This window comes from Papio anubis, chromosome X (assembly GCF_008728515.1).
Source record: "Papio anubis isolate 15944 chromosome X, Panubis1.0, whole genome shotgun sequence".
Taxonomy (NCBI): Eukaryota; Metazoa; Chordata; class Mammalia; order Primates; family Cercopithecidae; genus Papio; species Papio anubis.
The window spans coordinates 13,315,769-13,387,857 of record NC_044996.1 but is presented as its reverse complement, the minus strand read 5'-3'; the positions used below and the strand labels follow the sequence as shown (position 1 = coordinate 13,387,857).

Here is a 72,089-nt window from a genome sequence, read left to right as displayed (position 1 = left end):
TAAGGTCACATTCTGAGGTACTGGGGGAACTGGACTTCAAAATAGCAATTTCAAGAGGGGTAACTGAAATGTTGGTATGAAGACATACAGTGCTTTTGGCAGTTTGGAAAATCGAATAGAATATATTTCCCATGTGTTATTTTTGAAGATGCTACTAAAGTTCACATTTACCTATATCTCTCCTAGGGCCTATTCAGGTAAATGGAAGCTACTCTCTTGGTGCAAAAGCGTTCTGTGTCTTTATACTTGAATGACAGTTTTGTTATGTTTAGAATTCTTGTATCAGTTTCTCTTCTGTTGAGGTCTTTGAAGTTAATATTCCAGTCTTTTAAAAAAAATTTAGGTATATTTATAAATTAGAAGCATAAACAGTATGTGTTCAGTTTGACTAGTTTTAGCAATTGTATAGACCCATATAACCACCACCATAGTTAAATATAGAGCATTTTCATCACCCCCCAAATTTCTCTGTGTCTCTTTGCAGTCAGTCTCCCTTGTACATCCAGCCCCAGCCAATCTCTCTTCTGATTTCTATAACCAGGAAGCAGTTTCCCCTGTTCTTGGATTATATATAAATTGAACCATACAGGTATGCTACTCTTATGTGTCTGTATTTCATTCAAAATAATGCTTTTGAGATTAATCTTTGTCTTGTGTGTATTAGTAGTTTTCTGAGTGGTACTGATTATAGGAATGTGCTACAATGTGTTTTAAACATTCTTCTGTCGATGGACATTTGAGTTGTTTCCAGTGGTTTATGTGCATTCTAGTAGAAAATTTTTGTGAACATGTTTTTATTCTAGAGACAGATAGTGGGCCATGGTGTAGGTGTATCTTTAACTGTTTAAGAAACTACCTGTAATCCCAGCACTTTGGGAGGCCGAGGCGGGTGAATCATTTGAAGTCAGGAGTTTGAGACCAGCCTGACCAACATGGTGAAACCCAATCTCTACTAAAAACACAAAAAAATTAGCCGAGTGTAGTCCCAGCTACTCGGGACTACAGGAGGCAGGAGAATTGCTTGAACTTGGGAGACAGAGGTTGCTGTGAGCCGAGATCGCGCCACTGCACTCCAGCCTGGGAGACAGAGTGAGACTCCATTGAGAGAGAGAGAGAGAGAGAGACAGAGAGAGAGAGAGAGAGACAGACAGAAAGAAAAGGAAGGAAGGAAGGAAGGAAGGAAGGAAGGAAGGAAGGAAGGAAGGACAGACAGAAAGACAGACAGACAGACAGAAAGACAGAAAGACAGACAGACAAACAGAAAGAAAGACAGAAAGACAGAAAGACAGACAGACAGAAAGACAGACAAACAGAAAGAAAGACAGACAGAAAGACAAACAGAAAGACAGAAAGACAGACACACAGACAGAAAGACAGACAGACAGAAAGACAGAAAGACAGACAGACAGACAAACAGAAAGACAGACACACAGACAGAAAGACAGACAGAAAGAAAGACAGAAAGACAGACAGAAAGACAGACAGAAAGAAAGACAGAAAGACAGAAAGAAAGACAGACAGACAGAAAGAAAGAAAGAAAGAAAGAAAGAAAGAAAGAAAGAAAGAAAGACAGAAAGACAGAAAGAAAGACAGAAAGACAGAAAGAAGGAAGGAAGGAAGGAAGGAAGGAAGGAAAGAAGGAAGGAAAGAAGGAAAGAAGAAGGAAAGAAAGAAAGAAAAGAAAGAAAGAAAGAAAGAAAGAAAGAAAGAAAGAAAGAAAGAAAGAAAGAAAGAAAGAAAGAAAAGAAAGGAAAGAAAGGAGAGAAAGAAAGAAAGAAAGAAAGACTACCAAACAGTTCTACAAAGTGGATGCACCATTTTATATCCCTACCAGCGGTGTGTGACAATTCTGGTGATTTTGCATTTTCAATATCATTGAGAATTATGCATTTAAAAATTTTTAGTCATTCAAATTTTAGTATAAAATGGTGTCTTATTGTATTTCCTTTACAATAATGATGTTAAGAACCTTTTCATATATCTAGTTGCCATTCTTATATCTTCTTTTGTGAATTAGTTTATTCAAGACTTTTGCCCATTAGAAAAACCTAGGTTGTTTGCCTTTTGTTTATAATTAACAAACTATTTTTAGAGAAGTTTTAAGTTTACAGAAAAATTGGGCAGAAAGTAGATTTTTTCCCATTTACCCCAACACCCTCCCACACACAGTTTCTCCTATTAATAACATCTTGTATTAGTGTAATACATTTGTTACAATCGATGAGCCAATGTCCATACATTATTATTAACTGAAGTCTGTAGTTTACTTTAGGGTTCTCTTTTACTGTTGTATATTCTGTGGCTACTGAAAAATATATAATAACTTATATCCACCATTATAGTATCGTAAAAAATAGTTTCAGCCAGGCGCCGTGGCTTACACCTGTAATCCTAACATTTTGGGAGGCAGAGGTGGGCGGACCACCTGAGGTCAGGAGTTCGAGACCAGCCTGACCAATATGATTAACCCCCATCTCTACTAAAAATACAAAAATTAGCTGGGCGTGGTGGCATGTGCCTGTAATCCCAGCTACTTGGGAGTCTGAGACAGGAGAATCGCTTGAACCTGGGACGTGGAGGTTGCAGTGAGCCAAGATCTTACCATTGCACTCCAGCCTGGACAACAAGAGCGAAACTTTGTCTAAAAAAAAAAAAAAAAAAAGGAAGAAAAGAAAAAGACAAAGACAAAGAAAAGAAAAGAAAGAAAAAACAGTTTAATTGACCTAACAATCATCTGTCCACCACCTATTCATCTCACTCTCTCCCAAAACATGGAAACCACTGATCTTTTTACTGTTTCCATTGTCTTTACCAGAATGTCATATAGTTGGAATCATACAGTATGTAGTCTTCTCATATTAGCTTCTTTCAGTTAGCATTATGTATGTCTTTTCACTCAGCTATATGCACACATGTCTGTTAATATGGTTTGGATGTTTGCACCCTCAAAATTTCATCTTGAAATGTGATTCCCGGTGTTGGAGGTGGGGCCTGGTGAGAAGTATTGGATAATAGAGGTGGATCCCTCATGAATCCTTTAGCATCATCCACTTCGTGATAAGTGAGTTCTCACTCAGTTAGTTCACATGAGATCTGGTTGTTAAAAAAATATGAGACTTCCCACTTCTCTCTCTCTTACTGTTGCTCTCACCATGTGGCACGCTGGCTCCCCTTTGCCTTCTTCTATGATTGTAAGCGTCCTGAAACCCTCACCAGAAGCAGATGCTGTCATGCTTTCTTTACAACCTACAGAACCATGAGCCAATTAAACCTTTTTTATTTATAGATTGCCCAGTCTCAGGCATTTCTATATAGCAATGCAAAAATGGACTAATACCAAAAATTGGTACCAAAGAATGAGCTATTGTTATAACAATATCTAAAAATGTGGAAACAGCTTTGGAGCTGGTTAATGGGCAGAGGTTGGAAGAGTTTGGAGGACTTAGAAGAAGACAGGAAGATGAGGTTAAGTTTGGAACTTCTCAGAGACTAAATGATTGTATCCAAAAATGCTGATAAGAATATGAGCAGTGAAGTCCAGACCAATGAGGTCTCAGATGGAAATAAGAAGGTTATTGGAAACTGGAATAAAGGTCACCCATATTATACTCTAGCGAAGTGCTTTGCTGCATCGTGTTTATGTACTAGGGATCTCTGGAAATTTGAACTTAAGAGTAATGACTTAAGGTATCTGGCAGAAGAAATTTCTAAGCAGCAAAACATCTAAGATTTGGCCTGGATGCTTTTAACGCTCTGTGATCAGATATGAGAGAAAATAAATAAATTTTGAACTTATATTTAAAAGGGAAGCAGGGTACAAAAATTGGGAAAATTGGCAGCCTGGTCAATTTTGGTAAAGGAAAGAGCATTTTCAAAGGAGGAATTCAAGAGGGCTGTGGAGCAACCAGGTGCTAGGGAGACCAGCATGACTAAAAGCCAGCCAGCTACTTATAGCCAAGGCAATGGGAAAAAAGCCTCAAAGGCGTTTCAAAAATTTTGAAGACAGTTTCTCCCCTCATAGGCCCAGAGTCCCAGGAGGAAAGAATGGTTTCACGGGCCAGGCTCAGGGCCCTGCTGCCCCAAGAAGCCTCAAGACACTGCTTCCTGCATACGGGCAACTCTAGTTCCAGCCTCAGATCAAGGGGTCCCAGGTACAGCTTGGGATGCTTTGGAGGGCACAAACCATAAGCCATGGTGGCCTCCACATGACATTAAGCCTGCAGGTGCACAGAATGCAACAGTGAAGGGGGCTTGGCAGCTTTGACCAATATTTCAGAGGATGTATGGGAAAGTCTGGGTACCCAGGCAGAAACCTGCCACAGGAGCATAGCCCCCACAGAGAAATTCTACTAGGTCAGTACTGAGGGGAAATGTGGGGTTGAAGCCCCTACACAGAGTCTCCAATGAGGCATTGTCCAGTGGAGCTGTGGGAAGGGGGCCACCACCCTCTAGATCCAGAATGATAGAGCCATGGGCAGCTGGCATCCTAAATCTGGAAAAGCCACAGATGTTCAACTCCGACTTGTGAGAGCAGTCACAGAGGCTTCACCCTGGATGACACGGGCAGAGCTGCTCAAGGTCTTGGGAGCCCACTCCTTGCACTAGTGTGCCCTGGATGTGGGACACGGAATCAAGGATTATTTTGAAGCCTTAAGATTTAATGACCGCCCTGCTGGTTTCAGACTTGTGTGGGGCCTGTAGCCTATGTATTTTGGCTAAATTCTCCTGTTTGAAATGAAAATGTATACCCAATACCTGTACCACCATTATATCTTGGAAATAAGTAACATGCTTTTTATCTGATAGGCTCACAGGTGGAAGGAACTCTACTCCACATGAAACTGTGGACTTGGGACTTGGAACTTATGAGTTAATAATACTGGAACAAGTTAAGACTTTGGGAGACTACTGCAAAGGCATGATTGTATTTTGCAATGTGAGACAAACATGAAATTTGGGGCGCCAGGGGCAGAATGATATGATTTGGATATTTTTAGTATTAGCCCATTCTCACACTGCTATGAATAAATACCAGAGGCTGGGCGCAGTGGCTCACACCTGTAATCCATGCACTTTGGGAGGCCAAGGTGGGTGGATCATGAGGTCAGGAGTTCAAGACCAGCCTGGCCAACATCGTGAAACCCTGTCTCTACTAAAAATACAAAAATTAGCTGGGCGTAGTGGCACGCACCTGTAGTCCCAGTTACTTGGGAGGCTGAGGCAAGAGAATTGCTTGAACCCGGGAGGCAGAGGCTGCAGTGAGCCAAGATCGCACACTGCCTTTCAGCCTGGGAGAGAAAGCGGGACTCTGTCTCAAAAAACAAACAAACAAAAAAACAAAGAGAAAGAAAAAAAGAAATACCAGAGACTGGGTAATTTATAAAGAAAAGAGGTTTAATTGGCTCATGCTTCCACAGGCTGTATAGGTAGAAAGATGAGGGAGACATTAGGAAACTTTCAATCATGGTGGAAGGTGACGGGGAAGCAGCTCACCTTACACGGCCAGAGCTGGAGGAACGGAGCAAAGGGAGAGATGGTGTATATTTTAAACAACAAGATCACATGAGAACTCACTATCATGAGAACAGCAAGGGAGAAATCCACCCCCATGATTTAATAACCTCCCACCAGATCCCTCCTCCAATACTGGGGATTACAATTCAACCTGGAATTTGGGCGGTGACATAAACTCAAACTATATCATTCTGCCCCTGGCCCCTCCCAAATGTCATGTCCTTCTGACACTGCAAAATACAATCATCCATCTCAACAATCCCCCACATCTTAACTCATTTCAGCATTAACTCAAAAAGTCCACAGTTCAGCCTCATCTAAGACAATGCAAATCTCTTCTGCCTATAAGCCCATAAAACCAAAACCAAGTTAGTTACTTCCAAGATACAACAGGGGTACAGGCATTTGGTAAATACTCCTTTTACAAAAGGGAGAAATAGGCCAAAAGACAGGGGCTACAACCCCCACATAAGTCTGAGACCCAGCAGGGCAGTCATTAAACACTAAAGTTCCAAAATAATCTCCTTTGACTCCATGTCCCAAATCCAGGTCACACTGATATGAGGGGTGGGCTCCCAAGCCTTCAGTAGCTCCACCCCTGTGGCTCTGCAGGGCTCATCCCCCATAGCTGCTTTCCTGCACTGGCACTGAGTGTCTGTGGCTTTTCCAGGTGCACGGTGCAAACTATTGTTGGAGATACCATTCTAGGGTCTGGAGGACCGTGGCCCTCTTCTCACAGTTCCACTAGATAGTGCCCTGGTGGGAACTTTTGTGGGTGCTCCAACCCCACATTTCCCCTCCACATGCCCTAGTAGAGGTTCCCCATGAGGGATCCACCCCTGCAGCAGACTTCTGCCTAGACATCCAGGCATTTCCATACATCCTCTGAAATCTAAGCAGAGGCTCCCAAACTCAACTCTTGCTCTCTGCATACCTGCAGCCTTAACACCACATGGAAGTCACCAAGGCTTATGACTTGCACCCTCTAGAGCAGTGGCCTGAGATGTATCTGGGGCCCTTTTAGCCACAGCTGGAGCTGGAGTGGCTGGGACACAGGGAGAAGGGTCCCAACATTGTGCAGGGCAGCAGGGCCCTAGGCCTGATCCACAAAACCATTTTTCTCCCCTAGGCCTCAGGCATGTGATGGGAGGGGCTGCCTCAAAGGTCTCTGAAGTGCCTTTGAGGCGTTTTCCCATTGTCTTGGCTATTAACATTTAGCTCTTCTTTACTTATGCAAGCCTCCTCAGGAAATGGGTTTTTCTTGACTACCACATGGTTAGGCTGCAAATTTTCCAAACTTTCATGCTCTGCTTCTCTTTTAAATATAAGTTCCAACTTCATATCATCTGTGTGCTCATGCATATGAGAACATGCTTTTAGAAGCAGCCAGGCTACATCTTGAATGCTTTGCAACTTAGACATTTCTTCTTCCAGATACCCTAAATCATCTCTCTGCAATTTAAAGTTCCACAGATCCCATAGCAGTGGTACAATGCTACCAGTCTCTTTGCTAAAGCACAGCAAGAGTGAGCTTTACTCCAGTTCCCAATAAGTTCCTCATCTCAACCTGAGGCCTCTTCAGACTGGACTTCATATCACTATTAGCATTTTGGTCACAACCATTCAACAAGTCTCCAGGAAGTTCCAAACTTTCCTTCATCTTCTTGTCTTCTTCTGAACCCTCCAATCTATTCCAACCTCTGCTCATTACCCAGTTCCAAACCTGCTTCCACATTTTCAGTATCTTTATAGCAATGCCCCAATTCCTGGTACCAAATTTCTGTTTTAGTCCATTCTTGCAATGCTATGAAGAAATACCCAAGACAGGGTAATTTATAAATAAAAGAGATATAATTGGCTCACAGTTCTGCATAGCTGTGGAGGCCACAGGAAACTTTTTTTTTTTTTTTTTTGAGATGGAGTCTTGCTCTGTCTCCCAAGCTGGAGTGCAGTGGTGTGATCTCGGCTCACTGCAAGCTCTGCCCTCCAGGTTCATGCCATTCTCCTGCCTCAGCCTCCCGAGTAGCTGGGACTACAGGCGCCTGCCACCACGCTCAGCTAATTTTTTGTATTTTTAGTAGAGACGGGGTTTCACTGTGTTAGCCAGGGTGGTCTTGATCTCCTGATCTCATGATCCACCTGCCTTGGCCTCCCAAAGTGCTGGGATTACAGGCATGAGCCACAGCGCCGGGAGAGTCACAGGAAACTTTCAATCATGGCACAAGGGGAAGGGGAAACAGGCACATCTTAACGTGGCCTGAGCAAGAGAGAGAGAAGGGGGAGATGCTATACACTTTTAAGCAACCAGATCTTGTGAGAATTCACTCACTATCATGAGAACAACAAGGGGAAAATCCACTCCCATGATTCAGTCACCTCCAACCAGGCCAATCCTCCAACACTAGGGATTACAATTTGACATGAGATTTGGGTGGGGATACAAATCCAAACCACATCACTTTGTGTCCTTCAAATCTCATGTTGTTAGGTGATTCCCAGTGTTGGAGCTGGGACCTGATGAGAGGTGACTCAATCATGAGGCAGATCCTTCATAAAGGGTTTAACATCACCCACTTGATTATAAAGGAATTATCTCCCTTAATTCACCTGAGCCCTGATTGTTAAAAGTTTCTAGGACCACCCCTCTCTTGCTCTTGCTCTTGCCATGGAACATGCTTGCTCCCCTTCACCTTCCATCATGATTGTAAGCTTCCTGAGGCTGCACCAGAAGCAGATGCTAGCACCACACTTCCCGCACAACCAGCAGAACCATGAGTTAATTAATCCTCTTTTCTTTATAAATTACCCAGTCTCAAGTATTGCTTTATAGCAATGCAAGAATGGATTAATACATATTCCTTGTTTTTTCAAGGTTTGACAGCTAACTTCTTTTATTTCTGAATAATATTCCATTTGATGTACTACAGTTTATTCATTGTTGAAGGATGTCTTGGTTGCTTTCAAGTTTTGGCAACTATAAATAAAGCTGCTAAAACCATTCATGTGCAGGTTTTTATGTGGATATGTTTTCAAGTCACTTCATTAAATACTAAGGAATGCAACTGCTGAATAGTAAGAGTATGTTAAGCCTTTGTATGAAACTGTCCAATTATTTTCTAAAGATGTTTTTCTTTAATTGCTACTTTTAGGAGTAATTTATATGTTTATATATTCTTAATAAATATTTATATTTATATATTCTAAAATATTTTATATGTTCTAGGTAGTATTCCTTTGAGGGTATATATGTTTATATATTCAGTGGTTTGTATATTCATTTTCTTACTGGTGTCTTTTTTTTTTTTTTTTGAGACAGAGTTTCACTCTTGTGTTATAGACCGATAAAATGGGGGTCGTGACCAACTCAGTATACCACTGGAGGCTATATGAGCAAACAGCAAACTGTTCTAATGAAAGCAGGATGTTGGAAAACTAACAACTGTGTCTGCTGCCAGAAGGGGTGCTGAGGGCAGTCATGCCTCAAGCACAGTGTTCCTTGTGATTATCTATAGGAACATCTGAAGCCTGTTGTACAAAGAAAGCAATTATGTGTACCTGTGATACATCAAGCAGCTGACCAACTGTTACCTCTTCCTCCCTGCTCTTTCTACCTAATAAATACAAAGGGCTATAGAAGCTCAGGACTGCCTTTGCTCACTAGAAGCAAGGAGCCCCCTGACCCCTTCTTTTAAAACAGATCCTCTTGTCTTTGTCTGTACTTCTGCATTCCTCCCCCTTCGTTCACGCCCATAGAAACTGTCAGCAACAAGTGGCGCCTTGAACAGGGACAGTGAGCAAAGAAGGTCAGCTGGAGGACAGAAAGTGAAACTGACAAGACAAACGAGAAACCCCAGGACGAGTTGGCCAGCAGCAGACATGAGGTCAGTGTCCTAAGAGGTATTGGGAACAGGACGTTTTCTTAATCAGGGTCACATGGGGCAGAATTTGTCTATTGAGGAGCAACGTTATGTGCAGTTGCTTGAAGTTATACTTAATCTGGTGCTCAGGTTAGTTCTCAAACACTAAGATGCTGCAGGAGGTTATCAATGCATAACCCGTGGTTTCCACAGACAGGCACTCTTGATGTGGAAAATTGGGACAGAGCAGGAGAAGGATTAAAACGAGCTCATCAAAAAGGTCTTGAAGTTGATCCTTGTGTTTTTTCTGCTTAGAGTTTAGTTCATACTGTCCTGCCGTTATCTCCTTCTTATTCTGCTAGACAGCAGGAGTCATGTTCTGAGTCTAAAAATTTAAAATAATCTTTTGTCCCACCCACAGTACTTTATTGTTTTATTGTTAAAAACAATAAACAGGGGAGGGAGGATGAAAATTGGTCTGTGTCGCCCCCTCCAGTAGCAGAAACATCTGTACCGCCTCCTTCAGTAGCAGAAATAGAGACCCCAATACAAAGAATTTTACGCTCTGCTGTTATAGCTGGAGAGCCCTTAGGACCTTGCACTTTTCCCATTTCTGTAAGGCCCAATCCAAATAATCCACAGCAGTTTATTCATGAACACAGCACACTAGAGTTTAAGTTGCTGAAAGAATTGAAAGCTAGTATAGTGAATAATGGAGTCCAAAGCCCATTCACTTTAGGATTGTTATTAGAATCTATATTTGGTGCCATGCGTCTTCCACCATTTGATGTAAAGCATTTGGTTCGCACTTGTTTGTCTGCTAGTGCGTACCTGACATGGAATTTAAATTGGCAAGAACTGTGTGCAGACCAGGCTAGACAGAATCGTGCTGCTGGACACAAAGACATTACAAAGGATACGCTGTTAGGTAATTGCCCTTATTCAGACCTGGAACATCAAATGGCACTCCCAGATGCTGCTTATAAGCAGTGTGCCTTGGCTGCTAAACACACCTGGGCCACAATTCCAGAGGAAGGTGTCCCAGTAAAATCTGTTTTCACATATCATGCAAGAATTGCAGGAGCCTTATGCACATCTTCTCGCAAGACTACAACAGGCAGTGAAGGATCAGATTCCTCTTACCACTGCTACAGAAATGCTAACCTTAACTCCTGCTTTTGAGAATGCAAATGCAGATTGTAAACGTGCACTGGCACCTGTGAGATATACAAAAAACTTGGGAAATTTTCTCAACGCTTGTCAAGATGTGGGAACTGAGCTTCATCGCTCTACAATGATGGCTCAAGCAATGGCTAATTTAGTAGTGGACAAATCTAAAAAGGGCCAAGGGGTGAATCCTAAAATGGGAAAATGTTATAATTGTTGAAAAATCGGACATTTCAAAAAAGAATTCCGTCAGACCTCTGGGCAGAAGGGATCTTATAATGCAGTTCCCCACCCTCAACGGAAAAAACACCAGGACTTTGCCTTCATTGCAATAAAGGAAATCACTGGGCTAGTCAATGCCATTCAAAATTTCATCAGAATGGCACCCCCATGTCGGGAAACGAGAAGGGGGCCTGAACCCAGGCCCCACAAACAATGAGGGCATTCCCAATCCAGGCCACAACCCTGTCTCAGGGTTGGGTTCCCAGAGGCACATTGATTCCCTCTCCCCAGGAACACCTAGAAGTGCAGGATTAGATCTCCCAGTCAGAGAACGGGTTACGTTAGTTGGAGGAGACAAACCCACCAAGATTCCCACTGGTATTTGGGGACTTTTGCCAACATGATATATGGGATTAACTTTGGCAAATAGCTGTCTTAACTTACAGGGCATTACTATAGTCCCAAGAGTTATTGATTCTGATTATGAAGGAGAAATTGAAGTAGTGGTAATGTCACAAGATCTTTGGGTTTTTGAACTGGGAGAATATACTGCTCAGCTATTGCTTATTCCCTGCAAGTTACACCCTTCTCCACGTAAGGAGAAACGAGGGAATCAAGGATTTGGGAGTAGAACTAGGAGGGAAATTTACCTATCCCAACTCATAGCTTCTATTCGACCTACCTGTACAGTGCAAATTACAGGAAAGACATTTGATGGGCTTATGGATACAGAAGCTGATGTGTCAATAATATCTAAAAAAAATTGGCCCCCATCCTGGCCCTTGCAATTAACTTCTACATCCTCAGTCGGAGTGGGAACAGCTCAAAGTGTTCAACAGAGTGCTGAGATTTTACCGTCTCAGACTAGATCGACAGTCATGTACTTTTCAAACTTATGTTGCAAATGTAGCTTGTTAACCTATGGGGTTGAGACTTACTTACAGTCTGGGATATGAGACTTACAAATGAAACTATTGACAATCCACGATTTAAAATGTTACAGAAAATGGGATATCAGAGCAAAAAAGGCTTAGGAAAGTCCCTCCAGGGAAAGCCTGATCCTATGTTAATAACTGGGCAAACACATACAGAATCATGTAATATTATTCTGCTGGTCACTAGAGTCAGGCTGGATTGCAGTGGCACGATCTTGGCTCACTGCAACCTATGCCTCCTGGGCTCAAGCAATTCTCCTGTCTCAGCCTCCTGAGTAGCTGGGATTACAGGCGCATGCCACCACACTCAGTTAATTTTTGCATTTTTAGTAGAGACAGGGTTTCATCATATTGGTCAGGCTGGTCTCAAACTCCTGACCTCAGGTGATCTGCTCACCTCAGCCTCCCAAAGTGCTGGGATTACAGGCATGGGCCACTGCACCTGGCCTTTACCAGTGTCTTTTAATGAGCAAAATAACTTCCTTTTTATGAAATCCAATTTATAATTATTTTCTTTTATATAAAAATGAAACTTTGTAGCTGTGATGTCTATGTTAAGTCTGTGATTAATGTTTGTACATGGAATAAGGTAAGGTTTGAGGTTGACTTTCTTTTCCAAATGGCTGAATGGTTGTTCCAGAAGTGAGAAATCAATATCAATAGCAATTTGCACTCCTAACCTTGAGATGTTTATTTCTGAAAAACAATCGCTACTGAAGTTAATGAGAATTCCTTGGAGAAATGGCTGATTCCAGGGCTGGGGCGAGAAAAGTACAAGATGAGCCACGAATATCATATTGTACAGGAAAGAAAGAAGTGCTCAAAGAATGAGATAAGCATGACAATAAGACACGTAAGCTAGCTTAAAGGGGTTTCAACTGGGCAAATCTGGAAAATGTAAGCTTTGATATGAAAACCGATAGTAATGGATTATAATCCAGTGCATTAAATAGGAATCCAGAGGTTCACACTAATATATATATTTTGTATGTATATGTGTATATATATGTATATATATTTTACATATATATAGAGATATGTAAAAAGGAATGGAAAACATTCCTATAGAGTAGAATGTAATTACTATTAAATACTTCCTAAAACTTGCAAAATAATTATTTTCCCTTTGGGGAGAAATCTGGCAGAAACCACCTTAAACAAGTGATAAAAGTTACTACCACCAGTGATGGAAAAAATTGAAATCATGTGCTTTCTGATCTGATGCACTCAGAAACACACTACATTTCTTCTTCTTCTTCTTTTTTTTTTTTTTTTTTGAGGCAGAGTCTCGCTCTGTCACCCAGGTTGGAGTGCAGTGGCACAATCTCGGCTCACTGCAAGCTCCACCTCCCTGGTTCACGCCATTCTCCTGCCTCAGCCTCCTGCGTAGCTAGGACTAAAGGTGCCCGCCACCACACCCGTCTTATTTTTTGTATTTTTAGTAGAGACAGGGTTTCACTGGAAAAACACTATACTTCTAAAGAAAATGCATAATATTTATCTAATAATGAATAAATACCAGGAATTGAGGGACATTTTTAGTTACTAGCCTGCACTTTTCAAAACTGTCAAGGATATGGCAAGGAAAAGACTGAAGAATGGATCCAGACTGTAGAGACTGAAGAGATATGATAACTGTATTAGTCCATTTTCATACTGCTATGAAAAAATACCTGAGATTGGGTAATTTATAGAGAAAAAGAGGTTTAATGAACTCACAGTTCCATATGGCTAGGGAGGTCTCACAATCATGGCAGAAGGTGAAGGAGGAGCAAAGGCATGTTTTACATGGTGGCAGGCAAGACTGCATGTTCAGGGGAACTGCTCTTTGTAAAATAATCAGATCTCATGAGACTTATTCACTATCACAAGAAAAGCACAGGAAAAAACGTGCTTCCATGATGCAATTACCTCCCACTGAGTCCCTCCCATACATGGGGATTATGGGAACTACAATTCAAGATGAGATTTGGGTGGGGACACAGCCAAACAATTTCATTCCATCCCTGACCCCTCCCAAATCTCATGTCCTCATATTTTAAAACCAATCATGCCTTCCCAACAGTCCACCAAAGTCTTAACTCATTTCAGCATTAACTCAAAAGCCCAAGTCTAAAGTCTCATCTGAGACAAGGCAAGTCCCTTCCACCCATGAGCCTGTAAAGTCAAAAGCAAGTTAGTTACCTCCTAGATACAATGGGGATACAGGCATTGAGTAAATACACCCATTATGAATGAGAAAAATTGGCCAAAGGGGCTACAGATTCCATGCAAGCCCAAAATCCAGTGGAGCCATCAATCAAAATGATCTCCATTGACTCAATCTCCATCTCCTTTGATCATGTCTCACATCCAGGTCATACCAATGCAAGAGGTGGGCTCCCTTGGGCAGCTCTGCTTCTGTTGTTTTGCAGGGTATAACCTCCCATCATGGCTGCTGTCATGGATGGCATTGAGTTTCTGCGGCTTTTCCAGGAACATGGTGCAAGCTGTCAGTGGGTCTACCATTCTGGGATCTGGAGGATGGTGGCTGTCTTCTCACATCTTCACTAGGGAGTGCCCCAGTGGGGACTCTGAGTGGGAGCTCTGACCCCAGATTTCCCTTCTGTACTGTCCTAGCAGATTCCTCCATGAGGGCCCTGCCCCTGGAGCAAACTTTTGCCTGAACATCCAGGCATTTCCATACATCATCTGAAATCTTGGCAGAGGTTCCCAAACCTTAGTTCTTGGCTTCTGTGCACCTGCAGGCTCGACACCACATGGAAGCTGCCAAGGCTTGGGGCTTTCACTCTCTGAAGCCACAGCCCGAGGTGTACCTTGGCCTCTTTACCCTCAGCTGGAGTTGCTGGAGCACAGGGCACCAAGTCCTTAGGCTGCACACAGCAGGAGGGCCCAGGAAATCATTTTTCACTCCTAGGACTCTGGACCTGTGGTGGGAGGGGCTGTGTCTCTGACATGTCCTGGAGACATTGTCCCCATTGTCTTGATTATTAGCATTTGGCTCCTCCTTACTTATGCAAATTTCTGCAGCTGGCTTTAATTTCTCCCCAGAAAAAGGGTTTTTCTTTTCTATTGCATCGTCAGGCTGCAAAGTTTCCAAACTTTTATGCTCTGTTTCCTCTTGAGTGCTTTGCTGCTTAGAAATTTCTTCTGCCAGACACTCGAAATCATCTCTCTCAAGTTCAAAGTTCTACTGATCTCTGGAGCAGAGGCAAAATGCCACCAGTCTCTTCATATTGCAAGAGTGACCTTTGCTCCAGTTACCAAAAAGTTCCTCATGTCCATCTGAGACCACCTCAGCCTGGACTTTATTGTCCGTAGTACTAGCAGCATTTTAGTGAAAGCCATTCAACAAGTCTCTAGGAAGTTCCAAACTCCCACATCTTCCTGTCTTCTGAACCCTTCAAGTGTCTAGGAAGTTTCAAACTTTCCTACATTTTCCTATCTTCTTCTGAGCCCTCTAAACTGTTTCAGCTTCTGCCTGTTACCCACTTCCAAAGTTGCTTCCACATTATTGGGTATCTTAATAGCAGTATCCCAGTCTATCCGTACCAAATTACTGTGTTAGTCCATTTTCATACTGCTATGAAGAAATATCTGAGACTAGGAAATCTGTAAAGGAAAATAGGTTTAATGGACTCACAGTTCCACATGGCTGGGGAGGCCTCACAATCATGCCGGAAGGTGGAGGAGGAGCAAAGGCACATCTTACATGGCAGCAGGCCAGAGAGCATCTGCAGGGGAACTGCCCTTTATAAAACCATCAGAGCTCATAAGACTTACTCACTATCATGAGAACAGGATTGGAAAAACCCACGCCGATGTTTAATCACCTCCCACCAGGTCCCTCCCCTAACATGTGGGGATTATGGGAGCTATAACTCAAGATGAAATTTGGGTGGGGACACAGCCAAACCATATCAATAACTAAATACAATACATGCTCCAGGCTTGGACCTTGGATCTAAAAATCGCATTTTGGGCACAATTGAAGGAAATCTTAATGGGGTAAGTGGAAGCATTATATTAATTTTAAGCTCCTTGATTTTGATAGACTGTGGTTTTGTAGGATAGTGTACTTGCTTTTCGAAAATGCTCAGCAAAATAACAAGTGGTAATGAGCCTTTCTGTTTGCAACTCTCAAATGGTTCAGAAAAAGGATAATGTGAGCGCATATACATATATACACACAAATACTGACATAGAGAACAAGAGTAAGCCAAACTTGGTAAAAAGATAGCAATTGACAGCTGGGCACGGTGGCTCATGCCTGTAATCTCAGCACGTTGGGAGGCCGAGGTGGGCAGATCACGAGGTCAGGAGATCGAGATCATCCTGGCTAACATGATGAAACTCCATCTCTACTAAAAGTACAAAAAAGTAGCTGGGCATGGTGGCAGGTGCCTGTAGTCCCAGCTACTAGGGAGGCTGAGGCAGGAGAGTGACATGAACCTGGGAGGCAGAGCTAGGAGTGAGCCAAGATTGCGCCACTGCCCTCCAGCCTGGACAACAGAGTGAGACTTCATCTCAAAAAAAAAAAAAAACAAAAACAAAAAAACAAAACCAATTGGCTCACCTGGGGGTTAGAATATCCAGGAATTCATAAAATTTTTACTAGTTATTTCATAAATTTGAAATGATTTCAAGATAACTTTAGAAAAAATGGATAAGAATTAATGTGTGAAAAACAATTTACACTTTAAAACTTACTGTCATACTAATTTTTTTAAAATTTGAAACACATCAATTCTGTGAGAAAGCATTTTTTACTCACTTTTTATAAATGAAGAAAAATAAGGAAATTGAGATTTAGAGAATCTGGAATTTTGTCCATGATATAAAATGTCATATGTAGAATCTGCACCAGGTTTTATCACCTCCAAGTCCAGTGTCCTTTTTACAGTTTCATGCTGTCTTTAAAGACGATGTCTCATGTTTGCCTTGTACAAGTTGTTCATCTCTGGACCTTTGCTTTTTCATTTGTAATCTATTTTCATTGGTGAGCCATTCTGCAGGTCCTTTTCTCATTTAGAAACACTGAAACTCTTATAGTAAATGAGTGAAACTGTCCCCTCCAACAATAAACTTCTGTGATTCCATTCCCATTTTTCCCAAACAGTGATGTACTGGCAGGAACCAGCATGAAATTTGAGAAAGAGGCTGGGAAATATCCTTATACAGCTCACACCTCCTCTTAGCGAGAATTTTTCTTCAAATAACCCATTTCCTGAATTGAGATAAATTATCACTGAGTATTGTCTGTTTGTTTGTTTTTGCAATTAGAGTTAAGGTTATCATCAGTCTAAAACATCAGATTAAAAGATGCTAATTGCAAGCCACATGGTAGTCTCAAATAAAAAAACTGACATCAGATACACAAAAAATAATTAAAAGTAAGAAATTAAAACATACCACCAGAAAAAAATATTACTTTCACAAAACGGAAGAGAGGGAAAAAAAAGAAGGAAAGAAGAGAAGACCACAAAAAAACTAGATAAACAAATTTTTAAATGGTAGGAGTAAGTCCTTACTTATCAATAATAATATTGTATGTAAATGAAATAAACTCTACAAACCAAAGAAACAGAGTGACAGAATAGATTTTAAAAAAGACAAAATTGGCCGGGCACAGTGGCTCATGTCTGTAATCCCAGCACTTTGGGAGGCTGAGGTGGGTGGATCACCTGAGGTCAGGAGTTCGAGACCAGCCTGACCAACAGGGAGAAACCCCGTCTCTACTAAAAATATACAGTGGGAATACTAAAGCAGACAAGCTTCTGGGAGACTTAAAACTCGGCCGGGAGCGGTGGCTTACACCTGTAATCCCAGCACTTTGGGAGGCCGAGGAGGGCGGATCACAAGATCAGGAGTTCAAGACCAGCCTGGTCAATATGGTGAAACCCCGTCTCTACTAAAAAAAAAAAAAAATTAGCTCTAATGCCTACAAAAAACACATTTCACATAGACATACATAGATGCAAAACAAAGAGATTGAAAAAGATATTCCATGCCAACAAAAATCAAAAAAGAGCAGGAATAGCTATACTTGTATCAGAAAAAATAGATTTTAACACAAAAACTATAGACACAAAGAAACTTCTTATCTAATTAAAAAGCAGTCAATTCAGAAAGAGGATATAATAATTTTAAATGTATATGCATGTAACACTGGAGCACCTCAATTTATAAAGCAAATATTCTTAGAGCTAAAGAGAGAGAGAGATTCCAATACAATAACAGCCGGGGACTTCAATGCCTCATTTTCAGGATTGAACAGATTATCTAGACAGAAAATCAACAAAGAAACATCAGACCTAATCTGCACTATAGATCAAATGGATCTAATGGATATTTACAGAACATTTCATCCAATGGCTGCAGAAAACACACTCTTTTCCTCAGCTCATGGATCATCCTCAAAGATAGCCCATAGGTTGGGTCACAAATTAGTCTTAAAACATTAAAAAACTGAAATAATATCAAGTATCTTATTTGATCACAATGGAATAAAACTAGAAATCAGTAACAAGAGAAAAATTGGAATCTACACAAATACATGGAAATTAAACAATATATTCCTAAGTGACAAGTGAAACAGTAAGGCAATTTAAAAGAATATCAAAATATTTCACGATACAAATGAAAATGAAAACACAACACATCAAAACCTATGGGGTATAGCAAAAGCAGTAATAAGAAGGAAGTTTGAACTATAAATGCCTACATCAAAAAAGAAAAAAAAAACTTCAAAATATACAATTTAAGAATGCATCTTAAAGAACTAGAAAAGCAAGAGGAAATCAAACCCAAGGCTGGTAGAAGAAAATAAATAATGAAAATCACAGCAGAAATAAACAAAATTTAAAACCAAAAATAGAAAAGATCAACAAAATGAAAAGTCAATTTTTCGAAAAGATAAAGAAAATTGACAAACTTTTAGTCATACCAAGAAAAAATGAGAGAAGACCCAAATAAATAAATCAGAGATTAAAAAGGAGACATTGCAACTGATACCACAGAGATTCACAGGATCATTAGAGAATACATTGAGCAACTATATGCCAATAAATTGGAAAACCTAGGAGAAAGGGATAAATTCCTAGATACATGCAACCTACTTAGGTTGAACCATGAAGAAATTCAAAACCTGAATAGACCAATAACAAGTAATGAGGTTGCAACCATAAGTAAAAGTCTCCCAGCAAAGAAAATCCTGTGACCCGATGGCTTCACTGCTGAATTTTACCAAATGTTTAAAGAAAAACTCATATCAGTCTCACTCAAACTATTCCAAATGACAGAGGAGAAGGGAATACTTGTAAAATCATTCTGCGAGGCAACTATAACCCTGATACCAAAACCAGACAAAGATAGCTCAAAAAGACTACTACAGGCCCACAACCCTGATGAACATTGATGCAAAAATTCTCAACAAAATACTAGTAATTCAAATTCAACAACACAATAAACAAATCATTCATCATTACCCCATGGGATTTATCCCTCAGATGCAAGGATGGTTCAACATACAGAAATCAATTATTGTGATACATCATATCAACTGTATGAAAGACAAAAATTATAACCATATTTCATTGATGTGGAAATAGCATGTGATTAAAATTCAGCATCCCTGTAAGATAAAAACCCTAAAAAAACTTGGTATAGAAGGAACAAAAGTCACATGCAACATACAGCTAGTGTCATACTCAACAGGGAAATATTGAAAGCCTTTTGTCTAAGATCTGGAACACAACAAGGATGCCCACTTTCATCACTGTTATTCAATATAGCACTGGAAATCCTGGCTAGAGAAATTAGACAAGAGAAAGAAATAAAGGGCATCCAAATTGGAAAGGAAGAATTCAAATTATACTTGCTTGCAAATGATGATTGTATATTTGGAAAAAACTAAAGACTCCATAAAACACTATTAGAATTGATGAACAAACTCCATAAAGTTGCAGGGTACAAAATCAATGTACAAAAATCAGTAACATTTCTATATGCCAACAGCAAATAATCTGAAAAAGAAACCAAGAAAGTAATCCCATTTACAATAGCTAAATATAAAACAAAATACCTGGGACTTAACCAAAGTGAATGATCTCTGCAATGAAAACTATAAAACATTAATACAAGAAAATAAAGACACAAAAAAAGGAAAGATATTTTATGATTGGAGATTGGAAAAATCAATATTGTTGAAATGTCCATACTACCCAAGGCAATCTATAGATTCAATGCAATCTCTATCAAAATACCAATGACATTCTTTACAGAAATAGGAAAAATAATCCTAAAATTTATATGGAATCATAAAAGACCCAGAATATCCAAAGCCACTGTGAGCAAAAGAAGAAAACTGTAGGAATCACATGACATGACTTCAAATTATACTACAGAGTTATAGCAACCAAAACAGCATAGTATTAGTATAAAAGCAGATACAAAGACCAATGAAACAGAATAAAGAACACAGAAACAAATGTACTTATTTACATCCAACTGATTTTCAACACAAGTGCCAAGTACATATCCTGGAAAAAGGACACTCTGTTCAATATATAGGGCCAGGTAAAGGATATATCCATCCATATGCAGAAGAACGAAACTGGACCCCTATCTCTCACCGTATACAAAAATCAAATCAAAATGGATTAGAGACTTAAATCTAAGATCTCAAACCATAAAGTTACTAAAAGAAAACATTCAGGAAGGCCGAGCACGGTGGCTCACGCCTGTAATCCCAGAACTTTGGAAGGCCGAGGTGGGTGGATCACCTGAGGTCAGGAGTTCAAGACCAGCCTGGCCAACATGGTGAAACTCCCGTCTCTACTAAAAATACAAAAATTAGCCAGACATGGTAACACACGCCTGCTACTCTGGAGGCTGAGGCAGGAGAATCACTTGAATCTGGGAGGTGGAGGTTGCAGTGAGCCAAGATCACGCCATTGCACTCCAGCCTGGGTAACAGAGTGAGACTCCACCTCAAAAAAAAAAAAAAAAGAAGAAACATTGGGGAAAATCTCTAGGACCCTGGTCTGGGCAAAAATTTCTTGAGCAGTACCCCACAAACACAAGCAACCAAGGTAATCATGGACAAATGGAAACACATCAAGTTAAAAAGCTTCTGTACAACAAAGAAATGAATCAACAAAACGGAGAGACAACCAACAGAAGGGGAAAGAATATTTGCAAACAATCCATCCGACAAGGGATTAATAACCAGAATATGTAAGGAGCTCAAACAACTCTATAGGAAAAAATCTAATAGTCCTACGAAAAAATTGGGCATAAGATCTGAAGATCTTCTCAGAAGAATACATACAAATGGCAAACAAGCATATGAAAAGGTGCTCAACATCACTGATCAGAGAAATGCAATTATGAACTACAATGAGATATCATCTCACACCAGTTAAAATGGCTTATATCCGAAAGTCAGGAAGTAACAAATGCTGGCAAGGATGTGGAGAAAAGGGAATCCTTTTACACTGTTGGTGGGAATGTAAATTAGTCAACCACTAAGGAGTACAGTTTGGTGGGTCCTCAAGAAAATAAAAGTTGAGACACCATATGATCCAGTAATCCCACTGGCTGGGAATATACCCAAAAGAAAGGAAATCAGCATATTGATTTCCTCATACCGATGGGTATCTGCAATCTCGTATTTGTTGCATCACTGTTCACAATAGCCAAGATTTGGAAGCAATGTAAGTGTGCATCAAAGATTAATGGATACAGAACATGTGGTACATAGACACAATGCAGTACTATTCAGCCACAGAAAATAATGAGATCCTGTCATTTGCAAACACATACACGGAACTGGAGGACATTATGTTCGGTGAAATAAGCCAGTCCTAGAAAGACAAACTTTGGATGTTTTGATTCATTTGTGGGAAATAAAAATTAATACAATTGAACACGTGGAGAGATAGAGAGTGGAATGATAGTTAACAGAGGCTGGGAAGGGTAGTGGGGGGCTGGGGGTGAAGTGGGAGTGGTTAATGAGTTCAAAAATGTAGTTAGAAAATGGAAAGATTAAACAAGGCCGGGCGTGGTGGCTCATGCCTGTAATCTCAGCACTTTGGGAGGTTGAGGCAGTTGGATCACTTGAGGTCAGGAGTTCAAGACCAGCCTGGCCAACATGGTGAAACTCCATCTCTACTAAAAATACAAAACTTTGCTGGGCATGGTGGTGGGTGCCTGTAATCCCAGCTACTCGGGAGGCTGAAGCAGAAGAATTGCTTGAACCCGGGAGGCACTGGTTGCAGTGAGCCAAGATCCTGCCACTGCATTCCAGCCTGAGCAACAGACTGAGACTCCATTTCAAAAAAAAAAAAAAGAAAAGAAAAGAAAAAGGAATAAATAAGGCATAGTATTTGGTAGCACACAGGGTGACTATAGTCAATAATAATTTATTATACATTTAAAAACAACAAAAAGAGTAAGATTAGAATGTTTATAACACAAAGAAATGATAAATTCTTGAGGCGACAGATATCCCATTTGCCCTGATGTGTTTATTATGTATTGTATGCCCGCATCAAAATATCTCACGTACCCCACAAAAAATACATCTACTGTGTACCCACAAAAATTAAAAATCAAAACCAAAAATTATCACTGAGTGTTTAGGAGATACCAAGGGACATGAAGGAGGCTAGCAGGAAAGTCTAGAGAACCTGAGAGGAGAGGATGCTGGCTCAGGTGAAGGCAGGTCAGGGAAACTTCTAAGGCCGAGAAAATCCTGTTTTCTCTCTTTCATATGTCCCTGGAACTGCTGGCCTCTCCAAGGAAGACCACCATGGTCTATAGTGATGAAAAGTTTCTGGAGATATAATTGCCTCTTTACTCTGAGAGGAGACTGTGTATCCATATCCCAGATGTGGTATGGATTTTTTCCAGATTGATAGGACAAAATAGAAAATGTAACATGTAGGTCTTTGGACTATAATAATAGATGTCTTTTTTTTCCCTAAAAAACTTATAAGAGCAGAACGCTTTGAATTGACAAAAAGTAAGATCCTGTTATAACCTTATTTTATTCCTCCAGCTAGTTATTCAAAGGTATACTTTATACTTTTAAACTTCATGGATAAACTCATGGATACTAGGTTAACATAAGAGAAGTGAACTACCTACCTATTAAATTTAACATGCAGTTAATATGAGTCACTGCAAGGCTACTAAATCTCAATTGTCCAGTGAACAATAATATGTAATCTGTGTACGAAAGTTTTTTGTAGTTTGCCAGATGCTCTTATATTTTATGATTTGATATTCACTGCAGCCTTATGATATAGATATTAGTAGGATGCACATTACTGATACGGAAACAGAAGCTCAGAAAAAAGAATAAATGACTTACTCAAGCAACACAGGTTGCAAGCAAGAGTATGAAGACAGAACTCCTCTTTTCAAAAATTATTTTTTTCCCATAATGTTTCCCTGAAATGTGCTTCACTGCTTTTACATAGGCATATAGATTCCCTGGAGTAAACATGGCTGCTTTTGATTCTTTGTCATACCATGACACTGCCAGTTTTCCCTACACACAGCATCCTTGATGTTACAGGGCAGCAATACGCTTATGTCTGCTTGACTACAGACACTCACACAAGGACAGAGAGGCACTCATGCACAAGCACACGCTTCAGAGTTCCTCACAGGACAGGATTACTTTTCACGTGTCCCCATTGTACCTGCAGGATTTTAATTTATGGAGATGACTGAGTGATGACATAGAAAGGCCAATGTAACTGTAAGATTTTTGTTACTTACATTTCCTGAGAGGAGGAGGCTCACCACATCACGCAGGGGCACGTGGGTAAACACCGGAAGGCAGAAAGGAGTGAGTGGAAGCCATAGTCTTCACTGGCGTATCTGTGGGAAAGGCAAGGCAGGGCAGGCCAAACAGTTTAGAATCGGCTAGTTCGAATAATTCCAGCTGGTTTAGGGGGATGAGGCCGATCCCTAGTTGTCTGATACTTGGCTTCAGGCTAATTTAGAGCAGGGAAAATATTGGCTTGATGCATGAGAATTAGATAAAGGAAGTAGTTTCAAAGTATGGGCTTTGGATGGCAAGGAGGATGCAAAGAACTTTGGCCATTAGTTTGGCTTTGTGATTAATGGATGCCAAATAGACAAATATAAATCTAAGAAAATGGAATAGGGCAGTAGATTCAGAAATTGTATATTTTTTTAATATGGGGCTCCTGCTTTTATCTGCAGCATACCCTAAGTTTCTCCATGTTTAAGTCCTCTACTGCCAGGTAACAAACGATCCCAAAACTTGGTGGCTTACAGCAACTGGCGTTCTATTTATTCATGGTTCTGTGGATCATAAATTCAGTTAGGGCTCAGCTGGATTTTTTTTTTTTTTTTTTTTTTTGCTTTATATATGGTCAGTTGGAGTTATTCATTCAGCTGCATTTAGGTAGTGGCTCTGCTAGGCTGGAAAGTCCAAGAAAGGAGCTTCAGTCTCATGTTTGTTTACTGTCTTGCTGCTCCTCCACATGATCTCTCTTTCTCTACGTGGCTAGATTCAGTTTCTTCACAGTATAATGATCCCATGGTAGTTAGACTTCTTATATATGGTGGGTGACTCTTAATAGGAAGTGTACCCAGTGGCAAAGGCAGAATCTTCAGTTATTTAAGGCCTTGTCTCATAAATTTTAAGGCACTGCATCGCATTGTGCTTGTCAAATCAAGTCACAGGGTCACCCCAGATTAATGAGGCAGGGAAAATTGTTTCTACTTCTCTGCTGCATGGCAAAGAATCTGTGGTTACCTTCCATTCACCACAGCCATTCTGCCTCATGAAAAACTAAGTCTAGATCAAAGTAACTAGCCAATCTAAAAGACAGGCTATCAAACAGTTCAAACAAAACAGGCAAACACAGATGATAACAGATCACTTTCTGGAGATCCATAAGAACAAATTCAACATGATGCCAGATATTTTCTAAAATGTACAAAAATGGCAGAAACAAAACACGTGTATAAGCTCTTGTACAATCAATGTGACCAATTATATTAAAATAACTAGGCAAGAGAAAAACTAACAACCATCTAGCGCAGCACACTGCAGGCAATAAATTCTATATTACGGCAATACAAAAGCCTACACGTGAAGAATACAAAATACTTAATGTAAAACATTAATTCATAATAATCTTTCAGTTATAGAAATCTGATTTTCCAGTTCCATATCTGGAACTATGACTTTATTTGCACCAGGCTTTTTCTATATCATCTATGAAACTGAAAAGTTGAATCTCCTTAGAGAGAGAGAACAAGAGAGGGCAAAATATGAATTTTCAACAATCTTAGTAAGTGATATTTTGTGAGGAGGAGGGGTCTTAAGAGTGTTCCTTTTTTATTTTTAAGACATCAATTATTTAATGTATTTCAACCATAAGAATACATTCATTTAGTATATTAATAAACATGTAAAAATGTTTCCAGCACTTTAGTAAGCTGGAGAGGGCAAAGACAGGAGGGAGGAAGTTGTCCCTTTTCATTCCTCTCTCTGGGCCAGAGGTCCCTATTGCCCTCCAAATGCGGTTTCTGTAAAAAGCAGTCCCAGGTGCACCTGGCTAAGAAGAGAGATGGGGGAAGTCCATATGGGAAGAGATCCGGCTCCCGGCAGCATTCATCCAGTCCTCTTACAAATATTCTTTCTGAAGCTGTTTCTGTTCCTGGCTGCATGTTTGAGTGCTGAGTTAGTTTACCCAGTTGATATGTGCACACTCATCTGGTGGCTCAAGAATCATGGGAAATTTTCATGTTCATTTCAAGAGAATTTTACAGTCTGGATGCTTGATGTGTACCAGGGCAGGGTTACCTGAGAGATGGTGGCAGTGAGTGCCTTGGGCGTGTGCTCTTGCCAAATGGTGAAGTCTAAGCCACCCCTAGGGTGTTCCAAGCCAGAGCTGTCCTGATAAATTTTATGAGCCCGAGACAAGTACTCTCTATGAGTACTTGACACTGGGAGTACTTCTGTCTGCCCCCAACATATTCACGTCAGTGTAAAGGAACATTTAAAGGCCACTAGAGAGGGGGAAAGAAAATGAAGAAGGCGACATGCAGCCGTGAGCAGGGTGAATGGAGAAAGAAGTGCTGATAGGCATGGGCACTGGTGGGAGAGCCTCACAGGCACCTGGAAGCTGGTTAACATAAGCATTAAGATTCTACATGTTCTATCAACTGATACTATATACCTCTTCCTGACTGCTTCCCTTGTGAGTCAGTGCTAAGCTGCTTGTCTCCATCCCCTTTCTGCAACCACGGAAGCACCTCCCAAAGTCACTGCTCAGTTCTGGGCACAGTTTTGGGCAGGACATTTCCTGTCTTCCAGGGTCTCAGAGCGCACTCAGAGGGAATACTAGTGGTTGCCTCATCTGCTTTCCTCTCTGAATCCCTCTGCTATGGGGTTGTAGGAAGAAAATTAGGGCAGCATCTGCCTAATCATGTCTGGTTCCCCACTAGACCTGCCTGGGCCCACTGAAATACAAGGGTCCAGCACATATTAATTGTTCAGAGCAAGGGCATAGGCTTCAGAGTTAGAGAGGCTGGCATGATGGTATAGCACCATCAACCTATTGCTTTATTAGGTTTAGGTATTTACCTCTTGGGTCTCTGGCTCTAAAATGCCCATTCCCATGTCTGGTCCTTGTGTATGAGTCATTGTGACAGCCCTGCCAATCACCTGGCCCAGTGTCTGTTACAGAAAGTGTGCTCTAGGCCGGGCGTGGTGGCTCACACCTGTAATCCCAGCACTTTGGGAGGACGAGGCGGGCGGATCACCTTAGGTTGGGAGTTTGAGACCAGCCTGACCAAGATGGAAAAACCCCATCTCTACTAAAAATATAAAATTAGCCAGGCATGGTAGTGCATGCCTGTAATCCCAGCTACTCGGGAGGCTGAAGCAGGAGCATCACTTGAACCCAGGAGGCGGAGGTTACAGTGAGTCGAGATCGTGCCACTGCACTGCAGCCTGGGCAACAAGAGCTAAACTCCATCTGAAAAAAAAAAAAATAAAAAAAAGAAGAAAGAAAGAAAAAAAGTGTGCTCCTAGGAGTGGAACCCTGAGTACTCTTCCTGTATTAGGGCCTGGATATGAAAGGTGGAGCTGGCCACTACCTCTGTCCCAGTCAGGCCCATCCTGTACTCTGAACTATAAATTTGGCATGAGGGTCAGAGACCTACTTTCCACATTTCCCATCCCTCCCCTCAATCCTTACACTGAACATTTATGGAACAACTAGTAAACACTGCCAGGTGCTGAAGATAAAATTAAGAGTGAGAGTGGATCCCTGCCTGCCAACTTCTCGGGTGGCGGAGCTGATAGCACAGGAGAGGCCAAAAGCTCACATTCTTCCTATCTCTTTTTTTCACTGCCCATCCTTTCACCAGTGTCATCTTCCCCATGTCCCTGCTTGGGTCTTGGCCCTATTTCTCTGCTCTTTCCCAGTCTCCTACTCCCATGGATGATCATTCAATTCTATCCTAAAGGATTGAATTGAACTTCTTTAAAAATCTATTCAGCCAGTTTTATTACATCAGTCATTGTTTCACAATGAGACTGATTCATGGTCAGAGATAAAATACACTGAACAATTTTTTTTTTTTCCTGTTTCTTTTTTCTGAGACGTTGTTTTGCTCTTGCTGCCCAGGCTGGAGTGCAATAGTGTGATCTCGGCTCACTGCAACCTCTGCCTCCTGGGTTCAAGTGATTCTCCTGCCTCAGTCTCCCAAGTAGCTGGGATTACAGGCACCTGCCACCACACCTGGCTGATTTTGTATTTTTTGGAAAGACGGGGTTTCTCCATGTTGGTCAGCCTGGTCTCGAACTCCTGACCTCAGGTGATCCACCCCCCTCGGCCTCCCAAAGTGCTGGGATTACAGGCATGAGCCACCATGCCCAACCTTACACTTAACAATTTAAAGAGTATTATTTAACACTTTGTGCAGCCACAACCTCTAATTTTTATCTCAGCATCTGCACTCTGAGATTATATTACACGCCAAACATTAATGAAGCCTCTACTCTGGGCCAGAACTTATCTAGACATTAGGGATAGACCAGATAGCAAAAGCAGTGTTTCTTTGACTTATATATTCTAAAATGGAAGCAGATGATGAGCAAAGTCCTATATATACATACAACATGGTGGCTAGTAGCACAATAAATGTTATGTAGATAAATGAAGCAGAGTAAAGGGTTACAGATTGGTGGCAGAGAACAGGGTGCTCTGATAGGTCCAGTGGTCAGAAAAGTTCTCTCTGAAAGCAGCAGGAGGAGTCAGGCAGCCAACTGGGATGACATCCTTGCAAAGGAGAAGGAATAGAAGGTGCAAAGGCTATGAAGCCAGAACTGCTTGATGGGTGTGAGAATCAGCAAGGAAGACAGTGATGAGAGCACAGCAGAAAATGGGAAGAGGCACAGGATAGAAGGAGGGGCCTTGTAGGCCTTGGCTGCAACTTTGCTCTTTATTCTGAGGTGAAACTACTGGCGGATTTTGAGCAGGGGCGTGAAGGGATCTAACTGTTTTTTTTTTTTTTTAAGAGATGGAGTCTCGCTCGGCAACCAAGGCTGGAGGAGTGCGCTGGCGCTATCTCGGCTCACTGCCACCTCCGCCTCCCAGGTTCAAGCGATTCTCCTGCCTTAGCCTCCTGAGTAGCTGGAACTACAGGCACCTGCCATCACGCCCCGCTAATATTTTGTATTTTTAGTAGAGACAGGGTTTCACCCTGTTAGCCAGGATGATCTCGATCTCCTGACTCGTGAGCCGCCCTCCTCGGCCACCCAAAGTGCTAGGATTACAGGCGTGAGCCACCGCGCCCGGCCCTAATTTTTGTTTTAAAGGATTCCTGTGGCTACTCTATGGAGAATATACTATAGGAAGAAAAGAGTGAAAGCTAAGTGATTAGTTGCAGCAGTCTGGGTGAGAAAGGCTGGAGATCAGGGTGGCAGTGGTAGAAATGACAAGTCATGACTGAATTGGCAATATATTTGAAAGCAGAGCCAACAATTCCTGTCGGCTCTAGGATCAGGGATCCGTTTAAAGTAGAAAAACAAAATTATTTAAAAACACAAACATCTTAACAGTTCATTTTTAAGTACAGAATAAAACCCAGTGGCCAAAGGCACTAATAGCAGGACAAGAAATAGAGAATCAAAGATATGTGGGATGCCTGCAATTGATTATTGGATGCTGATTTTGCAAAACTTCTTTATATCCTGCTACTTAGGTTTGTTTTTTTTGTTTGTTTGTTTTAAGGGAGTATACCATATTATTCCCCTACTAAAGAAGTCACTGTTTAAATACTGCCTTTTTCATGAAAGGCAGGAACCCCTGAAGGTCTTCATAATCCTAAAAGGAAGTGTGAGTCCCACAGTGCAGCCAGCAGTGTCAATACTTCTCTGAGTGAGATTTAAACAACAAAGAAAATGTGTTAATAAAACATCACGCCAAGAGAATCTAGTGGCCACAGACCCACGAAGGAACAACTGAGTTGTGCGAGTTGCCTAGGTAGAAGGGTGGCTAATCCTTTCAGTTTGAACAAATTTGCCTTCTCTGAGACCAAATTCAGCGCTCGCCAGGTCCTCTGCTAACGCAGGCCCCACAACCAGGAGCTAGGGGAGCCTACCCCAGCCTTTAACTGCCCGCCTAGAGACCTACCACAAGCCGGTGGTTCAGCGACCCAGTGCATCCTTTTCCTGGCCCCGCCCTCTTTGTCTAAACCCTTCCCATCCCGGCCACGCCCCCACGCAGCCGCGGCCCCCAGTCTGGCCACGCCCCTTCCGCGCCGCGCCGGCGCACCATCCGTCCGAATGGCCTCGTGGGCGGAGCTTGCGTAGCCTCCCGGACCCCGGCGCGCACCGCCCCCCGCCCCCAGCCCCTGGCCATCGAGCGTCTCCGTGGACACGCACTTCCTGCGAGGCCTCCGTGCGCACCTTGGCCGAGCCGAACCGAGCCGAGCCCTGTCCTTCCAGGCTGTTCGCAATGGTGGATGAGCTGGTGCTGCTGCTGCACGCGCTCCTGATGCGGCACCGCGCCCTGACCATCGAGAACAGCCAGCTCATGGAACAGCTGCGGCTGCTGGTGTGCGAGAGGGCCAGCCTGCTGCGCCAGGTACGTCCGCCGAGCTGCCCGGTGCCCTTCCCCGAAACGTTTAATGGCGAGAGCTCCCGGCTCCCCGAGTTTATCGTGCAGACAGCGTCTTACATGCTCGTGAACGAGAACCGATTCTGCAACGACGCCATGAAGGTGGCATTCCTAATCAGTCTCCTCACCGGGGAAGCCGAGGAGTGGGTGGTGCCCTACATCGAGATGGATAGCCCCATCCTAGGTGATTACCGAGCCTTCCTCGATGAGATGAAACAGTGCTTTGGCTGGGATGACGACGAAGACGACGACGACGAGGACGAAGAGGATAATTACTAGGCCCTCGGGCCTCGGGGGGAGGGCCCTGCACGCCGTCACCCCCTCCCCGCAGCCCTCACCCCGCCAGGAGCCACTGCTCTCCCCCTTGCCCTCCGGTCCCCTTCCCTACCCGCGCCCGTCTGCTCTTTCTTCATTTCTCCGTAGTGCTTGTCTTTGTTCCAGGAATAGCGCTCCAGTTACCTGCTGCTGGGGTTGGGGCTGGAGCCTCACTCACTCGGAAGTGCTTGGAAGTGTCATCTACCCTGGCCATCCCGGGGATCCCTCCCCTGCTAATCTGAACTGTGTCCTGAACCCCAGCTATTGGCCAGGCCCCTGTTACAAACTGCGCAGACCACCCATAGCCCTGCTGCTGCCACCTGCCCTGCTGCCAGGCTTACATCTGCCCAGAGAACTATGCTGCCACTTCACATCCACTCACCACATCCCACCTACAGACTACCGCCTTTCGAGATCAGGACCAACCTGGAAAATGCCAGAGTTGGCTCTGCCTCTTCGGACATTGATTTGGACAGCTCACCAACCCCTGAAGAGGCCAGTCATTCAGCCTGGTTAGTTTTCTACCTACTCCGAGTGTCCTCCCCTGCCATACCAGATTGCTGCAGGGGCGCGGTGTGCCTGACAGCCAAATTGTTGATATTTCTTTTTTCCTATGCACTGGTTTTACACAGCTGTCATTTTTCTTTCAAAATCGCAGCAGTCCCACAGATGTATGCATTTGGACAAATAGTACTAAAAACAAAACAAACAAGCACTCAGCCCAGCTCCTCAATACTACCTGGAAAAAGCATTGGCATTATTTTCAATAAATATCAAGCACTAAAAAACGAAATGATTGTCTTTTAATAGTTAAGTGCTATCACTGACCTCTAGAACTGTCACTGTGACTACCGTTATTCCCATGGAAATCAGGGAATACAACCAATCCTAGGAATCCCTGCTGTCAACTCCAGGCTGCTGGGGACAGCTACCTCAGGGCTTTGTCAGGGTTCTGATGCTTCCTTCACCAACGCATTTCTTAAAGCCCTGGCGAAGGGTGTGTTCTCTGGGTCCTCCAGGGTGGCATGGGTAAGAGTTGGCTGAGCAGATGGCAAAGAGGGCAGTATTAATAATTAGACCATAACAACAGGCATAAACCAGGACATATATATGTATTCTCCTAATTCTCTGAGCTTTTGGATTCCTTAATATTGTGCCAGGGAAGTTCTGCCCCTTAATCCTTATTGCCTATATGCAGCTGTTGAGTTCAGGCTCCAGAGAGCCAACATAGTACATTGTCACTTTCAAACTCCAAATAGCCAACATGTCACTTACAGGTGCTCTGGCTAACATTAAGTCCCAGATCCTGGGCAAGTGCATCCATAAAGATATACCCTGATCTTAACAAACATTTCATCCTCCTTGGGCAGACATCCTTAGAATTTCCACTCATAGATGTGTCCCAGACTCCTCCCTATGGAAATTAGCAAGATGCTTGGTTATCTCTTAAATCAGACTTTGTACTGCTATCTGGGGGCTATGCTGAGATCTCTGGGCCTGGAGGGTTCAGAGCAGTGAAGGGGGTAGCTGCTGAGAAGAAACTTTACCTGTGTGAGGCCATTGCCCCAGGTTAAGTCATTGAAATGTTTAATGCAGAGCAGCTTGGTTGGGGATTTGAGAGGACTACCTCTTAGAAAGGTTTAGGAGGATGTGAAGGGTTCAAAGTTCTCATTTATATCTGTCCAGATGTCCTCCCTCATTGTACCATGTCTGGAGGCAACTTGACTTTATAACCTTTAATTAATTTAGATAACACATTTCCTTACTGTTTAAGGCCTTTTGAGGCAAGATATTTCATTTGTACTGGTAAACCTCAGTGTTGATTAAATGAGATATGGGGCTTCATATTAATCACCTGATAGGTGTGGATTATATGAGATCATACCCATGCAGCATTTAGAACTTTCCCTGCTACATGGTGAGCACTCAGTAAACCATGGGCTGTTACTCCTGGGCCTGGGGACAGAATTCTCAGGAAGCAAGTCTCTGGCTCTGAGCGTGGCTTTAGTAGGAAAATGTCAGCGTAAAGAGGAGCAGAGCAGGTTCAGGGATAATGGAAATGAGAGCATGATAAGACCCCATTTACTTCATGAAGTCTTATATGAAGCAAGAAACAAAGCTGTTTACGTGGTGAACAGGCAAAGTTCAGGGTAGGAATTATATCTCACACCTAGGATAGCTGTTTCTGGAGGGTGGGGACAGGGGTGAGTATGACTTAATAAAAGAGGCCAAGGCTTGGGTGGAAATGAGATCTGGGGCTCTTCAGGGAGCTGCTGCCTCCAAATCTGAATCAAGGAGACACCTGGTTATTTAGAATTCATTGATCACTTCTCCCAGTCTCCTTGGAAAATATACAAAAACCCTTGGAATAGAGAGAGTTTATATTTGAGACATAATATGTGTGAGGCCAGATAATTACACTTTCTTCCTGACTAGAAAGGCCTTGAATTGGGGATAAATGGGGAAAAGTGAGCAAGATCGAAAAGGTAAAGGATCCAGTGAGACTAAAAATCATTTATTCCAAACTGATTATGGCCCAGTTATGCTGAGTGGAGTTATAGAAACATCATTGAATAAAATGTCATCTCTGCCTTCATAGTTAGTCCAGTCTGCTACTTTTACTGTGCCTTGGGCCAGAACTTCAATGATTAGTTACAGGAAAGGGCCAGGAAGAGAATCTGGGCTGTGATTAGATCTAGGAATGACCTTTCTAGGGTGGAAGTTGAGGACATATGAGTATGTGTTCTGTGGAGGAAGGGAGGGTCAGTAAGGATGCCATGCCGAGGCAGCATCTGAATGGCATCTGGGAGAACTAGGCCAAGGAGCTTCTGTGATCTGAAATGTACATTTCCTGAGTATGTGTGCATGTGCACATGAGCTTGCTGTGACCCTGTATGTGTGTGCTGTGTGTGTGTGTGTGTGTGTGTGTGTGTATGTGTTAGGTGATGTCCTTCATGCATCATGGACGAACAGGTTATGCTGTGAGATGCAGAAAAGGAAAGTGTGAGATTCTGGTTACTCTGGGGACAGATTCTGCAATAAAAGCGCAGATATTGGCAAGGGCTCCATCACCCAGGGAGGAATTCCTGATAATGGCATAAAGCATTGCAAAAAAGAAGGAAGAAGTAGAAGTATGTCTAAGGATGAAAGCGCCACTTCTATCAAAACTATTAAAAATAGGTAGGAATGCTGAACAAATATGAACTTCAGACTCCTGAATTCTCATTTTGGGTATAATAGACTTGAAATGGCCACTGAAATTATACTATCAATGAAATGAAATTAGTCATATTAGAGGTCATAATCATTTAATCATATTAAATATACCAATATATCTTTGGACTTTTCTATTCATTTGAATAGATAAGCACTGCCATCTATTAAGTCCGTGTTGCTGTATCCTGCAGAATGGTATATAAAGCTAGAGGTACTTTATGCACATGTATATTTGATTATTTTCTGCTATTAAAACATAGCTGAAACCTCAGTAATTTGGAAGTAGGCAGATTAGAGGGAGAAGTCTTGTTGAAATTAGTGGGATATTTGCATTTTTAAAAATATGCTTAAATTTTTTTCTTTTTTCTTTTTTTTTTTTTTAACGGAGTCTCGCTCTGTCGCCCCCAGGCTGGAGTGCAGTGGCACTATCTCGGCTCACTGCAACCTCTGTCTCCTGGGTTCAAACGATTCTCCTGCCTCAGCCTCCCGAGTAGCTGGGATTACAAGCACCCGCCACAACGCCTGGCTAATTTTTGTGTTTTTAGTAGAGACTGGGTTTCGCCAGTAGAGGCTGACCTCGAACTCCTGACTTCATGATTCACCCGCCTCGGCCTCCCAAAGTGCCAGGATTACAGGTGTGAGCCACCGCACCCGGCCTCTAGGTTCTTAAATTGAGTAAAGCAAAGCTAATAAAACTGTATTAATTCAAGATCGTGAGAATGTTTTCCTTGATGGTAAGGGTGGGATAATTGTATGAAGAATATTTATTATTTGCTTTGATTTATGGATTTTGCTAAGTCATGGTTTAGTGTCTGGCAGCAGTTTGCATTACTGAATAGCTCAAGTATATTCCCTACAGTCTTAGACCACTTAGTTCTAAAGGTAAGTACAATGGTATCCTTTGACAGTGCTGGTAACCCCTTATCTCCCTTAATGAAAATCTGATCATCTACCTTGCATTTTTTTCTCTTGCCTAAAATGCCTGTTAGAATGTGTTCCTTTGTCTTCAAATGTTCCATTGTCCACAAAATGTTCTATTTTTAAAAATTTTGTTTTGTTTTATTTTTGAGAGGGAGTCTCACTCTGTTGCCCGGGCTGGAGTGCAGTGGCACAATTTTGGCTCACTGCAACCTCCACCTCCCGGGTTCAAGCGTTTATCCTGCCTCAGCCTCCTGAGTACCTGGGATTACAGGTGCCGCCACTATGCCCAGCTAATTTTTTGTATTTTTAGTGGAGACGGGGTTTCACCATGTTGGCCAGACTGGTCTCAGACTCCTGACCTCGTGATTCACCCACCTCGGCCTCCCAAAGTGCTGGGATTACAGGTGTGAGCCACCACGTCGGCCTAGTGTCTTTTATTTATTTATTTTTATTATTATTTTTTTAACCCTGGGATAGATTGAAGCAATTGCTTGCTTGAAGGAATTATGAACACCATAGCAGGTTTGTTCATGGAGCAAAAACCCTTCCATGGATGAGTTGCGAGGAGGAGTGGTGTATTAATCCCATCTCCCAAGAAACACTTGAGACTGGGTAATTTACAGAGAAAAGAGGTTTAATTGCCTCATGGTTCCTCAGGCCGTACAGGAAGCATGATGACTTCTGGGGAGGCCTCAGGAAACTTCCAATCATGGGGGAAGGCTAAGGGGAAGCAGCATGTCTTACATGGTGGAACAGGAGGAAGACAGAATGAGGGAGTAGGTGCTACACACTTATTAAATAACCAAATCTTGTGAGAATTCACTCATTATGCAGTACCAAGGGGGATGATATGAAGCCATTCATGAGAAACTGACCCCATGATCCAATCGTCTCCCACCAGACCTCACCTCCAGCATTGGGGTTACAATTCAACATGTGATTTGGGTCGGGACATGGAACCAAACCATATAAAATGGAGAGGTGCTGAAAAGGGTGTTTCAGAATAAGTAGATATAGCAACATTGCTGTACCTCCCTTTTTCCCCTCAGAGGCTGGTATCTGACATATGGTCAGTGATACATTGTATTTCTTATTATTCTATCCACAAAATTTACACACCTCCACTCCCCTCTCTAAATGACCAAGGATTTCATCAGCAAAATTGCAATAATGTAATTCTTACATTTTAGCCAAAGTTCCTATACAGTCAGTGTAATTGAACTGACCAGTCAGTTCAGAATCAGTCAGTTAAAGATATAAAACTGTTGCCGGGGCTATTTTTATATGCCCCACTTTAAAGCTTCAGATTTAAAACAAGTAACATCAGTAAAAAGAAAGTAAAGGGATTTATATTTCAATGGTAACTAAAGTCATTGTGATGTTTCAGATTTATGTGTTCTCTAGACACAGATAGTTGCACTGCCATATAGGATTTTTATAAACTGCTTATTTGAATGTACACAATAAAAATTTTAACATATACAAAAGTAGAGAGAATACTATCATGAACCCCCACAGACTCATTTCCTGGATTAAAAAATTATCAGCATTTTTGCTTTGTTTATCCCTTACATTTCTTGCAATTTTTATGGCATACTTTGAAACCAATCCCAGATATCACTTCAGTTCACCCTTCAATACTTCAGTATGTTTCTCTAACAGATAAGGCCTTAAAAAACATAATCCACCATATCATTAACAGACCTACTAAAATTAACAGTCTCCTTAATATTTAATATTCAATTGAGTCAAATATCCCCAGTGTCCTAAAAATGTCTTTAATTGTCTGCTTGAATTACTTTCCTTAAAATGTCAGCACATTGCATTTGGTCTATATATCTCTTAACTTTCTTTTAATTAATAACAGTTCCTCCCACTCTTTTTTTTCTCGGCAATTTATTCTTTGAGGAAACCTGGTTATTTGTCTATAAAATTTCCTATAATCTGGATTTGCTTTATTTTCATATCCTTCCCCAATTTCCTCTTGGGTTGTTAGTGTTACTCTCTCAATTTTTTAGAAGCTCTTTATTTATTAGTGATCTGTGATATATGTCGCAAATATTTATGCTCAGTTTGTCGTTTGCCTATTTACTTTATGATAGTTCAGGCTGTTGAGAAAATATTTAGTATATTTTCCTTTTTTTCCACTCTCCTCCCATCTCTGCGCTCCCCAATTTAATTGCTTATATCATTTCTGTTAGTGTTTATGCCTTTAAATAGTCCAGACACTGCTATTATTTTTCAGATATGAATCATACATTTTTATTTAGCCATGAAAGATGAGAAATTCAATACACTAATACTCTTTATCAAGTTTATAAGTGACATCATTATGTTATCATAACATTTATATCATAACATTTATATGACATAAAATGTTATATCATAACATTTTTCCTGTGACCATAATCTTCCCATTTGTTTTAATATAGCAGATAAATGGGTTAAATAATTACTATTCTGTCCATATTTTCAACTTACCTCTTTATGTTAGTAATTTTTTTGCTGTTCTTTTTAGTTGTTTCTTAGGAATAAAAAAACAACTGGGGATTATTTACCCTGAGTTTTTTAGGGTGAATGACAGTTTCACTATGTGTAGAGTTTGTGGATCCCCCTTTCTTATTTCTCCACTATTTGTTAGCATTGAATGGTATTTTGTAGAAGTCTGAGACCACTCTGATATTTTCCTCTCATATTGTTGAGAGTTCTACTTAGTTCTCAGAGAATTTTTCTTGATATTTGCATAGAATATATCTCAGTGTTATTCACTCTTTGTCATTTTTTCTGAAACCCAGTGTCACTGTCTGTTATGTAGAATCAAAGCTTATTTCATTTATGCAAAGCTTTCCTTATTTTTTGAGTATATATAATATATGCTAACATGTACTTATGTTTACTCTCCTTTACCTGCCCTCCATACTTTAAAATTTCCCAGACTTTTAAATGTTTTCTTTATTTCCATTTCATTCTGCTTACTTTTCTCCATCTTGTTCTCTATGTCCTTTACAATGTTTTCAGCATTAATCGTCAATCTTTGCATTGCTTTCAGTTTGGCTTTCATTTCTGTGATAATTTTATTTGCTCTTCTTCTGCTTCTTTGACAAGTGCTTCCGGGTCATGTTTAGCTTCTATTGACTTCTACATATTCCTGAATCTCATAACTCTGATTTGTTATCTTCTTGTTTAGCTGTGATTCCTTCATATTAAAAAATTGGTTCAAGACCAGCCTGGCCAACCTGATGAAACCCCGTCTCTACTAAAAATACAAAAAAATTAGACGGGCATGGTGGCACGTGCCTGTAATCCCAGCTACTTGGGAGGCTGAGGCAGGAGAATTGCTTGAACCCAGGAGGCGGAGGTTGCAGTGAGCCAAGATCATGCCACTATACTCCAGCTTGGGCGACAGAGCAAGACTCCGTCTCAAAAAAAAAAAAAAAAAAAAAAATTGATGGTGATATGATATGATATGATGGTCATATGATAGGTCACATCTGTTTCTTGGCAATATTTTTCTAGGGAGTGCTATTTGCTGTTTTGTTTTTGTTTTTCGTTTTTCTGTCCTTCTCCCTCTATGGCAGTGTTCCTGAAAACCTTTTGGGATCTTATTTACTTCCTAGTAATGCCACTCTTCTGCAGTAAGGATAATTACAAGGCAGCCTCTTTTAGTCCTGTGTCAACAGAATTTTTCTGGCAGAAATAACTTAATGCTGGTGGCTTCTACATTACATACTTCTTGTTTGCCAGGGAGGAGCTAGGTCTGAAAACACTCTCCCTCCTTTTTTAACAAATCACAGTCATTTCAATAGCACTCTCCTGTTTTCATTATACCTGGATGTACCTAGAAGATTTCTGACATTATTTTCAGAAGCAACAGTCTGTTCTTACTGTTCTAGCCCCTGCTGCTCAGTAGTTTTGATGTATGAATAACCTTAGATTAGTCTATGTTCCAGGAAAGTGTTAAGCTAACTTATGATTGGGACTGAATAAGACTCAACTCTGTGGATAGGAGAAACTAAAAACTAAATAACAAAATATTAATGGCTTAGAGTACTTTTTCACTACTGTTATGTGTGTGTGTGTGTGTGTACTTTTAAAAAATAAGATAATAATTTTACTATTAATTTTTGGAATAACTTTTTATCGCCCTGTGTAGCAAGAGGACAAGTGGAAGGATTTTAGTCATCTGTGGAGAAGGTGAGCCACATATGTAGGAGACTTCATCAACATGTATATGGGATACCTAAATTTGTGATTCATTGGAATAAAAAGTGGAGGGGGCTGAAATTAGCATCAGAAAATGGACCTTAGAAGAGACAGACAAGCATATATGGAAAGATTGGTTTGTTGTGAGCTGAGAATGGATTGTTCCTTGCACAAAGTCTGAGTTCAATTAGAATGGGTTTGGTGACCAGAAGGACTTTGATCCCTGTCCTGGCGTTGCCATAGGCTCACTCTGGAAACCATAGACAACTGAGTTGATTTATCTGATTCTAAACTTCTGCACATATATCATGGGAATAATTATATCTCAGAAATAATGTAAGAAAAAAATCTAACTAATATCTTGTTTGGTAGTAAGGGTTAGCCCTGTTCTTCTTTTCCTTAGTAGATATTACTTAGCAAAATAAGAACGTAAGATTGACTTTTATGATAGACTTGCGTGTCCTGATAGAAAGACACTAATATTGGGGGACTTGGAATGTCATAGGAGAAAAGGTGGTCAACACAATAAAATATACAGAGGGACATTCACAAGAATAGATGCTAAATATTAATGAACATATGAAGAACATTTGACACATAACTTATTTTCATATTCATTTTCTTGATACAAGTTGGTGAGGAGATATTGTATTCATATTTTACACGTTGCAATATTTAGACTCAGCAATGCTCAGGGGCTTGTTTGTGATAGAAAATGACAGAAACTGGGCCAGGAATTCCTACCACAAGTCCAGTGCTCAGTTTACAATTTCATGTTGCTTTTGAAAATGCCTTGTGCAAATTATTCATCTCCTTTGGGCCTTCGTTTCCTCATTTGTAATGTGAAGTATTTTCATTAGCAGACCATTGCAGGTCTTTCTTGCCTTTAACAACATTAGGGCCTTTAGAATGAGTATCTGGCGCTGTCCTTCCAACTCTGTGATTCTCTGATTCCATCCTCATTTTTCACCATTACTGTTGTACTGGCAAGAACCAGTATGAGATTTTTTTTTTTTTTTTTTGAGATGGAGTCTTGCTCTGTCACCCGGGCTGGAGTGCAGTGGAAGAACCAGTATGAGATTTGAGGAAAAAGACTACTCTTTTTTAAAAAAATTGTTTACATATAATCCACATGCCATACAATTTACCCTTTTATGTGTATAATTCAGTATTTTTAGTATATTCACAAAGTTGTGCTACCATCACCACTATCCAATTCCAGAACTTTTCATCATACCAAAAATAAACTGTACCCATTAGTTACTCCTCATTGTTCCATCTCCCTCCCTGCCCCTATAACTCTCTAGTCCTTGGACACTACTAATCTCATTTCTGTTTCTATGGGTTTGCCTATTCTGGACATTTTATATAAATAGAATCACAATACATGCTCTTTCTTTCACCTTAGCATATTTTCAAGCTTTACTGATGTTGCAGCATATATCAGTACTTCAATCCTTTTCATGGCTGAATTATTTTCCATTGTATGGATACACTTTTCATTACCTGTTCATCATTTGATGGACATTTGGTTTGTTTCCAATTTTTGGCTGTTATGAATACTGCTGCCATGACAATCCTTGTATAAATTTTTGTTTCAACACCTGTTTTCAATTATATTGGGTATATCTATAGGAATGGAATTGCTCAGTCATATGTAATTTTTTTATTTAATTTTTTGAGGGATCTGCCAGATTGTTTTCCAAAGTAGCTGTACCATTTGCATCTTTACCAGTAGGGTACAGATTTTCTAGTGTTTCCACTTTCTCAGGAACACCTTTTATTGTCTGTTTTTTATTATAGTCATCCTAGTTGGTGTGATATGTTATATCATGATTTTTACTCACATTTCACTAATGTTTAATGATGGTGAGCATTTTGTCATGTGCTTATAGGACATTTGTATATCTTTTGTTGGAGAAATGCCTATTTTTAAAAATTGGACTGTCTTTTCGAGTTATAGGAGTTCCTTATATATTTTGGATACTAGACAATTATCAGATACATGATTTACAAATATTTTCTCCCATCAATTGATTGGCTTTACACATTCTTCATAGTATCCTTTGATGCACAAAAATGTTTAATTTTGATGTAGTCCAATTTATCTAGTTTTTCATTGATTGTGCTTTTCATGTCATATTTAAGAAACCATTGCCTAATCCAGGGTCACAACATTAACACCTATGTTTTCACAGATTTCATGTTTTACATTTATGTTTTCATGGTCCATAGAGTTTTACAGTGTTAGCTCTTACATGTAGGTCTTTGGTCCATTTTGAACTAATTTTCATATACAGTATGAGGTAGTAGTTCAACTTCATTCTTTTGTATATGGATATCTAGTTGTCCTGACACCATTTGTTGAAAAGACTATTATTTTCTCATTGAAGCCTCTTGGGACCCTTATTGAAAAGCAATTGACAAATGTATAGGTTTATTTTTGGAATATCAATTTTATTCTTTTAATTAATCTACATGTCTATCTTTATGACAGTATCAAACTGTCTTGTTCATAGTAGCTTTGTAGTAACTTTTGAAATTGAGGATTGTGAGTCTTCCAATTTTATTCTTTTTTCAAGATTGTTTTGGTTGTTTGGGGTCCCTTGCATTTTCATGTAAGTCTTATGATTGGATTCTCAGTTTCTTCAAAAGCTACATCTGGAATTTAATTGAGATTGCATAGAACCTGATCAATTTGGGGAGTGTTGCGGTCTTAACAACATTAAATCTTATAGTTGATGAATATGGATGTCTTTCTATCTAATTTAAGTATTGCATAATTTGTTTCATTGGTGTTTTGTTGATTTTATTATATGTTTTACATTTATTTTTGCTAAATGTTTTCTAAGTATTTTATCCTTTTTATATTATTCTAAGTGGAATTTTAAAAGTTTTGTTTTCAGATTATCCATTGTTTGTGCATAGAAATACAATTGATTTTTGTTTATTGATCTTAATCTTGCAGCCCTATTGAACTTATTACATCTAGTAGTTTGTTTCACGGATTGCTTAGGATTTTCTATATACAAGATTATGTCCTATACATGTAGAGATAGTTTTACTTCTTCCTTTCCGATCTGAACTACTTTTATTTCTTTCTCTTACCTAATTTTTCTAGCTAGACCTTTAAGTCCAATGTTGAATAGAAGTGGCGTGAGCAGTCTTGTTCATGATCTTAGAGGGAAAGGAGTCAGTCCTTCCATCATTAAGTATGAGGTTAGCTGTGCAGTTTTCACAGATGCTCTTTATCAGTTGAGGAAATTCTCTCTACTCCTAGTTTATGGGTTTTTTTTTTTGTTTGTTTTGTTTTTTGTTTTTTGTTTTTTGTTTTTTATCATGAAAGGATGTTGGATTTTGTCCAGTGCTGTTTCTGTATCTATTGAGATAATCATATGGTTTCTGTTTTATATTCTGCTAATATGGAGTTATTACCTTGACTGGCTTTCAAATGTTGAATCAATCTTGACTTCCTAGAATAAATCACGCTTGTTCATGTTGTATAATACATTTTATCTGTTGCTAAATTTCTTTTGCACGTATTTTGTTAAGGATTTTTGTCTCTATTCATAAGGAGTAATTATATGTATTTTTTATTATGTCTTTGTCTGGTTTTGGTATGAGGGCAATACTGCCCTCCTATAATGAGTTGGGAACTTTTCCACACACATTAATTTGCACCTGCTTTGGTCACTTAACTGTAAATTCAGAAGTAACTGTGTCAGTTCATAGATGCCGTCTACATTTCTGCGCAGCTGTATAGTTAATTCCATGGATTTGTCCTAGTTATTAAAACTTTTCCTATGTATGGGAAATTATTTTGTTATTACCAATAAGTTTTACCATTAATAAATTTGGACATATTTTGTTTTATATTTGTGGAAGTATACATTTAAGTTTTTGGAAGAAGGTTTCCTTGATCAAAGGCTAAACATACATGCAATTTGTCAGATATTGCTAAAATACCTCCCATAGTGGTTTTGCCATTTTATACATCCACATAAATGGATAAGACTGCCTGTATTCTTATGCAATTTCCAAGATAAGGGCTATTTTGATTTTCTGACTATCTGATAGATTTTTTGAAATATCTCAGTGTAGTATTACTTTGTATTTCTCTTATTATGAGTGAAGTATTTTTCATATGTTCAGGGCCATTTGTGTTTCTTTTTCCATGAATTATCTGTTAATGTCTTTTGATCATTTATCTTGTTTTTTAATTATTATTTAAAAGCTCTTGTCTACCAGGAAAAAATAGTCTTTTGTTTTTGATATAACTTGCATAGATTTTCTCCCAATTTGCCATTTGTGTTTTATCCTTTTTATGACATGTGTATTTTCCAATTCAAAAGTTTTATTTGTTTTCTTGCAGATAGATTTGTCAGTGCTCTCTTTTATTGCTTCTAGATTTTGAGTTATAGTTAGAAGACTTTCTCCACGTCTAGGTTATAAAGGAATGCCCCCAATGTTTTCTTTTAGTACTTCTATGGTCTCAGTTTTTTAACATTTATATCTCTCTTCTATTAGAAGTTTATTCTGGGGTATGATGTGAAGCAAGTATTCAATTAATTTTTTTCCAAAGAGCTATTGAGGTGTCCCAAGCCATACATTAAACACTCATCGCATCTTCAATGTGATATGATTATCATATATACTAAATTACCATGAGTCCTTGTATTTATTTGTGTACTTTCTATTCAGTTAAATATTCTGTAGACCTTATTTATGTCATTACCTCACAATCTATAGAAACTTTAGAGTATGTTTTAATATCTGGTAGCGTTAGTCTTCCTTTTATTGTTGTTCTTTCTCAGGGTTCTTACATGTTTTGTTTTCTCTGTGAATTTTATAATTCACACGTTTAACATTAGAAAAAATAACTTATATTTGTTGAAATAGCCCTACATTTATATATTAATTTGGGGAGTATTGACATTATTATGAAGTTAATGTATGCTATCCAAGAACAATAAATGCCCTTTTAATTGTTCAAATTTAGTTTTGAGCCTCTCAGGAATGTTTTAATGTTTTCTTATATAGGTTTTAGATACTGTATTCCTAAGTAGCTTTTGACAGATTTATGTGTGTGTGTATGTGTCTGTATAATACTATTTTTGTGTGAAAATTTTAAATCATGCCAAAAACTTAATTTTCAAATGTTATTTAATTTTGACATTTACTGTCTTTGGTTTTCCAAATATTATATTATAGGCAAAAACTCCTAATTCTCATGCCTCCAATTGTTTTCTCTCGGTATGAAGTTATAATGGACATAGATGGACTATTTCCATTGTTTGTCTCCTTATTGACAATGTTCATAAAGAATCCCGAACAACATATCTATAAACACATACATTTATATTTGTGTATTTTGTGTGTGTTATATAATGTTACATTATGGCATTAAATTTTGTACAGCCTATTTTCAGCATCTGTGTAAAAAAGCTGATTTTTTTTAGATTTATTTAAGTGGCAAATAATAGATTTTCTAATACAATATCATCCCTGTAATTCCAGAATAAATCTCATTTTGTAATAATGGCTTGCTTTCTTTTTATTTTTAATGTTCAATTGGAATCTGCTTTGTATTATGATTTGAAAATTTTCTTCGATATTTATGAGATTGGTCTGTAGGTTTTTGTTTTGTATAATTTTATTAGGTTTGTGATCAATATTATCCTTCCTTCATTAACAGAATGAAAGTTTTTCTTTTATTAGGCTCTGGAACAATTTAAGTGGCAGTGAGATTAAGCCATATCCAGTTTCAATTTAAAATCTCTATGAAGGCCAGGCACGGTGGCTCACGCCTCCTGTAATCCCAGCAGTTTGGGAGGCTGAGGCGAGTGGATCACCTGAGGTTAGGAGTTCGAAACCAGCCTGACCAACAAGTGAAACCCATCTGTACTAAAAATACAAAAATTAGCCGGGCATGGTGGCAGACGCATGTGGTCCTAGCTACCTGGGAGGCTGAGACCAGAGAATTGCTTGAACCTGGAAGGCAGAGGTTGCAGTGAGCTGAGATGGTACCACTGCACTCCAGCCTGGGCAACGGAGTGACAAAACAAACAAACAAACAAACAAACAAAAAACTCTATGAAATAAATAGTTGTTACAAAATTAGTACATCAAAATTCTCCAGTGAAAAATAGTATGTGCTATTTCAGACTAATGAATAGTTTCATAAATGTTTTACTAAAAGTTTAGTAATAGTTAAGTGTGCTTAATATTTGATAATAGTTAATAAGTTAACAAAATATTCAATAAATAATTTGGTATTATATAATTTGACCTTCTCTTCAATCTCATAAACCTATTATTATACCCATTTGATGGACACGAAAACCAAGGGTCAGAAGAATAAAGTGGCTTCCCAAGCCATACACTTAATGAGCAGCAATATAGTAATTTAACTGGCTTTCATTAATTTCAGAACTGCCAGAATTTTTCCCTCCATAAGGACTTCCACATTCTCTTTCTCTGCCTGGGAAAATGTTCCCCACCTCTTTTTACCTAACTGACTCCAACATTCTTCTAATCTTATCTTAAATATAATTTTCCCATGGTAGCCTTATCTGGCCAATGCCCCACCCGCTCACCCCCTACCTCTGCTCCCAAAGGATACCTGTTATAAACTCTCAACAGGCTATACTTATTCATTGGAGCTTGTATTAAATAATCATTTATTTAATTAGCTTATTTTTTCTGGGGGGTGTCATATTAGAATCCAAGCTCCGTAAGGTTGCTTTCCTCATTCTCCATTGTATGCCTAATACCCAGAATGATGCTGAGCACCTAGTAGGCACTAGTAAATATTTGTTGTACAGATGAATAAATGAATGATTTTAAACAAATATTGTGGAAGAGGTTGCTGCATGAGATAGAGTCTGAAGCATATCAGAAAATTCAGGCCTCATTACCTTAATGGATAGGAAGGAGACTGGCATAAACATGCCCTAAGAAGGAAAATAGGCATTTCTGTGAAAGAAAGACAATGCAGAGCTCTGTTTGTAGGTTTCAAGTACTTTATGAGGTATTGTCATTTCCTTCCCCTGCCGCCCGCCCCGCCGAGAGGGAGTCTTGCCTGTCACCCAGGCTGGAGTGCAGTGGCGCAATCTCAGCTCACTGCAACCTCCGCCTCCCTAGTTCAAGCAATTCTGCCTCAGCCTCTCGAGTAGCTGGGATTACAGGCACCCACCACCACACCTGGCTAATTTTTGTATTTTTAGTAGAGACAGGGTTTCACCATGTTGGCCAGGCTGGTCTCAAACTCCTGACCTCGTGATCCGCCCGCCTTGGCCTCCCCAAGTGCTGGGATTACAGGCATGAGGGACCGGTGCCCAGCCCTCTTTTCCTTTTTTAATTTATCAAAGAAAAGTAGTGAATAAGGACAGCTGGGAGTGGAAATTTTTCTTAAGTTTACCAAATGATGTACACAGCTTCTGCTCTCCATATCACTTCATTGCCAATGATAACATTAAATTCTTTGACTATGCTGGAGATTTTAGTATGTTTGAAAAACAAAAAATCATTATCATTGAAAACAGTGGATCCATGCTTCCTCCCCAAGGAAATTAGGAAATATCACTGATTTAAGTTTGAGGTTAAAAGGTACTTTTGGAGAAAGATAATGGGTTTAAAGAATCATGTCAACACAAGGACATGTCTATATGAGTATAGTAGTTTGACTATTTTGAAGTTATTTTTCTTCTTTTGTACCTTTTTATTTCCATACCCTTTTCTTTTTTGTCTGCATTTCATCCTTCCCTTGACTGATCAGCCAACCATGGAACAATTAAAGTAGTTTCTGTAAATTCACTCAGACTATATTTTCAGGTCTAAAATTTCTAAAGGTGCAATAAAAAGAGTTCCGAATGCAACATTCCACTCTGTGGTGAGCTTGTTAAAACTGCCTCAGGGATAGTAGCTACCGTCATACATATGAATGAGGCAAAGGAACCTGAGAGCATATTTTGAGTGTTCTTGTCTTTTAAGCATTTCATATTCAATACTTTTTGGTTATTTCCCAAACTCCTGCTTTCAGAACTGCACATGGCAAATATAAACATAATTGATGGTAATTTTTAAATTTTCAATTGAAAATTGAAATCTAGCATTTGCATGACATTCTACTCTATGCATGCTGGTGGTCTTGTTCAAATGTTTACTTTCTCAGTGAAGCCTTCCTATGTCTCAGCCTCCTTGCCCTGAAGACACATGTACATACATGAGACTCTATCTTTCCCTTTCCTTATATTATTTTAGCATTTAAATTGGATTATTTCAGAAGGCTTGAGGGAAATGTTTTGATCACTTGCATGGCAGCGGACATATTTTTAGGAGTTAGAGAGATGAGAAAAGAGAGTATACATTTTATGAGCCTTGCTTTGCCCTTTCTCTAATAACACCAATAGCAGAGCCCTGTCCCTGAGAGATACAGTTGCATGGACATGTGTTCCTGAAGCTAACATAATGCTGAAAACTCTCCTGCCCTTCGTGGTAGTTATCTCAGTTAATAACATCTCAACATCCTCTTACATAGAGCTATTACTAAGTGAAACTTGAAAAATGCCTATAGAGGCTGGGCACAGTGGCTCACGCCTGTAATCCCAGCACTTTGGGAGGCCGAGGCGGGCAGATCACTTGAGGTCAGGAGTTGGAGACCAGCCTGGCCAACATGGTGAAACCCTGTCTGTATTAAAAATACAAAAATTAGCAGGGTGTGGTGGGCGGGTGCCTGTAATCGGGCTACTTAGGAGGCTGAGGCAGGAGAATCACTTGAACCCGAGAGGAGGAGGTTGCACTGAGCCGAGATAGGGCCACGGCACTCCAGCCTGGGTGACAGAGTGAGACTTCTTCTCAAAAGAAAAAAAAAAGAAAAAAAGGGAAAAATGCCTATAGAATGTAAATAAACTCCTCAAAATTGTTGAATGATAGGCCATTACTAATTATAATTTATATTCAATACTTTAAAAATACCTACAGGGGCACTTGAGGAGGCCAATGGTATTCCAAAATCCATTTTGGTATAATCTCTTGGGACACTAAGAACCTCTGGCTATACGCTACAGGAGAAATTATCTTGTAGAGAGGTCTCTGGAAAGCAGAGACATCTGCTCTGGCTCTGCTCTGGCTTTGGATTTGCTGGTACAATGTTTGACCGATGCTGAAGTAGATTTTAAATCCCTGGGGTAAATTATTCTGTTTTGCAAAAGTAATCATTTGAATAGAGGTCTAGTGCCACTGCTTTGATGGCTTAATGATGACACAGTTCACATCAGAGATGAAAATGTTTGTGCTTTCCTATTTGTTTACAGATCTTTGCATATCTCAGGAGGCACATTAAGCCTTTTGGTAGAGTCTGAAATTTAGGTAGATAAAGACTGTTGGAAGTATGCAGAATCACCCTCCCGAGGATCACCCTTAGTGTTAAGTGTTAAGATTAGATATTAGAACCCCTTGGTTCTTGCTTTTGTTAAGAAATATTGATAAAGGGAAGTGTAGATGGGAGCAGTTTTCAGGAAGGAGAGTTGTGTACTAGGACTGGGGTGGACTTATTTAAGTAGATATGGTTATCCATTAAATCTTTGGACATTTTAATGTTAGCTATCATGAATGTGGTCCCATGGAGCACATGATAACATATTCTCCATGGAGAATATAATAACATTTCTGAATGCCCATTTATGCCAAGCTTGGTGCTACGTACACCATACACATTGTCTCTAACCTTATCATAACCTTTCAAAATATTATTATCCTTATTCAACAGGAAACTGAGGCTCAGTGAGATATAAATACCTGCCCAAATTTTATGACTAATGCATGCCTAAGCCAGGATTCAAACCCAAGTCTGTGTGATTCCAAAGACACCAGCAAAATGTTTTCATGTGAATAATCATATACATCAAATAACTATATCTCATAATAGAGGAGTGAGTATATATGAGAGAGGAGTGATATTTGAAGGATGAGTTATTAATTTCCTGTGGCTACCGTAACACATTACCACAAACTGCGTGACTCTAACCAGAAGAAATTTTTTTCTCTCAAAGTTTGAGAGTCTAGAAAGCCAAACTCGAGTCTCCAGTTGCCCTCCTCTGGAGGCTCTAGGAGAGAGTCCGTTCTTTTCCTTTTCCAGATTCCAGTGGCTTGTGGCTGCATCACTACAATTTCTACCTCAGTGGTCACATTGCCCCCTCCTCTTCTGCCTGTCAAATCTCTCTCAGCCTCACTCCTTTTTTATTTGTTGTTTTCATAGAACTACATGATTTTCTCAAATTAATGTCTTAATTTGAATAGTCAATCTCTAACTGCTTATGTTTGATTTCTTTTTATTTGTTTATTTACAGGCAGGGTCTTACTCTGCCACCCAGGCTGCAGTGCAGTGCTGCGATCACAGCTCACTGCAGCCTCAAACTCCTGGGCTCAAGCAATCCTCCCACCCCAGCCTCCTGAGTAGCTGGGACTACAGGTGTGTATAACCAGGTTCAGCTAATTTTAAAATTTTGTTTTTTACAGTGGGGTCTTGCTATGTTGCCCAGGCTGCTCTTGAACTCCTGGATTCAAGCTGTCCTCCCACCTCGGCCTTCGTAAGTGCTGGGAATACAGGTGTGAGCCACCACACTCTATCAGTGTTTTACGTTGCTTCCAATTTTTTACTCTTAAAAATAATGCTAGTATAAAAATGCCTGGTTTTTATTCTCACAAATTATTGTTTTAGGGCAAATTCTCTATAGTTTTCTGCCATAGAGGAATCTGATTTAATAATCCCTGTGAGAGCTTATGCTCTGAAAAATGAAAGGAGATAACTCCTACTTTTTTTTAAATCATACTTTAAGTTCTAGGATACATGTGCGGAATGTGCAGGTTTGTTACATAGATATACAAGTGCCATGGTGGTTTGCTGCACCCATCAACCCATCATCTACATTAGGTATTTTTCCGAATGCTATCCCTCCCCTAACCCTCCATTCACTGACAGGCCCTGTTGTGTGATGTTCCCCTCCCTGTGTCCATGTGTTCTCATTGTTCAACTCCCACTTATGAGTGAGAACATGCGGTGTTTGGTTTTCTGTTCCTGTGTTAGTTTGTTGAGAATGATGGTTTCCAGCTTCATCCATGTCCCTGCGAAGGACATGAACTCATCTTTTCTTATATCAGTCTCGCTCTTATAAGGACACTTGTCATTGGATTTAGGGTTCATCTGAATAATCCAGGATGATCTCCCCATCTCAACATCCTTAACTTAATTATGTCTGCAGATACCCATTTTCCAAATAAAGCAACATTCATAGGTTCTGGAGATTATGATGTAGGCATGCATTTTGGCATGGCTACCATTCAGCTCACTACAGTACATAATGAATTGTATTAGTCAGGGTTCTCTAGAGGGACAAGACTAACAGGATAGATGTATACATGAAAGGGAGTTTATTAAGGAGTATTGACTCACATGATCATAAGGTGAAGTCCCACAATAGGTTGTCTGCAAGCTGAGGAGCAAGGAAGCCAGTCCACGTCCCAAAATCTCAAAAGTAGGGAAGCCGACAGTGCAGCCTTCAGTTTCTGGTCAAAGACCCAAGACCCCCTGGCAAACAACTGGTGTAGGTCCAAGAGTCACAAAGCTGAAGAACTTGGAGTCCAGTGTTCGAGGACAGGAAGCATCCAGCATGGGAGAAAGATGGAGGCTGGAAGACTTAGCCAGTCTAGTCTTTCCACGTTCCTCTGCCAGCTTCTTTTCCTATCCGTGCGAGCAACTGATTAGATGGGCCCGCCCAGATTAAGGGTGGGTCTACCTCTCCCAGTTCACTGACTCAAATGTTAATCTCCTCTGGTAACACCCTCACAGGCATACCTAGGAACAATACTTTGCATCTTTCAATCCAGTCAAGTTGACACTTAATATTAACCATCACATTTCTATGGTCAGACTGAGTTGGACTAGGGTCTTTGCCCCCTTCTCCCAATTATGGCTTCCTGGAGGAGACAGCTATGTTAGAGTTCTCTCAAAGGTCTGAGGAGATGGATCGGTCTGATGAAAAGCTGAACAGACGAAGGGTAAACAGAGCAACGTAGCAGGCTTATTTCTATGGGCTCAAACCAGCCAACATGAAATCCTTAATAGAAAGTTTAAACATTCAATGGGATAAATGAGTTTTAGAGTAAATATTCACAGTGTAGACCCTGTCTTCAAGGAACTTGCGTTCTAAGTGGTGTTATAAATAAAGTTTCGGTGCTACAAAAGAAATAGCACTCAAATATAAAATTTTCTTTTTTTCTTCTCAGCAAGGCAATTTACTTCTATAGAAGGGTGCGCCCTGGACAAGGCATGGTGGCACATGCCTGTAATCCCAGCACTTTGGGAGTCCAAGGCAGGCGGATCACGAGATCAGGAGATCAAGACCATCCTGGCTAACATGGTGAAACTCTGTCTACTAAAAATACAAAAAAATTAGCCAGGCATGGTGGTGGGGCCTGTAGTCCCAGCTACTTGGGAGGCTGAGGCAGGAGAATGGTGTGGACTTGGAAGGTGGAGCTTGCAGTGAGCCGAGATCGTGCCACTGCACGCCAGTCTGGGTGACAGAGCGACACTCCATCTGAAAACAAAAAACAAAAAACAAAACGAAGGGTGTACCCTCACAGATGGAGCAGTGGTGAGTGCACAACTGGACAAAGGATGGGAAGGGGTTCTTATTCCTGACGCACGTGGCCCCTGCTGCTGTGTCATTCCCCTACTGGCTAAGGTTAGACTGCATAGGCTAAACTAATTCCAACTGGCTAATTTAAAGAGAGCCCCGGGGTGAGTGGTTTGGCTGGAAAAATGGTTATGACAGAGCAGGAAATCGGAATGAGTCAGTGTGGAGCAGGTAATTGGAATAAGTCAGAGTGGAGCAGGTGATCGGAATGAGTCAGGGTGGAGCAGGTCACTGAAAAAGGTTGCTTTATGGAGAAGTTAAGTTTAAAAGTAGAAGGCAAAGAATTGAACATATTGACATATTGATTCTTTGAAGAGAAATTTAGAATTCATATCTAACAGTGGGATAACAGTTAATTGAATAAAACATGAGTGTATCCTAAACAGTCAATCAGAGCCTGTTTTTCTTATCTCATCGTAAAAAAAAAAAAAAATCTATAGCAAAAAAAAAAATGTTAAGAGAAGAAACCCCCATATTAAGGGGAAAAACACAAAGTTTGAAGAGCAGAATAACACCCAAACAAGCCTGCTCTCAGACAAAACTACTACCCTTCCTTTCTGAACAATAATGATTAGAGTCATACCATCACTATTTTGACTTAGGGCCATTAGGATTAATCCTCAAATATCCCAGGTCTCCTCATCTTTATATTTGCCTTGTATATCTTTGTTTTAATCCTTTATCTCAACTCTTGTAAACCTTATACTTTGTCCTCTGGAAATCAGAGTTGGTATTCGAGAAAATCCTACTTATCTTCAACAACTTTTCTTAATGTTTCCTTCATCTCCTTGTTTTAACTTAAATCTGGTTCTGTCCTAATCTGTGGCTCCCACTTTTTTGTTTTGTTTGTTTGTTTGTTTTTGAGATGGAGTTTCACTCTTGTTGTCCAGGCTGGAGTGCAATGGTGCAATTTAGGATCACTGCAACCTCTGCCTTCCTGGTTCAAGTGATTCTCCTGCCTCAGCTTCCTGAGTAGCTAGGATTACAGGCACGTGCCACCATGCTTGGCTAATTTTTTTGTATTTTTAGTAGAGACAGAGTTTCACCATGTTGTCCAGGCTGACCTCGAACTCCTGACCTCAGGTGATCCACCTGCCTCGGCCTCCCAAAGTGTTGGGATTACAGGCGTGAGCCACTGCACCCAGCCTAAAGGTTTTTTAAATGGTGATTTTTCTTCCTCTGACACACTGCAATTACTATTGATCCTGGAGTTAACATAGTGTTCTCCTTGTTCCTCCTTGCTAGTGGAGGACTATTCTCCTATCCTCCTCCTTCCAGCTTGGAAACTTAGGTCCTTAAATTATACTTCCCATTACCCCTTGTGATGGTAAAATTTATGTGTAACCTTCACTGGGCCAGGGGTTGCCCAGATAATTGATCAAACACTATTCTGTGTGTTTCTGTGAGGGTGTTTTTGTATGAGATTAACAGTTGAATCAGTAGATTGAGTAAAGCAGATTGTCTTCTCTAACGTGGGTGAACTTCATCCAATCAGCTGAAGACCTGACTAGAACAAAAAGGCTGACCTTCTCCTGAATGAGAGGGAATTCCTCCTGCCTGACTGCCTCCAAACTGGGACATTGGCTTTTTCCTGCCTTCAAACTTCTACTGAGACATCAGCTCTTCCTGGATCTCAAGTGTGCTGGCCTTTGGATGGGAACTACACCACTGGCTCTAAGTGGTTCTCAGGCCTTCTGACTCAAACTGGAACTACACCATCAACTCCTGGTTCTTCAGCTTGCTGCCTGCAGATTTTGGATCCTGTCAGCTTCCAGAATCATTTGAGTCAATTTTGTATAATCTCTTTCTCTATATACATTGCTCTCTCTCTATACACACACACACCCTGTTTACTCTCTTTCTCCAGAGAACCCTGACTAATTAACCTCATTGTTACAGTAATCTACTGACTTTCAGCTTATTCCCTCTCAATTATTGAGGATGTTTTGCTTTGTGGCATAATATTGCTCTTACCAATATCATTTATGTTTCAATTCTTGTTGATATCAATATCCAGGTGTATGATCCTTTCAACACCCTGGCCTCTCATTTCCTTTACCTTATCTTCAGTGTTATTTTCCTCATCAACTTTACCACTTGTTCCTATGGCCATAACTTATCATTATCAATAAATGCAATCCCTCCATAACGTCAATTTCAAACATCCCACTTGACCACTAACTCACTCCCTTTGGTACTCTGATAACAATTATTTTACCCAGTGGAGACCTCCAATCTGATAACTCTTCTAACTTTTCTCTTTCACCTCTCTTCCCCTTCACAACCCAAATATGTTCTCACTTTCCTCCACACTGGGCTTAGAGTCCATGGTCCATCATTAAAATTACTCTCTCACATTATCTTCAACTCCCTTGGCTCGCCCTTTAGGTAATTACACCCATTTGACAAAATCCTAAGTCTAATTAAGTTGAACATGATCAAAGAAAATCATACAGTCCTTCTAACTGGTCTTACTTGAAACTCAATATCACTAGCCTTAAGCGAGTCCTTAATGCTGCCTGTCAATTGTGCTATATTTTCCAATTCCATTAACATTCTCAGTGACTATTCTGTGCCTTCTCCTTTTTCAAAATTCAGATATCCACTCACTCCACGTTGCTTCCTGTTTACATGAGAAAATAAAAACAATCAAAAGAGATTTTCTTCCATCTGCTATTTCACCAACCAGCTTCCATGCCCATATATTCAGCATTTTTCTTGTTAATAAAGGTGAACTACCCATACTTCTAGCTAAAGCAGTTGAACTTAACCTCATCCCTACTCACCAGCACCAAGATAGCCCTCCTATAATTTTCTTCTTCCTATCCCATATTATTAAATTCCCCCTTTCTAGTGGGTCTTTCTCATAAACATAACCTGCTGATATTTCTCCCATCTCAAAACAAACAAACCAAACCAAATAGCTCTCTTGATTTCACTTTCTTCTCTGGCTGCTGTCCTATTTCTCTCTCCTCTTTACAGCAAAAGCCCTTGAAAAAATAGTCTACATTTGTTGATTTTGAGTTTTCTCCAAACTTTTTTATTAAAGGCTCTAAATCTTACCACTTTCCCCACCACCTTTTATAAAGGTTACTGTTATGGGCTGAATGGTGCCCCCGCCCCCCAATTTCCTATGTTAAAGTATTAATCCCTAGTACCTCAGAATGTGACTGTATTTGGAGATAGGCTTTTTAAAGGAGTGTTAAGTTAAAATGTGGCTGTTAAGGTGGGTTCTAATCCAATATGATCGGTGTTCTTATAAGAAAAGAAGTGGGACACACAGAGACACAAGGGTGCAGAGTCACAGGGGCAAGGACATGCATGGACTCAGTAAGAAAACAGCTTGTCTGCCAACCAAGGAGAGAGGCCCCAGAAAGACCCAAACCTATCAACATCTTGACCTCACACTTTCAGCATCCAGAAGTGTGAGCAAAGAAATTTATTTTGTTTAAGCCACCCAGTGTGTAGCATAGTGTTGTGGCAGCCCTAGAAAACTAACATACTTACTGGTGACCTCCGTGTTGCTAACCCTAAGGCCCATTCTCAGTCTTCATGTAACTTGACACATCAGCAGTATTTAATATGTTTAATTACTTCCTCTCCCTTGATATAATATCTTCATTTTGCTTTAAGGGCACTATAATTTCTTCATTTTCCTCATACCTCACTGGTTTTTCCTCCTCAGTGTCCTTTGATGACTTCCTCCTTCACTTCCCAATTCTAAACTTTGGACTACTCCAGGGATCAGCCTTTGGACCTTCTATACATTATTCGTCATTTCCATTAGTGCCACTCTGCTCTGAGACACCATTCTTTGCCTGGATAATAGCAATATTTTCCTAAATTGATTCCCTGCCTCCACACTTGCCTGTTTACAGTCTGTTAGCCACATAGCAGCCACAGTAACCTTTTTAAAAGATTGTGTTAACTTTCTCCTCAAAGCTCTCTAGTGATTCCTCTATCAGATAAAAGCTTTCTCACAAGGTCCTCGTGATCTTGCTCCTACCTACCTCTTTAACTTATGCCACGGCTCTCCTTTCCCTTCATTCTATTCAGCTCCATTGGCCTCTTTGCTTTTCCTTGACCATACCACACATGCTTCCAGCAGAAGATATTTATGTTTGCTTCATTTTGCCTGGAATAAACTTTGCCCAGACATTTGCAGGTCTCTCTCCCTAACTTCTTTCAGGATCCTGCTCAAATGTCACCTGCTCAGACAGGTCTTCCCTGGCTATCCTGTTTAAAATCTGAATGCCCCTAGCAGCACTCATGACTCTAGTTCCCTGCTTTCCCCTACAGCATTTAACATCATCTAGCATAAATTGTGCTTTACTTACTGTACCTACTTACCACGCATGCTGAATAGAAGCTTCATGAAGACGTGAATTTTTGTCTGTTTTGTTCACTATTGTGTGCCTAGCTCCTAAGACAGGGCCTGACAGAAATTTGGGGCTAATGATAGTGTTTGTTGAATGAATCACCAAATTATAGTACGAGCTCAAAATTTCATGGTTTTTCTTTCAATAGCACTTGATGAAAGAGTAAGTTATTGAGAAATTTAAAAAACCTCTCAAAAACATTTGGAATTCAAAGGAAGAGGATGTTGGAAACCACGGATAGAAATCAAATCCTATAACTGCTGATTTCTGACTGTGATCATATTTCTGAATGTGTCTTAAAGTTTTTATATTAAAAGCACACCGGTTTGAATAGTTTCCACTTTGGTGAAAATTTTGGAGTTTCTTGAGCTTTTCTCCAGCTAAAAAGGATACTGAATATTGTATGTGTGAAAATGGTGTTGTGAAACGTGTGAGGAAAGAGGGGCTGCTGGAGGCTGAGACATTAAAATATCGCCCACTGAAACAGTATATTTTGCCAGCTGCTTATTACTAACATGATTTTTCTGTATCCTTAAAAGCATTTGTTTTGAAGCACACATGGCATTATAATTGCCCAGTGTCCAAATAAAGCCTTCCAAAGCATAATTGTTACTAAGGAAAGTCCATGAAACCTGTTAAAAAATATACATATGAAAGCTTCTTTCTTTTTGTCTAGGCGCTATGTTACCAGTAAAACCAAAGCCTTAGAAACCATTTCTTTGTCTTTCTAGATTGTTTACTTCATCCCTTTGTCTTATGTGCTTTATGAGATTTAGGATATTTTCTTCCTGTTGTATCAGTGAGGTTTCTTTCCTTTTTCAATTTTTATGAGGACTTGTCAAATGATTCTTTGGCTTAGTACGTAGCATAGTGGTTGGCACATTGTAGACCCGCAATAAATTTTGAATGAGTATAAAAGTATTCAATTTTTAAAATTCAGTCCCCTTTGCCTGAGTTTCTCAAAGGGCAATTTGTGAAACACCTGCATCAGTATCACCAGGATGCTTTTTTTTTTTTAAGAAAAAATACTGATTCCTGTAGTCTGTTCACAATTTACTAAACAGCATGGAATCACTGAAATTTGAGAGAAGTTATTTTAAGCTGCTACTGTTTGTCACACTGTGATATGTGCTACAATAGACAACTGAGCTACTCTATATCTTGTGAAGGAGCTCACCATCCAGTGAGGAACAGTGAACAGACAACAATTAAACACATACCTAAATACAGCATGTGGTTAATGCCATGAAGTGAATCGACATGGTGCTTTAATAAACAATAATAGGATAACTTACTTTCAAATTGGCAGTCAGGAAAGGTCTCTGGATAGTGACATTTAAGTTGTCACATGAAGGTATTTAAAGCCATATGACACTCCTGCATTTACGGGTTGAGAAGTAAGGGAGGAAGATGATCCAGTAAAAGAGACTGTTTAGGAGCCGCCAGGGAGAAAGGAGGAAAATTAGACAGATGTGGTATCCAAAAGTCAGAAGAATGTGTTTCAAGAGAGGGAGAGTCAGCAAGTGTTTCAAATACTTCTGATAGATCTAACAAGTTAAGAAAAAAAAAAATATTAATGGATTTTACAATAGGGAATTCTCTGTGATCTTAACAAAAGCAGTTTCATTATAGGTGGTGAGTATCAAAAGCAGATTTGGAGGATACAGAAATATAAGCAGAAGGTGAGGAGTTGGACTCAGCAGATATAGACAACATGGCTGCAAATGCAGAGAGAAATACTTCTTAGAAGCATGCTTACAGTCTTGTGGGAAAGAGCCAGCTGAAAGGGAGAGAGAAAAGCAGAGAGTTTAGAGTTTGGAAAGGAAGAAAACATTGAGGAATTAGTCAAATTCATAAATATACAAAGTACTGATGTGATAGACCAGATAATGATGGAAGACTCCAAAGTTACAGACATTTTAGAGATTATTGAGATGGTTATTCCCAGGAGCTATGCAAAAGAGAATGAAAGCTGCTGCAGCTGCTGGCACATGAGAGCGAGCCCAGATCCTGCTGCCACTGCCCCAACAAACCGCATTGGCCAGTACCTGCTATCAGAGTGTTGTGGCCAGCAGTCTGGGAACACCTTGGTCCCTCTAGCACAGAAGGTTGCTGTCATTGAGGGGCCAGCGAATAAAGCTGGGAGAACGGTACTAGCTTCTCCCCACAGTTAGAGCATGCAGCCCAGGGCACTGAGCTGAGCCTTGGCCCCCTTAAAATATTCCAGAAATGAAGTCAGTCAACTAACCTTACTTTAAACTACAAATAAACCCCCAAGGGCATCAAAGAAGATAAAAGCAAAAACAAACAAACAAACAAAAACAACAACAACAACAACAACAACAAAAAACCCATCCAATGAACAGCAACTTCAAAGACTAAAGGAGCATCAGCCCACACAGATGAAAAAGAACCAGTGCAAGAACCCTGGCATGATTCTTTTTTTTTTTTTTTTAATTTGAGACAGAGTCTCACTTTGTCTCTTAGTATGGCGCACAATGGTGCGATCATGGCTCACTGCAGCCTCGACCGCCCAGGCCCAAATGATCCTCCCACCTCAGCCTTCCAAGTAGCTGGGAACATAGGCATGCACCACCATGCCTGGCTAAATTTTTTTGTACTTTTTGTAGAGACAGGGTTATACCATGTTGCCCAGGCTGGTATTGAACCCCTGAGATCAAGCAATCTGCCTGCCTCAGCCTCCAACAGTTCTGGGATTACAGGCATGAGCCACCATGCCCAGCCAGCAATGGCTCTTAACCACGCTGAAATGGCTGAAATAACAGACGTGGAATTCAGAATATGGAGAGGAATGAAGATCATTGACATTCAGGAGAAAGTCGAAACCTAATCCAAGAAACCTAAGGAATATAATAAAATGATACAGGAGCTGAAAGATAAAGTGGCCATTTTAAGAAAAAACAAACTGGCCTGAAAAACTGACTACAAGAATTTGATAATACAATTTCAAGTATTAACAGCAGAACAGACCAAGCTGAGAAAAGAATCTCAGAACTCAAAGACACATTCTCCAAATTAAGTCAGCCAGACAAAAATGAAGAAAAAAGAATGAACAAAACCTCCAAGAAATATGGGATTGTGTAAAGAGACCAAGTTTATGACTTCTTGGTATCTCTGAAAGAGAGAGAGAGTAAGCAAGCAACTTGGAACACGTATTTCAGGATATCGTCCATGAAAATTTCCCCAACCTCGCTAAAGAGGCCAGCATTCAAATTCGGGAAATACAGAAAACCCCTGCAAGATACTATACAAGATGACCATCCTCAAGACATATAGTCATTAGATTCTCCAAGGTTGAAATGAAAGAAAAAAATGTTAAAGTCAGCTAGAGAGAAGGGGCAGGTCACCTACAAAGGGAACCCCAAAAGGACAACAGCAGACCTGTCAGCAGAAACCCTAGAAGCCGGAAGAGATTAAGGACTTATATACAGCATTCTTAAAGAAAATAAATTCCAACCAAGAATTACATATCCAGCCAAACAAAGTTTTATAGGCAAAGGAAAAATAAGATCCTTGTTAGACAAGCAAATGCTAAGGGAATTCATTACCAAGAGACCTGCCTTAAGAGAGGTCCTTAAGGGACTGCTAAATAGGAAAATGAAATACCATTACCAGCCTTCACAAAAACACATATAAGTACATAGACCATTGACACTGTAAAGCAACCACATAATCAACCAGCTAATACCACGATGTCAGGATCAAATACACATATATCAATATTAACCTTGAATGCAAATGGACTAAATGTCCCCAATTAAAAGTAATAAAGTGGCAAGTTGGATCAATAAGAAAGACCCAACTGTATGCTGTCCTTAATAGACCCACCTCACATGCAATGACATAAATAGGCTCAAAGTAGAGGGATGGGTAAAAATCTACCAAGCAAATGACAAACAGAAAAAAAGAAGGGATTTGTATTCTAATTTCAGACAAAACAGAATTTAAACCAACAAAGATAAAAGAAATATAAAGAAGGGCATTACATAATAGTAAAGGGCTCAATTCAACAAGAAGATCCAACTATCATAAATATAATATGCACCCAATACAGGAGCACTCAGATTCATAAAACAGGTTTGTAGAGACCTATGAAGAGACTTAGATAACCACACAATTAATAGTGTGAGACTTCAACAACACCCCACTCACAGTATTAGACAGATCACTGAGGCAGCAGTCTAACAAAGAACCCAACATTTCAGCAAATGGATCTAACAAACATCTATAGGAACCTCCACTCCCAAAAGACAGAATATACGTTGTTCTCATCTGCACATGCATATACTCTAAAATCAACCACACAATTGTCCATAAAACAATTGTCAGTAAATTCCAAAACAACTGAAACCATACCAACCACAATCTCAGACCACAGCACAGTAAAACTAGAAATCAACAACAGGAATATATCTCCATACCATACAATTAAATGGAAATTAAACAACCTGATCCTCAATGGCTCCTGAGTAAACAATAACATTAAAGCATAAATCAAGAAATTATTTGAAACAAATGAGAACAAACATGCAACATACAAGAATCTCTGGGACACAGATAAAGCAGCCTTAGAGGAAAGTTTATTATGCTAAACATCCACATCAAAAAGTTAGGAAGATCTCCAATTCACATCCTAACATCACACCTTGAACAACTAGAAAAATAAGAGCAAACCAACCCCAAGGCTAGCAGAAGAGAAGAAATAACCAAAATTAGAGCTGAATGGAAATAAATTGCTACATGGAAAACCATAAAAAACATAAGCCAGTCCAAAAGTTTGGTTTTTGAAAGTATAAATAAGATTGATTGCTAACTAGAATTATAAAGAAGAAAAGAGAGAAGATACAAATACACAATCTGAAATGACAACAGGTACATTACCACCAACCCCACAGAAGCACAAAAAGTCCCCGGCGATTGGCTAGGCACGGTGGCTCATGCCTGTAATCGCAGCACTTTGGGAGGCTGAGGCAGGCAGATCCCCTGAGGTCAGGAGTTCGAGACCAGCCTGACCAACATGCGGAAACCCCATCTCTACTAAAAATACAAAATTAGCCAAGCATGGTGGCGCATGCCTGTAATCCCAGCTAGTCAGGAGGCTGAGGCAGGAGAATCGCTGGAACCCGGGAGGCAGAGTTCGCAGTGAACCGAGATTGTGCCACTGCACTTCAGTCTGGGCAACAAGAGTGAAACTCCGTCTCAAAAAAAAAAAAAAAAAAAAAAAAAGCCCCAGTGACTGTTACAAATATGTCTATGCACACAAACTAGCAAATGTGCAAGAAATAGATAAATTCCCAGAAACATACAATCCCAAGATTGAACCAGAAAGAAATTTAAACCCTGAACCGATCAACAATGTATTCCAAAATTGAATCAGCAATAAAAGCCTAGCAAACAGAAAAAGCTCAGGATCAAACAGATTCACAACCAAATTCTACCAGATGTATAAAGAAGAGCTGATACCATTCTTACTGAAACTATTCCAAAACATTGAGGAGGAGAGACTCCTTCCAAACTTACTCTATTAAGCCAACATCATTCTGATACCAAAACTTGGCAGAGACACAGTAACAAAAAAAAAGAAAACTTCAGGGCAACATCCTTGAGGAATATAGATACAAAAGTCCTCTACAAAATCTAGCAAATTGAATCCAGCAGCACATCAGAAAGCTGATCCGCCATGATCAAGTAGGTTTTACTCCCGGGATGCAAGGTTGATTCAATATACACAAATCAATAAATGTCAATCATCACATAAAAAGGACTAAAAATAAAAACCACATGATTATCTCAATAGATGGAGAAGGGATTTTCAATAAAATTCAGTACCCCTCCATGTTAATAAGCCTCAACAAACTACGCATTGAAGGAATATACTTTAAAATAGTAAGAGCCATCTAGGACAAACCCACAGGCAACCTCATACTTCATGGGCAAGAGCTGGAAGCATTTTCCTTGAGAACTGGAAGAAGACAAGGATGCCCATTTTTGCCATGCCTTTTTAACACAGTACTAGAAGTCCTAGCCAGAGCAATCAGGGAAGAGAAAGAAATAAAAGGTATCAAATTGGAAGAGACGAAGTTAAACTATCTCTGTTTGCAGACAATATGGTTTTATACATATAAAACCCCATGGTCTCTGCCTAAATGCTTCTAGATCAGATAAATTCAGCAAAGTTTCAGAATACAAAAATAAATACACAAAAATCAGTAGCATTTTTACACACTGACAATGTCCAAGCTTGGAGCCAAAACAAGAACACAATTCCATTTACAATAGGCACAAGAAGAATAAAATAATTAGGAATACAGCTACAATGAGAGTTACAAAATAGTGCTCAAATAAATCAGGGGTGACAAAAACAAATGAAAAATCATTCTATGCTCATGGATAGGAAGAATCAATATTGTAAAATGTCCATATTGCCCAAAGCAATGTACAGATTCAGTGCTATTTCTATCAAACTACCAATGACATTTTTCACAGAATTAGGACAAAAAAAGCTATTTTAAAATTCATATTGAACCAAAAACAGCCCTAATAGCCAAAGCAATACTAAGCAAAAAGAACAAACCTGACCAGATGCGGTGGCTCACACCTGTAATCCCACCACTTTGAGAGGCTGAGGTGGGCGGATCATGAGGTCAGGAGTTCGAGACCAGCCTGGTCAACATGGTGAAACCCCATCTCCACTAGAAATACAAAAAATTAGCCAGGCATGGTGGCATGCACCTGCAGTCCCAGCTATTAGGGAGGTTGAGGCAGGAGAATTGCTTAAATCCTGCAGGCAGAGGTTGCAGTGAGCCAAGATCACACCACTGCACTCCAGCCTGGGCAACAGAGAGAGATTCCATCTCAAAAAAAAAAAAAAAAAAAAAAAAAAGAACAAATCTGAAGGCATCATAATACTTGACTTCCAACTACTATACTACAAGTCTACAGTTACCAAAACAGCATTATATTGGTACAAAAACAGACACATAGACCAAAGGAACAGAACCGAAAGTCCATAAATATAGCTGCACACCTATAACCATCTGATCTTCAACAAAGTTGACAGAAACAAGCAATGGGGAGAGAGGACTCTCTATACAATAAATGGCCCTGGGATAACTGGTTACCCATATGCAGAATATTGAAACAGAACCCATTCCTTACATCATGCACAAAATCAGCTCAAGATGGATTAAACAATTGCATGTGAAATCCAAAATAGAAACACCCTGGGAGATAACCTAGGAAATACTATTCTGGACATAGGAGCTAGCAAGGATTTCATGATGAAGAGGCCAAAAGCAATTGCAACAACAACAACAACAAAATGACAAATAAGACCTAATTAAGCTAAAGAGCTTCTGCACAGCAAAAGGAGCTATTAAAAGAGTAAACAGACAACTTACAGAATATTTACAAACTATCCATCTGACAAAAGCTTAATATCCAGAATTTATAAGGAACTTAAACAAATTTACAAGAAAAAAGAAAACCTTATTAAAAAGTGGGCAAAAGACACAAACATACAGCTTTCAAAAGAAGATATATGTCAGCCCAACAAGTATATGAAAAAATGCTCAACATCATTGATCCTCAGAGAATTGCAAATCAAAACCACAATGCGATATCATCTCACACAACTAAGAATGGCTACTATTAAAAAGTGAAAAAACAGCCCAGGAATGGTGACTCAAGCCTGTAATCCCAGCACTTTCGGAGGCTGAGGCGTGCAGATCACCTGAAGTCAGGAGTTTGAGACCAGCCTGACCAACATGGAGAAACCCCATCTCTACTGAAAATACAAAATTAGTTGGGCGTGGTGGCACATGCCTGTAATCCCAGCTACTAAGGCAGGAGAATCGCTTGAACCGGGAGGCGGAGGTTGCGATGAGCCAAGATCACACCATTGCACGCCAGCCTGGGCAACAAAAGCAAAACTCTGTCTCAAAAAACAAACAACAACAACAAAAAAAACAAAAAAACTGAAAAAATAACAGATGCTGACAAGGTTGAAGAGAAAAGGAAACACTTATACACTGTTGGTGGGAATGTATATTAGTTCAATCATTGTGGAAAGCAGTGTGGTGATCCCTCAAAGAGCTAAAAACAGAACTACCATTAGACCCAGCAATCCCATTACCGGGTATATACCCAAAGGAATACAAATTGTTCCATTATAAAGATACCTGCACACATATGTTCCTTGCAGCACTATTCATAATGCCAAAGACATGGAATCAAGCTAACGCCCATCAGCGTTAGACTGCATAAAGAAAATGGAGTACAACATGGAATATTACACAGCCATGAAAAAGAATGAGCTCATGTCCTTTGAAGCCACATGGATGGAGCTGGAGGCCATTATGCTAAGCCAACTAATGTAGGAACAGCAAACCAAATAACCCCATTTTTAGTTATAAGAGGGGGTTAAACATTGAGTACACATGGACACAAAGAAGAGAGTAATAGATATTGACCCCTACTTGAGGATGGAGGGTAAGAGAAGGTGAGGGTGAGGATTGACAAACTACCTATTGGGTGCTATACTTATTATCTAGGTGATGAAATAATCTGTACACAAAACCCCTGTGACAGGCAAATTACCTACAAAAGAAATCTGCACTTGCACCCCTGAACCTAAAATAAAGTAAAAAAAATTCTATTTTGTAAGTATAGTGTTAAAAAACAACAAAAAAGATTGAAGCTATCCAGAATTTATTTTTTCTTTTCTTTTCTTTTCTTTCTTTTTTTGAGACAGAGTCTCCATCTGTTGTCCAGGCTGGAGTGCAGTGGTGTAATCTTGGCTCACTGCCACCTCTGCCTCCCAGGTTCAAATGATTCTCCTGCCTCAGCCTCCTTAGTAGCTGGGATTACAGGTGCCCGCCACCTCACCTGGCTAATTTTTGTATTTTTAAGAGACGGGTTTTCACCACGTTGGCCAGGCTGGTCTCGAACGCCAGACCTCAAATGATCCACTGGCCTCGGCCTCCGAAAGTGCTGGGATTACAGGCATGAGCCACCGCACCCGGCCCATAATTTCATCATTGCGTTAAATATTTGTCTTTTCTTCATGTACAACCAGTATAATTCTAGCTATTACTATTCCATCTATCAAGATTTCTTTCTTTATACACGTTCATTAAGGTAAATGTGACAATAATACTATACGTGTATTTTTAAAAGATTCTTTTTACTCAGTAATATGCCAACCCCATAAATAGAAACCTACATATGGATTTAATGACTGCATAGTAAATTATGGTATGGTAATTAATTTAACCAATTCCCTGGTGATTTAGTGATATACCTATAGACTGCTTTCTACGTTTTTCTGTGTCATCTATTGTTTATTGTCTAATAAACAGACATTTCTCCTTGTCCATCTTTCTTGAGGCAGAGTGCATCTACACCCTTCAAATTCATAACTGATGTTGCAAAGCCGATATATTCGTCCTCCCTAGCCTCTTTTGACATGTGGCCAGTTGTATCAGTTATAGAGATATGTAAGGAAATGTTTTCTGCATGGCTTCTAGGAAAGATTTCCTTCCTTAATTAGTAGATAGAAGCTCACAAGGAGCTATTTCTCACTGCTCTGGCTGCTGACTATTGCTGTGCCTTTGGATGCAGTTGTATAAGGATGTGATGTCTAAAACTATGGCAGCCCCCTTATGTCCATGAGGCAATAACCTGAAGACTAAAGTCAACTTTGAGTTTTTTTTTTCTGAGATGAAGTCTAGCTCTGTCACCCAAGCTGCAGTGCAGTGGTGTGATCTCGGTTCACTGCAATCTCCTGGGTTCCAGCAATTCTTCTGCCTCAGCCTCCCAAGTAGCTGGGATTATAGGTGCCTGCCACCATGCCTGGCTAATTTTTGTATTTTTAGTAGAGACGGGGTTTCACTGTGTTAGCCAGGTTGGTCTTGAACTCCTGACCTCATGATCTGCCTGCCTCGGACTCCCAAAGTGCTGGGATTACAAGCGTGAGCCACTGTGCCTGGCCAACTCTGAGTTTTATAGAGCAAAATAGAAAGCCCCTGACTCGTCTTTGATCCATTTTAGCAACCTTTGGCCCTCCTGCCTCCACAATATGTACATTATTTTATGAGAAAATAAAACTTAATTTTGAAGGTTATTGGGCATTTGTCTTACTACTGTGAGAAATGGGAAAGTTCTGCTTCAAAGATTATAAAAAGTCACAATTTTTTACCGTAAGATTGTTATGCACTATTAGTATATATATATTCCAAATCAGCTGTCCTAGCTTGCTCCGGCATGCCTGGACAGAACTAGACAAGCCCCAGCCCATAGAGAATGCCATTCCTTATTTGGAGATGCCTTTCCTTAATTATCCCTGGGCAACTTCCTTTTCTTTCTTTGTTCTGTTCCCCTTACCCAGTTAAAAAGGTTTTAAACGAACAGCCAATCCAATAAAGTGTAAAGTGTAAGTTCCTATTGCAGCCAATGGAAACTGAACACAGCAGTAGGATAGACACATCAGGTTATAAATAACTCTGTCTCCTTTGTTTGGTGTGCTGTCATGGCTGGACAGTCATTGAGTAGCACCCTTTCTGCAGAAAGTAAAACTCGCCTTGCTGAGAGATCATTTGTTCCCCTCGTTAATTCTTTTTTGTGACACCAAGAACTTAATTCACAAGACTACTAAAGCATCCATATTTGCTTTTAAAAACAATACTATATTAATTATCTTTCTGCATATGTATTTGCACATTCACCTTTATTTCTATTACTTAAAGTCCTAAAAGTTGAATTATAGGTTCATGGATATGAGCATTTTAACTTTTGATACAAATTTTCCAAGTGACCATTACTCAGTTACATTCCCACCAACAGTATATGAGTATATCTATTTCCTTACACTTTTATCAGTACTGGTTATTATAAATCTTTAAACTATTTTCAAATGCGCTAGAGAGATAAATTATTATGGAAACATGCTTAACTTAGTGGATAAAGAGTAGGCTCTGAAATCAGACTACCTGGGCTCAAATCTTGGCTTTTCCTATTTACTGGGCCGGTGGCCCTAAGCCATTCCTTAATCTCTCTTTGTCTTTGTCTCCTTGTTTGCTCTCTTCCATTCATTCTCACTCACCACCTATAACCAAGTCTGCCTGCGAGTATAATGTTGTATAGATTGTGGAAAGAGGTAGCTAATTATTCTACCCCGGGGCATTGAAGCTGATATTAGTGTGACCATAAACTTCAATGTACAAACCAGGATACTCTGGAGAGTAAAATGAGCTCAGATGAATGCGTGAGGGAGCAGCTCCATATTGGAACCCTGACAACCTCGCATGTCTCCCCATAGGCTATATAGGCAAGGCTCAAGGCTCGTGTAAAATGTGGATATCAATAGTACCTATTTCATAGGTTAGTGTGAGAGTTCAATTGGCAATTAGTGCTTAGCAGACAGGAAAACGTTCAATACAGGCTAATTATTGTCTATTATTTTTATTAGAATTTCTTGGATACTAGTTTATTTGTAGATCGGTATGTTTATTTTCCACTATTATTTATTTTGAGGGGAATTTTCTTTTCATGTTCTTTGCCCAGTGATATCCTGTTGCGTTTATCTTGTTATTGGTTTCAAAACCTTAAACTTAGTCTTCCTATATGCAAAACAAAGAGGTTATATCAGCTAGTCTTTAAAGGTATTTCTAGCTTGTACTTCATATTTCCAAGTGTCTTGAAGGCAGAACCATGTTGGTGAGAGGGACCTGGACACCTAAGAGTTCTTTTGGGGGATACATGTGATAATTTAATACATTTATACAATTTGTAAAGATCAAATCACTATACTTAGGATATCCATTGCCTTAAATATTTGTCTTTTCTTCACACTAGAACCAGTACAATTCTAGCTGATTTTTAAATATACAATAGATTATTGTAAACTATTGTCACCCTACTGATCTAACACTAGGTCTTATTTCTTCTATCAAACCATATATTTATACCCATTTCTTATAAAGCTGCTTGACATTGTAGTTTATGAGACATCTGCACTTATAAATCTGCTTTTTTGTTAAGCAATATTATAATATTCTACATATTTTTAGAATAAATAATACAATATTTATTCTCAAGTGCTTAGAAGAAAATGTTTTTAACATCTTGAATTAGTTTAGTGACTTCTTCAAGGCCAGTGGTTTTTGTCTTGAGATTCAGTTTTTATTTGCAAAAGAGTGATATCAAATTATACATTTAAACCTGATGAAAGTAACTTTTCCTCCCAGAATGTCCTGGGTAATAGATTTACTGCCAAATTGTCTCCCTGTAATTAGTAATGGCATTAGCAGAAGTAACCTACATGAGTGAGGTAAACAACATGAGATCAAGACTAGCAATAATCCTTCTGCTTTGAGTTTAGGTTATGACACATTTTCGAGACAGCAACAGAAATTACATAAGTTTATTGTTTATTTTTCCTACAGATTCTCTATGGGACACATCTTGCATGTATCAAATCTTCCTCAAATTTTAATTAAGACCTCTATCACCTATAGTCATTAACTAAGCTCACTTACAGAGTTGAAGGAGAAGCATGGATTTTGATACTTAGGGATTCCTGGAGAAGATGTGATCTCTGTTCTCATGGGGAAATTAGGACATGCTGTCCACTTCGAGACACATTTCTAGACCTCAAAGTGGCACCATGGTGCTAGGGTTGAAGTAAGTTAACCTTTCTGAGTCTCACTTCTCTCAAATGAGAAAACTGCTATGAAGTAGGCATTATTATCATTTTGACATCTCCTGCCAAACTTTTCCTTGTAAAAATGTTTTCTTCCAGCTGGGTGTGGTGGCTCACGCCTGTAACCCCAGCACTTTGGGAGGCTGAGGTGGATGGATCACCTGAGGTCAGGAGTTTGAGACCAGCCTGGCCAACATGATGAAATCCCATCTCTACTAAAAATACAAAAATTAGCTGAGCGTGGTGGCAGGCGCCTATAGTCCCAGCTACTTGGGAGACTGAGACAAAAGAATCGCTTGAACCCAGGAGGCAGAGGTTGCAGTGAGCCGAGATTGCTGCCATGCACTCCAGCCTGGCCAACAAAGAGCAAAACTCTGTTTCAAGAAAAGAAAAAAAGTTTTCTTCCTTTTACATACAACATTCTGTTGTGATGACTCTGTTTCCTCTAGTAACAGTGGCTGGTGCCAGGTCAAAAAATCCCCTAACCTACACCAGTAAAACTGGTTTGTTTGATCCAAGTTCAAACCTTCACTTGGTTTCTGATTGTGTGTTTTTGGTTTAATTGCTCTGGAATTGAGAGGACATGATAGTGAGCTCATTCTGTCACCTTAGTTGTTTGGGGTGTCTCAGGAAAGTGAATATTGGAAGATATAATAATACAAATAAAAGCTACTGCATATTGAGTGCTTACTATGTCTTAATCACTTTATACATCTTCTTCCATTTTATCACCATAACAACACATTGAGCCTATTATCATTATTATTTCCTGACAGTGGTTACAGTGTCTGTTGAATAAAGGAATGAATCAACATTCAAGAGATTAAATAACTTTCCCAAGGTCCCACAGATCTTAAATGGCATTCTGTTGAACCCTAAGTCTGTACTGTTTAAGTGTTATATGCATAGTCTGTTTTAAGGAAGATTTTGAGGAATGACAGTCTCCCAAGCACTTATACACTTGGCACCATGACATTTTACATTTCTTGTTACTTTGATCTTTATATGGCTTCTCATTTATTAATTATTCAAATGTTTTTCATATATATATATATATATATTCATTGAGCACCTACTGTGTGTTCGGTGTATTTTAGGCACTAGGCACACTCTAGTGAAAAAGATAAACAAGGGAATCCTTTTACTGTTAATTTTTCAGGACATTTTGCCATTTAAACTGTGCCCCCTAGGTTCCGAGGAATATATGGCAAATCCATATATATTCAATACCATTTATGTCTCTCAATTTTCTGTGCGTACTGGACATTCAAACATTTGTTGAACAATATGATGATGTTATAGAAAAAAAACACTAGGTTGGGAGCTAAGGTCTGGCTCTTGCATTTACTACCCCCCTTACTTTACCCAAGTCACTCAGTTATATGAACCTCAATTTCCACTTCTTGAAATAGGAACAATAAATCCTCCCTCACTAACTCATGGAATCTTATTATGAAGCTCAATGAGCTGATGAAGCATAAGTGATGTTTAAGGTTTCAGATTCTGCAAATTTCTACTATTCCTGTTATTGTCATTCTTAACAGACTGGATAAGCACTAGAAAGTTATTTTCAACTCGGAAGGGAAGGCAGTTGCAGAAAATAGAAAGTAAGGCTAAGAAATTAAAGTTAACATGTTGGCTTTGGACTTCCTATCATTCTAGTTACTGTCTTTTGAGCTCCCTTTAACTTTTAAAAATATTTTCAATATGTTATACTAACAGCAACTGGCACTAAAGGTTTAAAATACTAGAACGAGGGACAAAAATTATCTGGGCGCTGTGGCACGTGCCTGTAATCCCAGCTACTTTTGGAGACTGAGGCAGAAGAATTGCTTCAGCCCGGGAGGCGGAGGTTGCAGTGAGCTGAGATTGCACCACTGCACTCTAGCCTGGGCGACAGAGTGAGACTCTATCTCAAAGAAAAATAAAATAAAATAAAAACTAGAATGTGCCTGAAAAAAAATTATAGTGTTGAGACTTCTCAGTTATAGGGGTTAGAAAGACCACAGTTTAAGGCTTTATCTCTTGTCTTTATGCTCACTCAAAATACAAATACTGAGGAATATAAGAAAGAAGTAACTGGGAGAATATAGCTAAGTGGCTCAGTATTTTAGCTAGTGTTTAGTGCATAAATGGAGAGATAAAAATAAAGGCCCCTGGCCGGGGGTGGTGGCTCACGCTTATAATTCTAGCACTTTGGGAGGCTGAGGTGGGTTTATCACCTGAGGTCACAAATTCGAGACCAGCCTGGCCATCATGGAGAAACCCCATCTCTGCTAAAAATACAAAAATTAGCTGGGCATGGTGGCAGGTGCCTGTAATCCCTGCTCCTTGGGAGGCTGAGACAGGAGAATCCCTTGAACCCAGGAGGCAGAGGCTGCAGTGAGCCAAGATCGTGCCACTGCACTCCAGCCTGGGCCACATAGTGAGACTCTGTCTCAAAATAAATACATAAATTAAATAAATAAATAATAAAAAGCTCCTAGGTCTTCGTGAGTTTTCTTCTTGGAGAAGTTTCAAATCACTTATATTTGCTGCATGTACTGATTATTGTTCATGACAATTCCCTCAGATAATGGAAAGGTATAGTGATAGCAGCAAAGACAGGAGAAGGTAGAGTTTTAAGAATATTTTCTGGTCAGGCACGGTGGCTGACACTTGTAATCCCAGCACTTTGGGAGTCCGAGGTGGGCAGATCACGAGGTCAGGAGTTCAAGATCAACCTGGCCAACACAGTGAAACCTGGTCTCTACTAAAAATACAAAAATTAGCTTGGTGTGGTGGCGGGCGCCTGTATTCCTAGCTACTCGAGAGGCTGAGGCAGGAGAATCACTTGAACCTGGGAGGTGGAGGTTGCAGTGAGCCGAGATTGCACCAATGAACTCCAGCCTGGGCGACAGAGCTAGACTCCGTCTCAAAAATATATATATATATATGTTTTTCTCAGTGTCATTATTTTAGAAACAAAGTTCCAGTCTGGTAACTTCTCTTAATGTTGCTGTTAATATTTACCAATCTGCATAGTCTTCCTCTTCTACTTCCAAACTTTGAAGTAGGAACATTTTCTAGTGAATGTTTCCCATTTTAACAGAAATGCAATGGCCATCATGGTGCATTGACAAAGTAGGGAAAATAATGCACAAAGATTGTGAGGAAAAGAGGATCAGAGAGACCACATCAGTAATGATAATTTATTACACCAAAGTTTGACAACAAAGTTACAACATGGAAGAGTGGAAATTACAGGTGACTGGTGTCTACAGGAGTATAGAAGTTTGCTTTAGTACATCATCTTGTTGGTACTGTGTTATATAGTGTTTGCACTACTGTCTCTTAAGTTTCCTTGTTTGCTCCTTCTGTTTGTCCTATGATGTGATTAAGGCAGTGAATTGTTTTGTTTATACCCATCCGATTTATTTCTCTATTCTTTTGCTATAAGAATCCTTTTTGGCAGGGATATATCTTCTCCCCAGTCATAAGGGAATGCAAGGCATTGTGATAGAATGTTTAACAAGAACAACATGATTTTTCAATGGAACAGAATAAATGAACACATGAATAGTGATATTTAGAGAAGAATATAAGTGATCTTGAAGACATTATTTGCATCCCTGGATGTAGTTGTGCCTGAGGTCTCTTCCACTTTTCTTTTTTAAGGTGACGTATTTCCCTTTTGCCACGGTTAGTTTAAATTAGGTTTCTGTTCCTTGCAACTAAATGAATCATGAATAAACAACCCCCAGTTGTACAGAAGAGGAAACA

General features: G+C 39.9%; 1 protein-coding gene across 1 annotated transcript; it reads left to right on the top strand.

The window, feature by feature from the left end:
* Positions 1 to 29,528: 29,528 nt before the first annotated feature.
* Positions 29,529 to 30,985, top strand: LDOC1 (LDOC1 regulator of NFKB signaling). The gene has a single exon (XM_003918368.1). It carries the CDS (start codon positions 29,716 to 29,718, stop codon positions 30,154 to 30,156), a length of 441 nt encoding a protein of 146 aa, XP_003918417.1. The 5' UTR covers positions 29,529 to 29,715; the 3' UTR covers positions 30,157 to 30,985.
* Positions 30,986 to 72,089: the final 41,104 nt, after the last annotated feature.

Excerpts from the sequence above, each read along its gene's own strand:
- LDOC1 (XM_003918368.1), top strand. The coding sequence starts at position 29,716 with ATGGTGGATGAGCTGGTGCTGCTGCTGCACGCGCTCCTGATGCGGCAC.